Genomic DNA, 57248 nt, shown 5'->3' with positions numbered 1-57248 from the left:
AGTTAATTGTTAACGATGTTTTAGTCCAAGAGGGCATCGGCACTTGCTCGATTGCCTAATTGTAGTCTACTTGTAAGAACAACCATGAAGCGTAAGGTCATAGATCAAAAGTATTGGTGGATTCTAATATCTTGAATTCCCTCTTATAAATTCTCAATAGTTTAGTTAGTTTATCTTAGTTTAGTATTTAAAATCTCTACAATCATAGTTTTTAATCCCTCAAACCCCCTTTCCAGTCCTGTCCTTCACATAACATACACTTAAAAGTGTAACGATACCCTACTCATCCTTTACTTATTGAGGGATAATTAGGTTTTGATACGCTTCTATTTGTTCAACGACCATCATACATCTACATCATCCATACACATCTACACACACAAAAAGAGGCAGTGTCAAATGGCGCCGCTGCCGTTTTAAGTTGTTTATGTTTAACGTTTTCTTTCAAGATTAGAATTTTGGATCTTGAGGTAATTTTAGCCGCATCATCCATCCTTTTAAGAAAGAAAGAAGCTTGAAGGACATCTCGAAGACAAGATCTACCATCCAGGTTAGTCGAATCTTCATTCTTTTTATTTTTTTTTCTTATTATAGTTGCATCATAGTTTAGTTTTATTGCTTTCTAGTATAATTGCATTTAAGATCTTTTCAACAATTGAAGTTGTAAGCCAACACAGCGAAAAATCAAACTCTAGTATTTCTTGTCTGAATCTTGACAAACGGACTATCGTCTGTGGGCAGTGGTACTTAAGCAATCCAAGTGATTCACCATAACCCTAGAAGAGACAACTTTAGACAACGGGCGAGATACTAGCTACAAAGCCCAACCCAGTTGAAGAAAAGTAGTTTTACATTCTAGTATAATTTAGAATAGTTGCATAGAATTTTCTAGTGTATGCCCCGTCGTCCATATCATCGTCCAGTAAGAACACAACAGTGGACAAGGTTTAACAATCGACTCACAAGAATACTAGACGAGATTGATACAATGGCCGCAAGCAATGATGGAGGTGTTTTGGACACCAATAATCTTGAAGCTATCCCTCCCATGTAAGCACAACAGAGGAAGAAGCTGAGTGATTTCTATTCACCAATCATTGGAGACCCACCAAGCAAGATTGTTTTTCCGAGAGCTAACCGGTTTGAACTTAGAGCATCATCGAATCTCTATGCTTCCAAAGTTCAATGGTTCGCATAATGTTCACCTTATGTTCACATGAACAAATTTCTATCGATCCTCGAAACTTTCAAGAACCGTAATACTAGGGATGAGAGTATCAAGTTAATTCTTTTTCCACTCTCACCGAAGGTAAAGCATCCGAATGGTTAACCGCACACCGATCAATTCAATCAACAACCGGGAGAAGTTAAGAACAAAGTTTATGAACAAGTTCTACCCACCCCGAAGATCATGCAACGCAGCAAGCCATCAACAATTTCAAAGGGAAGGTGGATCAAGAATATCATCAAAGCCGGGGAAAAATTCAATAATCTGCTAGTCTCATGTCCACATCATGGTTATGATAAGAGCACACCGCTCATTTTTTCTTTCGAGGACTTTCTACTATGAACAAGCATGATGATACCAATGCATCAAGGTAAGTTTACATCATTGGATGGAGAGGAAGCCTACAACTTTCTCGAGAATTTAGCTGAAGACACTCAACAATGGAGTACTAGCAACGAGGACGTAGCTAGAGTGGAGGGGATGCTGAAGATATTTGGCAACCAAATTCAAGAAGACCCAAATGAAGCAATGCTATCAATTATGGCAAGCCTATCAACAGGACTTGAAAATCTGAACAAGAAGTTTGATCAGTTCTCCATGAATCCTCCAAAACCAAACAATTTCCAAGCTAAACCTTAGCCATCCAAGCCTTGTTATACCATTTGTGAGCTATGTTTTGATGAAGGCCACACCACTGAAGAGTGTTCGTACTATCTGGATACTAATGCAGAGGCTTGTAGTATCAACTCTTTAGGAAGAAATAACCAGTTCAATCAGGGACAGAATTATTGGAAGCCACAAAATACAAATCAGAGGAATTGTCCTCCAAGATTTCAGAATCAGTCAAATCAGTTCCAGAATAACCAGTATCAGTTCCAAAACCGCCAGCAACCATACAGAAATCAACAGTCATACTAGAACCAACAATACCAAGCCAACACAAACAGAGAGTTAGTACGAGATCTTATGAGTGGATATATTGCCCCTAATCGGTCGAAAGCAAAGCGGTTTGTTCCACATCTGGAAGAAGCTATCACCACCATTGTCAATGAGCTGAAACAGACAAATCAAAGAACCCAAAAGTTGGAAAATAACTTTAGTGTCATTCAATGCCAGATAGGGCAAATCGCTTCTGCCTTGACAGAGAGATCAAAAGGAGCATTACCAAGCCAGCCGGAGTCAAATCCGAAAGGAAGAGGTGTCCTGCAGGTGGATAACCTGGAGATTACTCAGTCGAATGCCCAAGTTAATTCTGTCACCACTCTAAGGTCAGGCAAGAAAGTTGATAACAAGATTGTCTATGAACCAGGAAAAGATTCTCTGGAGCCTAAGGTAACTTATGTCCCCACCATCCCACCCAGTTCTAACATTCCAGATATATCTAGTGTTGTGCAACATGCTGAAGAAACTGTTGCAAAAGAAGTTGAAGGAACTACTGTGGAATTAAGTAAGAAGAAGCCATCACGAGTGACTCAACCTGTCACTCCACTATTTGTTACCAAGCCAATTGAAGCCGAAAGAAGAGAACCGATATTGAAGAATCCGCCAGCACCGTTTCCTTCGAAACTAGTGAATACCAGAAAGGATGACCAATACAAGGAGATTTGCGATGTATTTCAGAATTTACAGATTAATATCCCATTTCTGACTGCCATCAAGCAAGTTCCCTCATATGCCAAGTTCCTGAAAGATCTAGTAAAGAAGAAGACTAACATTCCGAAAGAAGCTTTTATCGCTCAAAGATGTTCATCGTATCTACGAAATCTATCGGGTTGTGGAAACGAAAGATCCTAGAAGTCCAACTGTTACATGCAGAATTGGAGATTCTTTGGAGGAACAAGCTTTATTAGATTTGGGTGCCAGTGTGAATCTTCTACCATATTTTGTCTACGAGAAGTTGGGCTTGAAGGATCTAAAACCGACTGATGTTACTTTACAGTTGGCAGATAGATCAGTGAAGATACCTAGAGGAATCATTGAAGATGTCATAGTCAAGATCAAAGATTTCTATTATCCGGTTGATTTCATAGTACTCGACACAGAACCTACATCTGGTAGGCAAATGCCAATCATTCTAGGCAGACCATTCTTGGCCACTGCAAATGCACTCATAAACTGTCGAAACGGTAATATGACATTATCCTTTGGTAATATGAAAGTGGAGACCAATGTTTTCCATATGTTACAGCAACCACAGGAGGTGTGTATTGTGAACGAGGTATGCATGATTGAAGCGTTAGCACAGGATTATCTGACTCATTCATATCCTGGCCGACGAAGTTATTGAAAGCTCCGACGACTTCAGTTGTGAGGAACTTAGTGTTGAGTCAATCAATGCGATTTTGATTCATCACCGTCATGGATGACATCAAGTTCAAAGAAAAGCTTGAATCGCCTATGCTTGATGGACCACCTAAAGAGCTTAAGAAGGAGCCACCTAAGTTAGAATTGAAGCCTTTACCGTCTACACTCGGGTATGTTTTCTTGGGAGATTTGGGAACCTACCCACCCAAGAGTCATTGCATCGATTTGATCATGGAGCAAGAATCCGTGTTAGTAGCACTTTTTTAAAGGAACACAAGTCAGCTATAGGTTGGACAATTGATGATATCAAGGGGATCAGCCCTATGATAGTTCAACATAGGATTCATCTGGAAGAGGATTCCAAGACTTCTAAGCAACCATAGAGGAGGCTTAATCCAAAAATGAAGGAAGTAGTTAAAGAAGAGGTCGTCAAACTCATTGACGCCGACATTATCTATCCTATTTCTGATAGTCAATGGGTTAGTCCAGTTCAAGTTGTGCCAAAGAAGTCCGGAACCACAGTGATCGAGAACGAGAACAATGAGTTGATTCCAACCAGGATTTAGACTGGATGGAGAGTTTGCATCGATTACAGGAAGCTGAATAGCGCATTAAGGAAAGACCATTTTCCATTGCCATTCATCGATCAGATGTTAGAAAGATTGGCTGGACAAGCTTACTACTGCTTTCTTGATGGTTACTTAGGATATTTTCAAATCCATATTCACCCTGAGGACCAAGAGAAGACCACATTCATATGTCCGTTCGAACATTAAGCCTACCGTCGATGCCTTTTGGTCTATGCAATGCACCGGCCACTTTTCAACGATGCATGATGAGTATTTTTTACGACATGGTGGAGAAATACATGGAAGTTTTTATGGACGATTTTTCAGTGTTTGGATCATCTTTTGAGGATTGCCTACACCATCTATCCTTAGTCCTTAAACGTTGTTGCGATACCAACTTAGTTCTGAACTGGGATAAGTGTCACTTCATGGTAAAGGAAGGGATAGTGCTAGGTCACCAAGTTTCAAAGGAAGGAATTCTAGTAGATCGAGCGAAGATTGATATTATAAAGGATCTACCTAAACCGAGAACTGTCAAAGATATTCGTGCCTTCCTAGGTCACGCGGGATTCTACCGTCAATTTATCAAGGATTTCAGCAGAATTGCAAGACCGTTGTCACATCTGTTAGGGAAAGATATTGTCTTTGATTTTGATACATCATGTGTTGAAGCTTTTATGAAGTTAAAGGAAGCACTCACTTCAACACCAATCATTCGCGGCCGATTTGGAGCCAGCCATTTGAGATCATGTGTGATGCATCCGATTATGCTATAGGAGCCATTCTAGGACAAAGAGACAAGAAAGTGCGTCGCACGCATCTATTATGCTAGCAAGACTCTAAATGGAGCACAGATTAATTATTCTACCACCACCGAAGGAACTCTTAGCCATCGTCTATTCTCTTGACAAATTTTGACAATATTTAATAGGTTCAAAGGTGATTGTCTATACTGACCATGCTGCTTTGCGTCATTTACTCGCTAAGCAGGATGCCAATCCAAGATTGATCCGATGGATACTACTTTTACAAGAATTTGATTTGGAGATACGTGATAAGAAAGGAAACGAGAGAATGTCGTTGCTGATCACCTTTCTAGATTGCTAGTGGAGAATACGGAAGACAATTTACAAATCTGTGAGACTTTTACTGATGAACAGTTGTTCAGAATATTAGAAGTGCCATGGTACAGCCACATTGCAAATTATCTTGTGACCGACAAGGTACCATCACATTGGAGCAAGCACAAAAAAGATTTATTTTACTCAAAGGTCAGATATTATTTTTGGGATGATCCATACTTATTCAAGAAGTGTTCGGATCAAATTATTCAAAGATGCATCCCAGAATTGGAACAGGAATCCATTCTATCATTCTGTCATGATCAGCCTTGCGGAGGACATTTTGGCCCGCAACGTACTGCAGACAAGGTATTACAAGCTGGATTCTATTGGCCTACTCTTTTTAAAGATGCAAATATTTATTGCAAAGCATGTCCGAGATGCCAATTTTTGGGTAAGACCTCGAAAAGGTTCAAGTGGCCTCAACAACCGATCCTTATCTCAGAAATCTTTGATGTATGGGGTATAGATTTCATGGGACCATTTCCTCCTTCTTTTGGTTACACCTACATTCTACTTGCTGTGGACTATGTTTCAAAATTGATTGAAGCAGTTCCTACGAAGACCGCCGATCATAAAGTCGTCGTGGACTTTCTGAAAAAGAACATTCTACCAAGATTTGGAACACCGAGAGCCATCATCAGTGATAACGGTTCTCACTTCTGTAACCGTGTATTTGGGAATCTTATGGCAAAGTATGGAGTAATTCACAAGCTAGCTTTACCATATCATCCTCAGACTAATGGTCAAGCAGAAGTTTCGAATAGGGAAATCAAGAGTATTCTGGAGAAGACAGTAAATCCATCTAGGAAAGACTGGTCTCTTAGACTCCAAGATACACTATGGGCATACAGAACATCATTCAAAACACCCATAGGGATGTCGCCCTATCGCTTGGTATATGGAAAAGCGTGTCATATACCTGTTGAGTTAGAACATAAAGCCTATTGGGCAATGAAAGAGATGAATTTCAACCTAGATCAAGCAGGAGAAAGGAGGAAACTTCAGATCAGTGAATTAGAGGAATTGAGAAGTGATGCTTATGATAAGTCAAGGATTTACAAGGATAAGACTAAAGCATTACATGATAGAAGAATTCTGAAGAGAGAATTTGAACTTGGATGAAGGTTAAGTCTACAACTCTCGCCTAGAAATTTTCCCTGGAAAATTGAGATCTAGATGGACGGGACCGTTTATAGTAAGACATGTCACACCTTTTGGAGCTATTGAAGTAGAAGACATAAAGAGAATAACTCGTTTCAAAGTCAATGCTCATCGACTGAAGCCTTTTATGGAGTTACCTACTGGAGACATGGAGGCAATTTTTCTCAAGGATCCGGTTTATCAGACCATTGTTGAAGCGGAAAATTGGGGTAAGTTACCTACACACCTTAAAGATTACATTTTATGTCTTGCTGAACCTGTTACTCTGTCTAGTTTAAGTTTTTTGCATGAAGAAGCCAAGCGTCATAAGCTTGAATCCTTAGGATCTCATTAGTATAAGTGCCACTGATAGCCGGGCCCTCAGATTTTCATAACTTTATCCTTTACTGAGAGGAGTTGCAAGCGCCGGAGTCAAAGTCTCATAACTCTAGTAGACCAAGTATAAAATGTCTATGGGAAGTAAGCATGTTGTTGAGAGATCAATTTTGGAGTGGGAATTCTAGTCTTGAGGATCTGACTTTAAAAGACTCACATTACGTCTTAGGGATCTGACGTAAAAAGACCTACCTCCTGATCATTCTTTTGAAAAACTTTCGTTTTAATTATTCTGATCACTTCATTTCGTACACGAAATTTTGATTAGGAACCCATGCTTTAAGGTCCGGTAGTTTTCAAACTAATGTTAAGATTTCCTTTTTCGTTATATGTTATTTTTAGTCTTTCTCTTAAAAAAATAATAATAATAATAATAATTTTGCTTATATGGGTTTGGGCCAAATCAGTTCACATTTCGGCCCAACAACTCATTCTCTTCCCCACACCACCTCAAAACCCTAACCTAGATTCGCCACCTCCACCACCACCACCCATCGCCGGAAATCAGTTGAGGAATCATCCTCCAAGAATTCCAAACCCAACAACTCAAATGTGCATCTGAGACATATCAATTTTGCCTACCCCTTGCGTCCAGACGCAACCAAACCAAATTTTTTAATTTTTTGCATTTTTGCACCACCACTTCATCCCATTTTTATATATATCATTCACAACACAAAGATAAGCTACCCACCATTGCCATTTTCGAAAGATAACATCAAATTTCACACCCCGCCAAAATCAAAATTTTGAACTTGACTCGTCGTCTGGACGATAGGATTACTATTCTGAAATTTAATTCGAGACGCATCAGCTCGACCGATGAACGATAATTACAGTTTTTCCTTTTTGGTTGTCGTTTGTTCGTTTTCCTTTGTTTGATTATTATGGAAGTCTTAAAAGAGATACATCCAGAGTTGAAGTTTGGGAATTTGTTCGAGAAAGGGTCTCGACACACTTTGGAAATGCTATCTCGACGTTGAGTTGGGATGTGTTTTTGTATGACGAGAGTGACTCGTATGATGAGGGTCTAGTTAGACAGTTTTTTGGTGCTATAGACCATTTCATACCGAGACCCGGTGAGCTTGTGTTGAAATTTGAGACGCACGAGCTTAAGTTGACGAGGGAGATGCTCCGTGAGTTCACCCAGATTCCGATGTCACGAGGGGATGAGACACCCGCATCTTTGGGAGGATTGAAGGATTACCATGGACGTCTTGGCCCACATGCAGAGGTTAATCAGGCAAGCCAGACGAAGATGAAGTCTCTGCAGAAGAACCAACAGCTAGCATACAGATGGCTTTGTCACAACGTAGTAGGCACGGTGAGTGAGAACACTTTATACCAGCCCGGTCTACACTTGCTTTGGATGTTGATGACTAGGGACGTTAGAATTTGTATGTGTAGATTTATTCTTAGAAGGCTGGGGAATATGAAGACAAAGAAGGTGGAGCATTCTAAGATATAAGCGCTCGGTCATAGCCACAAAGATCATGGAAGGCTTAGGATTTAGATCACCGGTGCTTTCGGATGAGACTTCGAGAGCTATGATCCTAAGAGTATTTTGGCTACGAGGACCGCAGGAGAATGGAGCTCAAAGTACTTAGATGTGCGAGGGGACAGCCGACGCGTACCACAGCTGCCACACCCCCACCGAAAGTATGATTTTGGAAACATAGCACCCTATCAAGCTATAGAGGATCGAGAACATGAGGGCTGCTATGATACATATCGCAGGGGGAATGCAGGCATTGTTTGAACATCAAAGGACTACCGAAGCAAAGACCACCCATACACTTTTCGACCGACGAGGTCGATGATATACCTCGGCTGGTAGTGTTGACGAGATTAAAGAGCGGGTAGTCAGGCTGGAGAGTCAACCGAGAGGCGGACGAGCAGATAGAGGACGTCGTAACGTCAGAGGCCGCCACGAGTAGTTTTGAGCACTGTTTGCTCAGTAGGATTAGTTACTTTAATAATCCTATATTTGTTTTGTTTCTTGAACTAATGATATTTGATTTTCTCTATTTTGTGAGCTTAATATTTATATGACAGAGAAAGATCAAATATTGATATTCGGCATCAATGGTAATATCCTACCTTTTTCTCATCCATTTCATTTACTTCTTTATACATTGAGGTCAATGCATGCATAAGTAGGGGGAGGGTGTACTTGAGAAATGAATTTCGAAAATTAGTTTTCAAAAACAAAAATATTTTTGGTTTCTATATCAATAGCATGAGAAAAATGAATTTTAATGATGAGTCTGGGATATATATTCTATATTGCTTAGTGTTGAGTTTGATAGATAGTTGATATTATTGATTTCATACCGCTTAGACTATTTATTATGCTCGGACATAGTTCTTATTGATAGAATTCTTTATCAAGGTATCACCATAATACTTGGTCAGTTTTGTGTACTTTTGCTAGAAAAGAGATTTAAACCCCTAGTAAACTAGAAGTAGATTTTTAGACTTAGCCTGTGAGACTTGAGCTTTATACCCATTCTTTGGAGAGTTCTTACGAAAAATCCGAGTCTTAGTGACTCAACATCTTTCAGTTCTTTATGTCGTTGTAATATAGTCTCATTATTCGTTAATTTGGTTAATCACGAAGTGACATCAACTGGGGAGATAGCCATTAGGTCTTGTAGTCTATTCGAAATAGAGTATCATACTGATAAGTCAAGTAGTGAACCCATTCAGCCTTTATCCCACCTAGTAGGACCATCATGTTAAACCCTTTTGAGGCTTACAATAAGCCATTTTCTTTCATAAAATCCTTTACCTGTCACCCAACTCCAGACAAGGAGTATAGCCAAAATCTTTATTAGCCATACCCATATGTTTCTGAGAATACGAGGGACACAAAGAGGAAGAAAGAGCACAAAAGGAAGATTACAAGGAAATACCAGAGAGATACAATAAAGACCATCATTCTGTTCTAAGTGAAAGAAGCTAGTGGAAAACAAGCATATCCAGTACTAATCAAGGATATACCACTGAGTTATAAAAAATAAAAAAAGTTGAACAGAATGGATGGAAAAGCTAAGACAAAGGAAGAATTTTCTCTGCAATACAGAATTTAAAGAAATCTTCTAAAGAAAGAAGCAAAACCCTTAGTGTTTTTCAGAAACAACCTTAGAATCCTTTTTACCTTTTCTTTATAAACCAATACCCAAGCCAAGTTACAACCCATGACTTATCACTACAGTATGGTACGAAGTCTAGAATATGTGAGAGGATGCTAAAGTGAATGACCCGACACTTCATATGTGATTGACATTCTTTCCATGAGACTACTTTTATTCAGAAGTCTGTTTTTCAAGGTAGTATGTGGGATGTTCGTATGCATTATTCTTTTCCCCACATATATGAGGTAAAATAGTAGACCATCTTCTGAGAGATTCTTTGTTGAGAGTATGACTGGTGAGGATTGAAAGTCGAGATTATCCGCTAAAAGGTAAACTAGGGATTCCGTTTCTTGGATAGGAGAGTATAGAAAATTGACTAAGTACACACATAAGCCTTGATTGAGAATTTTTGTCAATTTTTACTATCTCTCATCATAACTATGAGTCTTTGCAGCAAATGTAGTTAGCAATGAAGATTGTCTATTGGAGTAAGCACTAAGTGGGTAAGGAATTTCTCTCTCTAAAAAATACTATCATTCTTGAACATGCTATTGATTGATTTTGTGGGTATATCACTTGAAAACCCTCACGAGACTATAACTCGTCCTTTTTGGGGAACTTAAAGGTTTAAAGCCTTGTTGCATATGGTCAATGCAATCGCGATGCCTGCGAAAATGAGTTAGGATTTTATTTTTGTTATTAGGATGTGATTTTGATCACTTATCTATTTTTTTATCTTATTTGCTAAGAGACTAGCAAAAGGCTAGTTGGGAGTTGTGATAAGTGCTCAAAAAGTGTTATTTATGCCTCTTGTTTAGCCATCTTAGTGGACTAATAGTGTTTATAAGTTGTGTTTTAAGATTCTACAGGTGAAAAAGAGAGTTTTGTAAAATATTAGAGAAAATGGGGTAAAACGAAGCAATTCAGAGCATTAAAGATCACATGGGAGGCCCGTGGACAATCATGGAGAAGGCCAAGGAATTGGAGCTGTTAAAGATGCGACTTGGACCTATTTTAAAGTCTATTTGGAAGCCCAAGGCCAAAGGATTCGTTGCTTGGACCAAAGCCCGCAAAAGAGAATAGAAGGATAGAGCAGAAGAGAGAAAATCGGCTTATGCATCTGGGATGCATGTATCGAGCGTCCAGACGCATTGATTACATCTGGGACGCATAGATCGAGCGTCCAGACGCATTGATTAAGTCTGGGACGCATGAATCAACACTGTAGTCAATTCCTTCTCAGTTTTGAAGACGAAGTCGGACTCTGGAAGAAGTCTATTTGTATTAGGAAACAAATGACGGTTTGGAATGCTTCTAGAGCTCATTGTAACCCCTATAAATAGAGGACCTAAGTACCTCATGTAATGGGCCAATTCACTTATATTCTTGTGTCCAGAACTTGATGTAGAGAGAGATTAATAATAAAAGATCGGTTTTAACTAGCTAAGTCTTAATAAATTAGTCTTTCTAGTCTTATGTTCTTCGACTCTTCTTCTTCTCGTTCTTAGTGTTCTTCCTTCTTTATGGAAGGCTAATCTTCTCCTTCAAGGGAGAAGATGAAGCCAGTGCTTAAGGTTTAATGATTCTTCCGATTCATGGTGTTCTTCAATCAGGTTAGTTCTTTATGTTTGTAGTTATTAGTTCCATTTCCCACACCAGGGGATGGAAGTATAGAATAGGGTTTATGTTTTGTAATATTAATATCATGCTAGTGTTCTTTACTTTTCTTCTAGTAGTATAGTTTTTTAGAGTTAGGGAAGTATTCTTTGTGTTGCCTTAGAAGGGGTAGCTCAGGGAGTGGCTGCCTAGGGGAAGTATTCTTTGTGTTTGCCTTAAGTGGTGATTCATTGAATGGCATACTATTAGGAAGTACTCCTTGATGTTGCTCTTGGTAATACATTGAATGGCTGCCCGAGCTTACATAAAAGGAAAGAAGATATTAATAGCATAAACATAGAAACAACCTTAAGTAGAGTTAATTGTTAACGATGTTTTAGATCCAAGAGGGCATCGGCACTCGCTCGATTGCCTAATTGTAGTCTACTTGTAAGAACAACCATGAAGCAGAAGGTCATAGATCAAAAGTATTGGTGGATTCTAATATCTTGAATTCCCTCTCTTATAAATTCTCAATAGTTTAGTTAGTTTATCTTAGTTTAGTATTTAAAATCTCTACAATCATAGTTTTTAATCCCTCAAACCCCCTTTTCAGTCCTGTCCTTCACATAACATGCACTTAAAAGTGGAACGATACCCTACTCATCCTTTACTTATTGAGGGATAATTAGGTTTTGATACGCTTCTATTTGTTCAACGACCATCATACATCTACATCATCCATACACATCTACACACACAAAAAGAGGCAGTGTCAGGCATCAATGGTAATATCCTACCTTTTTCTCATCCATTTCATTTACCTCTTTATACATTGAGGTCAATGCATGCATAAGTAGGGGAGGGTGTACTTGAGAAATGAATTTCGAAAATTAGTTTTCAAAAACAAAAATATTTTTGTTTCTATATCAGTAGCATGAGAAAAATGAATTTTAATTATGAGTCTGGGATATATATTCTATACTTCTTAGTGTTGAGTTTGATAGATAGTTGATATTATTGATTTCATTACCGCTTAGACTATTTATTATGGTCGGACATAGTTCTTGTTGATAGAATTCTTTATCAAGGCATCACCATAATACTTGGTCAGTTTTGTATACTTTTGCTAGAAGAGGTATTTAAACCCCTAATAAACTAGAAGTAGAATTTTTAGACTTAGCCCGTGAGACTTGAGCTTTATACCCATTCTTTGGAGAGTTCTTACGAAAAATCCGAGTCTTAGTGACTCAACATCTTTCAGTTCTTTATGTTGTTGTAATATAGTCTCATTATTTGTTAATTTGGTTAATCACGAAGTGACATCAACTGGGGAGATAGCCATTAGGTCTTGTACTCTATTCGAAACAAAGTATCATACTGATAAGTCAAGTAGTGAACCTATTCAGCCTTTATCCCACCTAGTAGGACCATCATGTTAAACCCTTTTGAGCCTTACAATAAGCCATTTTCTTTCATAAAACCCTTTACCCTTTACCCAACTCCAGACAAGGAGTATAGCCAAAAACCTTTATCAGCCATACCCATATGTTTCTGAGAGTACGAAGGGAACAAGGAGGAAGAAAGAGCATAAAAGGAAGATTACAAGGAAATACCAGAGAGATACAATGAAGACCATCATTCTGTTCAAAGTGAAAGAAGCTAGTGGAAAACAAGCATATCCAGTACTAATCAAGGATATACCACTGAGTTATAAAAAATAAAAAAAGTTGAACAGAATGGATGGAAAAGCTAAGACTAAGAAAGAATTTTCTCTGCAATACAGAATTTGAAGAAATCTTCCAAAAAAAGAAGCCAAAACCCTTAGTGTTTTCAGAAACAACCTTAGAATCCTTTTTACCTTTCCTTCATAAACCAATACCCAAACCAAGTTACAACCCATGACTTATCACTACAGTATGGTATGAAGTCTAGAATAGGTGAGAAGATGCTAAAGTGAAGGACCCGACACTTCGTATGTGATTGACATTCTTTCCATGAGACTAATTTCATCCAAAAGTCTGTTTTTTCAAGGTAGTATGTGGGATGTTCGTATGCATTATTCTTTTCCCCACATACATGAGGTAAAATAGTAGACCGTCTTCTGAGAGATTCTTTTCTAAGAGTATGACCAGTGAGGATTGAAAGTCGAGATTATTTGTCTAAAGGTAAACTAGGGATTCTGTTTCTTGGATAGGAGAGTATAGGAGATTGACTAAGTACACACATAAGCCTTGATTGAAAATTTTGTCAATTTTTACTATCTTCCATTATAATCTATGAGTCTTTGCAGCAATGTAGTTAGCAATAGAGACTGTCTGTTGGAGTAAGCACTAAGTGGGTAAGAAATTTCTCTCTCTGAAAAATACTATCATTCTTGATCATGCTATTGATTGATTTTGTGGGTATATCACCTGAAAACCCCACGAGACTATAACTCGTCCTTTTTGGGGAACTTAAAAGTTTAAAGCCTTGTTGCATATGGTAAATGAAATCGCGATGCCTGCGAAAGTGAGTTAGGATTTTGTTATTAGGATGTGATTTTGATCACTTATCTATTTTTTATCTTATTTGCTAAGAGACTAGCGAAAGGCTAGTTGGGAGTTGTGATAAGTGCTCAAAAACTGCAATTTAACCCTCGATTATGCCTTTTGTTTAGCCATCTTACTGGACTAATAGTGTTTGTAAGTTATGTTTTATGATTCTACAGGTGAAAGAGAGAGTTTTGTGGAATATTAGAGAAAAAAGGGTAAAATGGAGCAATTCAGAGCATTAAGGATCACATGGGAAGCTCGTGGACAATCATGGAGAAAGCTAAGGAATTGAAGCTATTAAAGGTGCGACTTGGACCTATTATAAAGCCTATTTGGAAGCCCAAGGCCAAAGGATTCGTTGCTTGGACCAAAGCCCGCAAAAGAGGATAGAAGGATAGAGCAGAAGAGACAAAATAGACTTCCACATCTGGGACACATGGATCGAGCGTCCAGATGCATTGCTTGCATCTGAGACGCATAGATTGCGTGTCCAGACTCATTGCTTGCGTCTGAGACACATGGATCGAGCGTCCAGACACATTGCTCGCGTCTGAGACGCATGAATCGCGCGTCCAGACTCATTGCTTGCATCTAAGACGTATGGATCGTGCGTCCAGATGCATGGATCGACACTGTAGCCAATTCCTTCTCAGTTTTGGAGACAAAGTTGAACTCTAAAAGAAGTCTATTTGTATTAGGAAACAAATGACGATTTGAAATGCTTCTAGAACTCATTGTAACCCCTATAAATAGAGGACCTAAGTGCCTCATGTAAATTGCCAATTCATTTATATTCTTGTCTCCAGAACTTGAGGCAGAGAGAGATTAATAATAAAAGATTCAGTTTTAACTAGCTGAGTCTTAATAAATTAGTCTTTCTAGTCTTATGTTCTTCGACTCTTCTTCTTCTCGTTCTTCGTGTTCTTCTTTCTTTATGGAAGGCTAATCTTCACCTTCAAGGGAGGAGATAAAGCCAGTGCTTAAGGTTTAATGATTATTCTGGTTCATGGTGTTCTTCAATCAGGTTAGTTCTTTATGTTTTTAGTTATTAGTTCCATTGCCTACACCAGGGGATGGAAGTATAGAATAAGGTTTATGTTTTGCAATATTAATATCATGCCAGTGTTCTTTACTTTTCTTCTAGTAGTATAGTTCATTAGAGTTAGGAAAGTATTCTTTGTGTTGCCTTAGAAGGGGTAGCTCAGGGAGTGGCTGCTTAGGGAAAGTATTCTTTGTGTTTGCCTTAAGTGGTGATTCATTGAATGACCGCCCTATTAGGAAGTACTCCTTGATGTTGCTCCCCACTACAAGAAAATGGGCTTTTTGCCACGGAAGCCCGGTATTTTTACCCACGGCTACTCACCCTAGCTAAATATCTAACAGATGTTGGCCGTCGCTACTGCTCAAAAGTCCGTAGCACTATTTTGGAACTCGTAGCCACTATTAAGCGACACTTTTAGCCGTGGCTGTTGCTACGGTTTCAACCGTGGGATACATGTGTGAACGGCTTTAGATCTTGTTATGCTGTCAAAAGCCGTAGGCAAAGGTCCACCTTATCACATATTATCTAAAACACAAGAAAACTTTAGAAAGACAAATTTCGTCGCCAGATTCAACACTTGAAACCAACGAGAAGATCTGCCACTCCCACTTTGTGACTGGATGAATCGGAGTTATTATTTGATCTTTGGGATTTATGGGTGGAGGACGGATGCGCCTCTTTTTATTTCGATATTCAAAGGTAAAAAATTATCTCTTTTGTGTTCTTCCGTAAGGTAATTCTACAAATACCATCTTTTTTATATTTTCGCTAATTGGGGTTTCACTTGTCATGTTTAATTGAATTAATGTTGAAGCTTTGGTTTTTCGAGAACCCTAGTTCTTATAAGCCTAATTTCTTGAGTATTTAGGGTTTGGAAAGCGAAATCTGATTTGAAAACATTTACTGGATTTCAAATAGAAACTAAAACTACAATTGTTGAGCTCATATAATATGAGAGATAAGAGATACGGCTTTTGAACAAAGGTAGTGGCGAGATTTACTTGAGTTTAATTCCCTTTTTCTGTTTTTGGTAGCATTGTGTTGTCTTGGCAATTAGTTCGCAATTAGGGCAAGGCAAATAAACTGAGAGAGTTGTGTTGGCTTGGCAATTTTCTGTTTATTAAAAAAGAAGGAAGATCGAAATCTGAATTAAAAGAACTTGTTACTCTTATGTCTATTCATCTCGCCAATCTCCGTCAGGTTCGTGTTTTTTCTATGTCTATATTTGGTGGTTGTTGTTGTTCCATTCAAGTCGAAATCTTTACAGCTCCTATTGACCTATTGGTTGAAATGAAGACGCTTTTTCATAAAATGTATATATACTTCACGATGAGGTCTTTAAACATATTTTATGGTTTTGATGTAGGCAAATCGTTCCATCTTCCTAGAAGAAGATCGAGTTAAAGCTGAAACTGAACGTGCAAAGGCTCCAGTTGACTTTACTACATTTCACAACCTGTTGTATGAGAAAAAACACTATTTGAAAGCCATCAAGGCTTGCATAGATTTCAAGTCAAAGTATCCTGATATTGAACTTGTACCCGAGGCAGAATTTTTCAGTAGTGTGCCTAAAGATATTAAAGAAACTTCAATGTCGAAGGACAGTGCTCATGATCTTATGCTAAAACGGCTCAATTTTGAACTTCACTAGGTAATTACATTGGTTCAGCGTTTCTATTATCTCACACGGCATTGATATGAAATATGAATTGTTTCGAAACATCTTGAAGGCTTCTATGCTTTTAGAACTTTTTTATTTTGTTGTTCTCTCTTGCTTTGGATGACACATACTTGGTGCTTTAGTTATTTATATTTTAAAGATATCTAGTTTCTAGACATGAATATTGTATCCGTTGAACAAATGAAAAGTAACACTTTACAAGTAAGCTCACGGAAGAAAAGAAGGTTTACTTTCGAAATTTCTAATTTATATTAGAAATTTGATTTATAGATTTACTCAAAAGATGGAGTAATGTATGGACATATGGTCCTTTTTAGTATTAGAAACAAACAGGGAGGGCATTATTTTTCAACTCTGCCTTTGTTAGAATTTAATCATATGTTTGCTCCGGTTTATTCATCGGTTCCTCAATGTTATAATTAATCCAGCCATTAAGCATGTCATCGGCTTGATTGGAGTTAGAACCCCTTACTTGAGAATTGAATTAGTGACTCAAGTATCAAAGAAGAAAATAACAAAAAAAAATGGTACTTTCGTCTCGCAAAGCACTTTCGGCTTGGCTCGTTGTTTTTACGCTACAATATACTACAATTGCATTCTACTAGATTGGAGATGAAATTAATTAAAATGGTTCCAAAATTTGTGATATGGATCATTGTTTTTATTGTATGTATGTTATTCAGAGGTGCTCAATTTGGTTAATTGGTGTGTTTGATATGTCTTAGGGGTAACAACATATATTGTCATTCAATTGGTATTGTATACCTTTTTCTCAGACGCACCCAATATGTAGCGGATTTCAAATTATTGATACTTTTCTTTAATACTTAGTATAAATATATTTATACAGTTAGTTCGATTTTCTTTATATCTTAGTGTAAATATATTACTTTTGTTGCTAGTGCAACTTCCTTGGTCGCACCAAAATCTCGTCAGGGTGTTTGTTTAGTCTCTTGAGGACTAGTTTCCAGGTTATGTCATTGGTTTTTAGGATAGGGTACCTAGCTCTAATGTTATATAGGCCTTTTAAGTCGTATGCTTGACTTCATCAGATTAAGCACTAACTTGAAACCAGGTTTGAAAAATCACAACAAGCCGGTGCTAATATAAAGTTGTAAGCATTCTTATTTTTCTTGCAGATGCTTGAGAAAGCTCTTAGAGATCTTGGGAATAGTGTAAAGACTTTTACGAAGTTGAGATTCATGCTAGGTATGGTCATTTCTTCGCTTTGGTTCTTTGAACTTTTCTTTGTACTATTTATTTACTGATATAACCTTATTATTTAGTTCTCTGACAATGTGCCGTTCTTTTGCATTTTGTATATTGGTTATATATATGGGCATGCTGAAATTATTTGGAGAAAGGTTGAAACCTTCGCCATAAATCTAAGAACTTATAAGTCTCAATAGACTTGTAGAATTGAAAAACCTTTCTAACACTCAATAATTCAATTTATTGGACCGAGTCAGCACTAATAATTTCCCCGTTAAGTTTCTTTGCTAATTCCAATGCAAGTCTACTTTTGCCAGCACCAGTAGGACTTGATATCACAATAACCTTTTCCTTGTTTGTAGAACAAGTAGCAGTTGTTGTTAACATACGTCTTGTGGCTGGTCTCAATCTTGACGCCAATGTACGAAATGTAGTCATTTCTGTACATGTGGCTGGTGAATAAACGGTTCGTAATACTAGCATACCGAGCACAATCACAAATTTTGTACCTATAGAATAATAAAATTGAAGCGCGATTAAAAAAGGGATGTGCGGACGGCGGGTATGGGAAATTTGGGAGTGAGATTGGAGGGAAATAGAACGTGTAAACTAGAAAGAGATATCTGAAATCGATGATATATCTCGATATAATAAGAAATATCAACAAGTATCATTGGTTTTTGATATTTTGTACTATTATGTCGCATAAGATTTGGAATATCCATTAAAAGAGTGAAGAGCCCTTGGCGAGGGTGCTACCGATGACCAAACATGCCCATGCAAATCTTGATGATGACTAGACATGAAGCAAAAGTATGAAAGTGTACTAAACTTCTTATGAAATAGAGGTCCATAAGTTACCCGAGAGAACGACACTTGTACATGAGGTTAAATTTTGTTCTTGCGGTACATTTCTTATGTGGTTGCAAATGGATTGGAAATTTAGTTGATTGCAGTCGGCCTAACCTTCAAGTTTTGAACTGTGAGCTTACTACCTCTATATTATATATTCTAGATTAGAGGCTTCCTAAAACTGTTATCAAAGTTACACAATGGGGTGTGGTTTATTTTCAGATAGCTAGCCTCTCTATGTGACTGTCTTGTTAGCATTTTTATCACCCCGTGTATTCGAAACCATAACTAAGGCAGTCTAAGTACTTAGTCAATGTTATGTGTGACCGCTCAAATAGGCCGGTCATTATAGGTTATGTTAATTGTCTCTGTAAAACAGTGTTGACCATTTACTGGTAACTTGTGCCCCTTCACGACTCTAAAAAAAGTCTAAAACTTTAATTTCCACTCACTAGCTCTCCCACTTCTACACTCGTACAGTTAGGGTATCAACCTCCAGCCCTCTCTCTCTGTCTCTAGATTAAGTCTGCAAAACAACGACCAAGAATAGCAATCAAACCAGGTTAGTTTTTTCGCCTTCAATCTCCTTTTCCTCTTCCATGTTAGGTTTCTCTTGATGTATGTAATTGGAACATTGATTCGGTCCTTTTCGTGTCACTACAAGAAAATGTACGTAAATACTGATTTTCATCATAATCTATATTTGCCTTGACTTGTCATATTGTAGATTTCCGATTAAATTGCGGTATTTATCTGAGAATGGTCAATTAACATTTCTGGAGTGGTCAATTAATTAGGGACCATCTGTAATTGGTGCTAACTTGGAACAGATAAAAGGTTGTTGAGTTAAATAAGTTATTTTGTGGTCAATTAAACATTGTTAGTAAAACTCGTTCAGTGCAGTGTAATTGTGGGTCTGTGTGTTTAACCCAATGCTTAAATTGGATAAACTATAATGTTGAATCTCTCCTTGCAGGAGTTATTTGGAGATGGAGAAGCGATTTAAAGTGTATGTGTACGAAGAAGGGAACATGCCCATTGTTCACGGTGGACCATGCAAGGATATCTACACATCAGAAGGAAGGTTCATACATGATTGGGTGAGTTTTCTTTGCTACAATTCGTTTCTGATTATGTTAGAGTTATTTCTACGAAGTACCCCTTCTGGAATAGGACACAAGGTGCTGATCACTTCATGCTCTCTTGCCATGATTGGGTGAGTTTTCTTGCCCCCCTCTCTCCCATATAACTTTCGTTACGCGTTAATGAAGTATTGCTTGTTAAATCAAGACAGAGATGAGTTGCATAAGTTTCACCGTACCTTAAATAGTTAAATGAGACACATAAATTTTGTGTCCTCTAGTGCGGTGGTATGTATGCAATTCACCACAAATGGCATGGTTAAGCTAGTTATATTCTTGATTCATATGGGCCGAGTCTACTCGGGCCCTATATAGTGTAGGAAAGAAGGACCCTAGTATGAGTAGTTTACTGATTGTCATTTGTCCATGGTTTAAATGTGAATGTTTTTCCTCAAAATGTTATTTAAATTAAAGTTTGGGTCTTAGCTAGTTATATAACCAATTGATCCTGAATTTTACCACAGGGTCCGGAGGCCTCTGCAGGAAACACTTTGCTCTACAGCGACTCAATCAGGGTCTTATGCAATGCCAACACTTCTTGAACTGTTGTGAAGGTTAGTTTCCCATATTGAACTGTTGATGATGGGAAACATGAAGTGGCCTGAAGTATATAAAGGGTTAGACTTGCCTTAACGGTATCGTGAAGGCCGGATGCTAAAGATGGGAGTGTTCAAGTCCATGTTCTTATTTTAGAGTAAAACGTAACTTATAATTTCCTTTTTTCAATTGAACAACTTGTATTTCTCCTTATTAAGTATATTTTGATAATTGTGTAATGAAGAATCTGTACAAAGTTTTGTGGATGATTGGTGGGTGTGCAACTAGAAAAAATGTGCAGAAACAGGTTGAAATGTGACATTGGCCCTAATATTTTTTTTTAATAAAAAAAATCCTTTTCCCACGGTCCAAAGCAATGGCTAGTATTGTGTGACCGTAGGCATAAACCAGTATTTCCCACGGACTTAGACCGTCGCTACTTCTACGGACTTAGACCAACCCAATGACTGTGGCTATTGGGTGGCTTTTGCTATGGTCATGGCTGTGGGTACACCATTACCGACGCACAAAAAGCCCACGGTCGTGTGACGGATTTTGACCGTGGGAAAAACTCTTTTGCCACGGTTTTGGGCCGTGGCTAAAAACCTGTTTTCTTGTAGTGCCCGGTAATACATTGAATGGCTTCCCGAGCTTACATAAAAGGAAAGGAGATATTAATAGTATAAACATAGGAATAACCTTAAGTAGAGTTAATTGTTAACGATGTTTCGTCCAAGAGGGCATCGACACTTGCTAGATTGCATAATTGTAGTCTACTTGTAAGAACAACCATGAAGTAGAAGGTCATAGATTAAAAGTATTGGTGGATTCTAATATCTTGAATTCCCTCTTTTATAAATTCCTAATAGTTTAGTTAATTTAGTTTAGTTTAGTATTAGAATCTAAAATCTCTACAATCATAGTTTTTAATCCCTTAAACCCCCTTTCCAGTCCTGTCCTTCACATAACATACACTTAAAAGTGGAACGATACCCTACTCATCATTTACTTATTAAGGGATAATTAGGTTTTGATATGCTTCTATTTTATTCAACGACCATCATCCATCTACATCATCTATCTATATCATCCATATACCATCTCATCTACACACAAAAAGAAGCTTGTCACATGGGTTCACCTAGGTTTTACACTTTTACGTAGTAACTAGGTACTGGTCAGGGAGAATCAAAGGGACTAAAAGAAACCTTGTGGTACAAGGTTTAAAAATAAAGGTAAGGTTTAAAAGGAGTGCTAAATCTCGTGGTACAAGGTTTAGAAATTTGGTTCACTAGTTTTTGTCTTTGGTGATTTCTCTTTCCTTCCAATAGCTTGCTATCCATGCAACCATGCTACAAACAACCAATTTCTTCTAGGCTAAATAGATAGGATAAGCAATTTTCTCTTAGGAATGTCAATAAATTGAATTTTTTTCATGCAAAGTTACTACCTATAATTGTTTCTCTTTATTACTAACACGGGGAACTGGCTTAACAATGGCAACATTTTTCTCTACTGTTAGCATGTTTTTTGTGGGCTTGTAGCAGTCTTGGATATAGTAACATTTAACATTTTTCTCTATGCAACACGCTTGTTTTGGATTTTCTTTCCACTTACTTTTATGATTTTTCTCATATTTGGTTAAGCTTCTCAGCGGGGTGATCTGAACTATATCTTGAATTTGAGTTTTAATTATTTTTTTTTCTACTTAATGCGGTGGCAAGCTTGCCCTAAGGACTTTATAAGGGAGCAAAACAAGGAGTTACTGACTTATAGGTATGTTGATTCACACAAAACACTTGAGTATGTATTGTTTTCAAAATTTTCATTAAATGAAGGAGATAAAGAGTTTAGAGTGTGTAATGTGATTAAACTAAGAGTGAGTAGTGTGGGTCTTCTATTAATCTTGCGGCTATTTGTTTGTATTACAATTTGTCGTAATGTCTAAATTCTTTGAGGATTAATTGACTTTGTCATGCCCTGTCCATTTCACACTTTCTAGTGAAGACGGTAGTGCTCATGGTATACTAATTGGATGTTCTGGTTGTGGTACGATTTTCTAAAGTTGAATTACTTTGTTCAGTAGAATTAGTTCCTTGGTGATGATATTGTGCAGGCTTGATTGAAATGAATTCCTTGCCTAACTTATAATTGTTTTTATCCTTTATATCCATATTATTCGTTATTGCACATGCATGATCAACCCTCCATGTATGCACTATATAATTTATGCATGATGGACTTATAAGCTCTTAGTTTGTATTATTCTTTACTGGTTCTTAATTTCTAGTTGTTATTTTTTGACGTCTTTAGCACCAAACTATATTCAAGTCTGTGAAGGAATTTATATTTTATTTATTTTTTTGTGTTTTTGCAGATGGACTTATAAAAATGCTAAAGGTTGGTTCTATTACAAGAGATCGACAATTGTTCAGTCTGGCCAGTAACATGACGTTCTACCATTTTATAGACACGGTTTAGACTTAACAAAATTACTTGTAGAGGATGGTAGACTATTTTTCTATATTTTGACCATGTCAAAACTTATGTACAAAAAGATGTAAATTTTCCTTTTTATATTTAATGAATATTTTTTTCTTGTTTGATATTTGATGTTTTTTTTTTGTGTTTCGATTGAATGTTAGCAAAAAATAAAAATGATACATGGAAGTGACAAAATGTTTGTACAAATGGTTCACATTTGGTGACGATATTAGGTCTGAAAAAATAAAAAATTCAAATAATTTAGACTTTTATCGACGAATTATTTTTATTTTTACTGATACTAAAAATGTTGCTAATAACACCAATTTCAAATTATTTTTATCTTTGGTGACACTAAAATTGTTGCTAATAACACCAATTTTTTTAAAAAAATTGGGACTTATAGCGATGATTATAACGTCGCTAATAACACTAATTTTTTTAAATTTCTCTGGCCTTTAGTGACGATATAAACGTTGCTAATAAGGTCTTGATGGCGACGATTTTGAAGACGTCGCCAAAAATACATCTTTTGCAATGTTAATTGTATAGAGAATTATAAAAATATTTAGCGACACAACTGAAGCAATGGCGACAGTGTAAAATTGTCGCTTTGTATCTTTGCCGACTATAGCTTTAGCCACGATCAGGTGACGCTCCAAAAAACGTCGCAAAATCTAATTAGTGACGTTTTGGCAATATTCAGCGACGTTATTTTTTGTCGCCAAAAACCCTATTTCTTGTAGTGAGTGGTACGTGTTGAGCATGAGTGGAGGAGCGGGCTGGTGTGAACGGAACCGACTGTCTTACCGTAAGGGTCGATTCGTGTTATATGATGACTTGATGTGATGTGAAAGTTGGCACGTGGTTGGCACATGACAGAATCATAGCAGTTGGTGAGGAAACGTGCTGCCGCATTTTTTAGAATCTTGAAAAGACAGGTCCTTGAGACATGTGTGCGGGCTAGGGCTTAGATTGTAATCATAACGCCTTGGGAACTGAACAGGTGGTTGCACAAAATCAAATTTGGGAGAACTGAAAAGCTATTTTCTATTTTCTTCTTCAACAAAACCGCAGGCTAGGGTTTCTCAGGTGAGTGCTTTTGCTGCCGCTTGCTTTTCCATTTTCAGTTTTCTTTCTGCTTGTGCAAGTGTTGTGTGTCTAATAGGTAGGTCAGTGTCAGATTTTGTTGCTTAGGTTTGGGTATTTGATAAGAAGAAAATGCAAAAATGTCTGACTCTGATGATACGCGATCGGAAGAGGTTCAGGAAGTATCTTTAAGTTGTGGTGAATATGAGGAAGATAATGAAAAATTGGTGGGTTTTAGAAGTCTTTCTAAGTATGGTGAGGGTGAAGTTAGGGAAGATGAAGGTAGGACCCTATCTGGCTATGTAGGTGCTGTAGCTAGCACTTCGGGTCGTGATGAGGGATCGTCCTCAAGTGGGTTTCCCCCTAGGATGGTGGATCGACTTGCAGCAAGTGTGTTCCCCGAACTAAGGGCAGTTTATGGGATAAAGGTAAACAACCTGGAGATATACGAACCAGGGCCGAGCGAAAATGTGCTGAGTGAGGAATACAACCCTCCGAATGGTGGGGTAATAATCTGTGAGGGTCAGTTGAGAGCGCATATGCAAATACCGTTCTCGAAGCTAGTTTGTGACTTTTTAGCTCACTGTTGGAAATCCCCTTGTCAGTTTGTTGGTAACACTTGGCGGCTGTTCAAGGTGTTCGATCTACTGAATGCTAGTGGTGAATACCACATAGGGGTATCTGACATTACTGAGCACTTCGTTGTAAAGCGATCTCATAATTTCAATTTTAGCTTGCAAACTTTGACGAAGTGTTCCAGTGTGATGGATGGTGTAAGCAACGAAGCTTGGAAAAAGAGATCGTTGTTGTTAGTTGGAAACTACTGTGCTAGCGGATTTAGGTTGCAAACTAGGGTTTGCAATATCTCCGGTGGGTGGGAGTGTATTGCTTATGTTGTTTTGATGGTTGGGTTACTGTTATTTTAACTGACTTGTGTTTTTTGTTATGCTTGCAGAGTTCGCTGTAAAGATAAGAACTAACCGGAAGGAAATAGAGAGGTTCGCAAGGTTAACTCGGGCCCAGAAACAAGCAAAACTACCTGAAGTTGCTCATTTCTTTGTGGAGAAAGGAGGTCCAATGATCAGGGAGAAAAGGAGAGATCAAAAGAAAAGGGATCGAGGTCAAGCTAGTGAAAAAGTGATGGAGAAACGAAAGGGTGATTTGGTGACTAGGGAGGATAGGAATCGAGGTCGTAATGGTTCGAAACGATCTGCTGGAGGTGCTGGTGCGTCTGGGGTAGGTAAGTCTAGTGGTTCGCCTGTGGAGCTGGTGGAGGTAGTCTTCAAGCCTTGTAATCGGAGCAGCTCGTTGAAGAGGAAAGCTGATGCGCCTGAGCAAGGCGCTGCCAAGGCTATCAAGGCTGCGAGGCATGTGCTTGGGGATAGCTCCGGTGCTGGGAGCGTGTCTGGTGGGGAACAAGCTAGTAGTTATGTCCCGCGCAGTTCCAGGTTAAGGCCTGTAGCACTCATGGATCTGGCAAACTTTGGGGTCGCTCAGAGTCCACCGGCAGCGCTCCAAGTGAAGTTGAAGAGCCCTAGCAAGGTGAGTGGGAAATCTGTTATAGCTAGTGAAGATTTGGAGTCCCAAGTGGTGTATTTGGATGATCAGGGGGTACAGCGGGCAACGAAGCGAACTGACTACAACTTCAGGTCAAGTAAGGTTTCAGCGAGTCTACTTGAACATATAGCTTTGGATGGAAACCGCAAAGAACTGGATGTTAAGGGGATTGCTGATAACCTGAGGCAAATGGACATAGCGCAGTGTTTGGTAAGTGGGATTCGATAAACTTGGTTTGGTTGTTCTGTTATGATAATCCTGTGAACTGATTGCTATTGTATGTGTGTTAATGTAGCTTGTGAGCGGGTACCAGAAGCTGAAGGAGATCGCCCAGTTCGCTGAATCGGATAGAGAAACTATGATGAAGATGAAGGACGAGCTGAAGAATGTTCAGGACTCATCTGGCATGGAACGCAAGGAGCTTGAGGACTTGACGAAAGTGCACAGGCTCTTAGTTTGGCGAAGATGCTGAAGAATACTAAGGCGGAGGAAGCCAAGATAAAATTGCATGCAGCTGAGGAGAGACTTGCTGCATCGGATGTAGAAATTATGAGGTCGACTTCGCTATCCGAAAGTAATCATGGACGTTGCTTTCGTGATGCTACCAAGCAATATGACGTTCTGGACCGTGACTTCCTCGAGCTAGAAGCAGATTATAAAGCTTACAGAGAGAAGCATGAACGCGGGGATCTCAGTACGTCAACAGTAACTGTACTGAGAGATGCATGTGATGCTCCTCCTTCTTCGGTGGTACGTGCTCAAGAGGTCGTTGAATCCTGAACTGAAGATGTTGCGTCAGACGTGTTTGTAAATGTGGGTGCAGATGGTCTCTCCATTGTGGTTGAGGGTGGTGATGCAGAGGTTGAAGTGGATCCTTTAGTTGCTGAAAATGTTTCTGGTCTTCCTGGACTTGGAGAGTTGTGAGGGTATTTGGTTCTGATGTTTGTAAGTTGTGATACAATAGAGCTGGTTTCCCGGGGTAACCTGGGCAGTTCGCTTTTCTTGTTTATGTTTGTTAACACATTGAATGACCTGGTGCCCCGTATTGGTCTGGGGTGCCAATGTGATGATGAATGGTGGTTAGCCGAGCTGGATTTCCTGAGTAGACTCAACAGCTCGGCTAAGATGCGAGCCGTGGTTTGGGTCTGTCCGACTAGTTCGTCTTTTGCTTATATGCTATGTTTGTTATTTGCTTCTCCATTCTGTTTATCTCCCGCATGATTGAATGTATGAGTCTTGATATTGTTGTATTTGTTTGGTTGCGTGGGCAACTCCTTATAAGACTGGGTGAGGTTAAGTATCTTGTGGTCCTGAGTGAGCGTCCTGTCCTTTATTTGTCCTTAGTGTTGTAAGTCGCGTTTAACAAGAATTAGTGACTCTGTACGAACTGCGTATATAGTAGGGCGTATGCCGTGCTCTTCATTTTGGAGATGTGCAATGATGGCTGCCAGGTGGCCTGAAGTTTGGTGTCTCAATGTCATTATGACGTGCCTAGGGAAGGGGCGTGACATGAACATAAGAGGACTGTTACTAGAATTTGAAGAGCATTTGCCCGTCTTCGTCTGCAAGCTTCTCGGTTCTTTTCCAAAGTTCTTGCGTTCCTTCCTTTGTTAATCAGTTCAGGTACGTGCTTTTCCTTTATAGGTTTTCATTTGAACTAGAAGGTTTTGATATTCTGTTAGTTCATTGATTGTTGGTTGCATTTGTAAAGTTTGTTATGGCTCGGAGACATGAAACTGCTGCTGGTGATGAAGGTGTGAGGGAAGCCTCTCCCCTTGTGATGGAAGAGATGGAATTACACCCTCATCGCCATGGTGACCGTGGCAAGAGGAAAGTTGTTGCTTTAGAAGCTAAGGGTAACAAGCGACCCAGAAGTGCAGGTCGCCCGACTGGTGGCACCCGACTGGTGGCATTATGTTTAGGTCTCCCCGTCGGAGGGATGAGGCCGATCTGGCTGCTGAGGAACGTAGCGGCCAGGGTCAAGGCCACCATGTCGCTGGTGAGAGATCGTCCCAACGTCTTGGGGATGTAGGTAGCGAATTCTTCTATGTGGGGAAGACGGGGAAGAAGCATGTTGTGAAACGTTCTTACTGCAGCTTCCACTCAGCACCCATAACGACTAGCCTTCTAAAAGGGATCGTACTAGATGGTGATAAGGCTGAGGATGAAGACGAAGATATGGGGACACTGTTGGGGACCATGGACATGGCTTGTTGTTTGGTGAGCTTTTCATCTGTTATGTTTTCCTTTTGTTTATTGGGCGACTCTAATTTTGGTACTGTACTTGTAGTTTCTTGCGGGGTACGACAAACTGAAGAACGCCGCGGCAACGCGTCTTTGTATCGATGTCAACGCCGCTAAGGCGAAGGATGCATGCAAGCTGCATGGGGAGTTGACAAAAAGAAACTGGAAGTAATGACCAAAAAGTACTGGGATGCTGCTGATAAGAATTCTGTGCTAGTTAATGTGATGAAGGATATACAGGGGAAGCTGGCTGAAGTTACAGAGTATGCCAAGCAATGTCAGGGGGTTGCACACAAAGCGCAAAATGTGTACGACATGGCCTGTATCCAATATGCCGAACTGGATGAGAAGTATTTCCAGTTGAAAAAGGTGTGTGATTGTGGGGCTCAAGGTACGGGTATGCGTGTGGTGCTGAGAGCTGCAAGGCACACTCCCTCGACCAGTGCTGCCCCGACGAATAAACATGTTGTTGTTGCTCCTTGATGGTGATTTCCGATCTTGTCTTTGTAAGTGATGAAAATTTGTGAGTACTTTGTCTGTTTTCCTCTCTGTATGAGAGTTAAACAATAAAACTAAGTTATCAGGCTTGCTTGAGCAGTTCGCCTTTTTGGTACAGAGACGCAGTGAATTGGTTTCCACGAAAGTGGCAGTTCGACATTTTGCTAAAATTGTAAGAAATACCGATCTAGATTTCCTGGGTAGACCCAGCAGATCGGTGGATTCGTGAACTGGTTTCCTGGCGTTGGTCGGGCAGTTCCATTGATGAATGTGTATGGAATGCATGTTTTTGCTTATTCTTGATTGCTTGTAGCTAGTTTTTCACGTACAATTCTTACGGTGTATAGTGGCTAAGAAGCCTGAGAGCTAGCTTAAGGACGTGATTTGGTTGTGGATAACGTTTTTATATGTAAGTTGCCCATCCGTAAAAACCGTATAGGCTGTGAACCCTGGTAGCTTAGGTGAGCTTGCTAGCTTACTATGGTGTAAGGCTCGCTGAGAGCGTTCTCGTTGAGTTGATCCTAAAGTTAAAGGTATTCAACTGAGGAGAATTTGAGAGGCTGCAAAGCCAGTGAGCTCAAGAGAGCGAGAGGCTCGCGGAGAGCGTGGTGTGTGTGTAAGCGTACTACTCACTGAGAGCGTTCTCACTAAGTTGATCCTGGAAGTATAGGTCCTCAACTAGTGATAATTGGAGAGGCTCTAGAGCCTGTTAGCTCAAGAGATCATGCTGCTCGCGAAGAGCTGGTTAGCTTATGAAAGGGTACTGCTCACTGAGAGCGTTCTTACTGAGTTGATCCTAGAAGTATAGGTCCTCAACTAGTGATAATTGGAGAGGCTCTGGAGCCTGTTAGCTCAAGAGAGCGTCTTTGCTCCACGGAGCGGGTTAGCTTATGAAAGCGTACTGCTCACTGAGAGCGTTCTCACTGAGTTGATCCTAGAAGTATAGGTCCTCAACTAGTGATAATTAGAGAGGCTCTGGAGCCTGTTAGCTCAAGAGAGCGCGCTGCTCGTGGAGAGCAGGTTAGCTTATGAAAGCGTACTGCTCACTGAGAGCGTTCTCACTAAGTTGATCCTAGAAGTATAGGTCCTCAACTAGTGATAATTGGAGAGGCTCTGGAGCCTGTTAGCTCAAGAGAGCGCGCTGCTCGTGGAGAGCGGGTTAGCTTATGAAAGCGTACTGCTCACTGAGAGCGTTCTTACTGAGTTGATCCTAGAAGTATAGGTCTTCAACTAGTGATAATTGGAGAGGCTCTGGAGCCTGTTAGCTCAAGAGAGCGTGCTGCTCGCGGAGAACGGGTTAGCCTATGAAAGTGTACTGCTCACTGAGAGCGTCGAAACTCAAGACAGTGCTGGAAGTGCGCGTATACTGGTAGTGCTCTCATTGCGAGTTTGGTATCTTATCGACGAGATTAGGTAGAGTAGGTTGTAATACATAAGTAAACTAAACTTGAATTTATAGTAAATGAAAACATGGAATATACAATAATGTATTTTTATTGATAAAACTTCTTTAACAAATAAGTGTTCCAAGGGCGTAGCAATGATTTCCCTTCTTGGGTTTTGATCCAGTACGCTCCATTGCCTACAACTCGTTCCACTATGTATGGTCCTTCCCATGTTGGTGCTAGTTTGGACTCGTCTTGAGTCTTTTTCATAACTAGATTGCCAGGTTGAAAAGATCGAGGATGTACTCGCTTGTTGTAGGACTTCTTCAGAGTTTGTTGGTAAGATGTTACTCTGATGGCGGCTAGGTCACGCCGTTCTTCTAGCAAATCGACCTCTCGTGCTAGGACAGAGTCATTGTGTCCAGACTTGACGAGTTCTGATCGAGTCGTAGTGAATGTCAGTTCGGTAGGGATAACGGCTTCTGTGCCATAGCACAAGGAGAATGGAGATTTATTTGTGCTGGAGCGAGTTGTGGTGCGATGAGCCCACAAAATGTTCTTTAATTGATTTGGCCATTGCCTTTTGTTCCTTTCAATCTTTTTCTTCATATTTTCTAAGATTGCTTTGTTGCTAGCCTCAGCTTGGCCATTGCTTTGAGCGTATTGAGGAGTGGAGAATGCATGAACGATCTTCCACTTGGCCAGAAACTCCTTGACTGTTTTTCCCTTGAATTGGGAACCATTGTCCATCACCAATGTGTGTGGTAAGCCGAATCTGGTAATGATATGAGTCCAGATGAAGTTTCTGACGTGTGATTCCTTGACATGAGCTAAAGGAATTGCTTCGACCCACTTAGTGAAGTAATCAGTTGCAACTAAGACGAAGCGAAAATCGGTACTCTTTTATGGGATGAACGGTCCCATGATGTCCATGCCCCATATGTGAAATGGCCAAGGGCTCGCTATGTTGATCAACTCACGAGCTGGTTGTATGATGTTGTGGCCCAAGGTCTGACATTTGACGCACTTTAGGACATATATTTTGGCGTCGATCTGCATTTGAGGCCAAAAGTATCCTTAGGAGATCGCTTTGTGGGCCAAAGAGCGACCTCCGGCATGATTTCCGCACTCTCCCTCATGAATTTTAGCAAAAATTAATTGGCCTTGTTCTGGGCTTATGCACCTCAAATGAGGTCCGCCAGCAGATTTTTAGAATAACTTGTTATTGACCAAACAATAACGACGAGCTTGATATGACATTTGTCTGCCTCTGGTACGCTTTTCAGGGAGTGTACCGTGCTAAATGTATTCTAGGATGGGCTGCATCCATGTTTGATGATAACGGTAAAAAATTGAATAGTTTTACCTACGAATACAATTACGCATAGGTAAGGAAAACTAAAACTAAATTTTACTAGAGATGTTATCAAAGATTTTTCAACTCTCGATTCTATCGAAATAGAGTGGAGTAAAAGATTTGTTCCACTCCTAGTTCGTTAGTATTCAATGTTTTCTATGACTATCAGTCTATCCAAAGTTTAATGAGAGTATGATGGAGGGAATTTATACTACGATGCAAATTATGCTAACAAGATACGAATAACTCAACTACGAAATGCTAAAGTTTGAAACTAGATAAAGAATTAGGGGGGATTGATTCTACCTTAACTCGATTTAATCAACTAACAAAGATTCGTCGTGATCCAAATTTCCATGCTTTCGCATATGATATTCGTAAAAAAGATAGTCTTACTAATGAATAAAGCGATGAACTCTAAACGAAAGTAAAACTACAAACTGTTGCTTATACTAAACTTATCAAAGATATTTGTTTTCTACTCTCTAATCTATTGACGTAAAGTTGGAATAGAAGATTCGTTCCACTCCTAGTCCTTTAGCATTCAAGTTTTCTATAATTGATAGTCTATCCAAGGTCAATTAGAGATTTACGAAGGGAATTTATACTACGATGTGAATTCAAATAACAAGATACAAATAACGGAAGGATGGAATGCTAAGAGTTGAATCTACATAAAGAATTAAGGGAATTTGATTCCACCTTGATTACCAACTTAATAAACTAGCATAGATTTGTTGTAAACTAATTCTTACGTTCTTACGGTAAGAATTGGTCGTTCTAATTCATAATTATACATGGCATTTCTACCAATTCATAACTAGCATGTGAGGTCGTCCACCCATTCTCATGGCAAATCAACGACCTTCTAGAGTGGAATAGATTCTTATAACGATTCTATACTATACAATCAAGTTTTCATCAAGGCTTCATCAAACCCCTCTAATGGAGGTTTAGCCTTGCTTCATCAAACTATCATTTCCAATTGAATTAAAACTAGACATAATATAAATATTTAAACTTTACTAATTTAACTACTCAAGAATTGAAATCCAAATTAATAACTAGGAAATGAATAACAAACAATAATTGAAATTGGATCTAAACAAATTTAAATAACAAAATCAAAATTAACAAGAACTACTATTTTATTTATCAAATGAATGAAGAACAATGATTCAAATAATTAATCTAAAACAAGGAATGAAACTAATTAATTACTAATTGAAATTCAAAAACTAGATCTACAAGCTATTATAATGGCTACTTTCTATTCTAAGCTATCTAACTATATCTTTCTTAAGAGCTAAGTCTTGTTTTATCTAAAGCAGGAGACCAGATCCACAATTTCATGCATGGGCTGAGGAGCCATGTTTTGGGCTGGAAAATCGAGCCCAAAGCCCAATTTCTTTAGTCCACAAAGCCCGTTTCAGTTGGCTTTGACTTCAACAGACTTTTCGTCCACTTTTGCTCCTTTGATTAGGTCAAGGCTTGGACCATTGGAAAGCTCTTTCCGAGCTGGCCATTTTGACGTAAGGTAAGCCCAAATATGAGGCATGAGGCATGAGTCCAAAGATATGGTCTTCAGAAGTTCTGCTAACTTGTGCACTGTTTCTGCCTGTGTTGACTTTTCAGTTTTTGACCGGGCTTATATAAAGGCTTTGTCTCCTTGAATCTTGGCCTTTATCACAGAACTTCTTAGCAACTAACCCTTTGCTCCTTTATATCGCCAAAGTGGCACATTTTTGTACATAATTGAGTTCCATGCCTGAAATACATAAAAGCACGTAATTAGCATTAACTCTTATTTATTACTCGCATAATTGGTCTAAAAGTAGTATTATTAAGGGGTTAAAACTATAGTTTTAGGCTCTTATCAAACCACCCCTAAACAACATTTTGTTTGTCCTCAAGCAAATATGAGAAATTAGCATAAGTGACCAAAAATGGAGTTCTAACTAATCTCGTTTCGCCGAGTGCGATAGCATTGAACATATGCAACAAGGCCTTAAACCACTATGAATTCCCTAGTGGACGAGTTATAGCCTAGTAAGAGTTTTCCAGTGAAGGTACTCACAAACTTCATCTATACTACAACGACTCATAAATAACTATTGTTTCCCTATCTATGTCTCAATTATCTATACATCTCACTAGCAATGAATACAAAATAATCAAGTTGAAACCTAAGTTAATATATGCATAATAATTTATCATCTATGAATAAACATATATACAATGAGTAATACTATGAGATGAACTAGCAGGTCCATTTCTAAAAACTCGGAATACCGTCCTTAAATAGGTCCTCACATAAATGTCAAGACAAAAACCACTCTGATTTTTCCGCTCAAGTTTCGCTACTCCAGTGTGAAGTGGGCACACTTTACCTTACAATCTCTATGACACACAAGGAAGGCAGAGTCGATCAAACACATCTGCCACTTATTATCACACTAACCTATTCCTAATTGAGCTAGAAGTCTTTATTAGGTGTTGCGGGGATTAGGAGATGGTTTAAGAAGGAAGGAAATGGATATTCAAAGAAAACAAGTCTAAGATAATAGAGTCTTCATATTATGTAACTAGAGAAAACCTTATTCTTTACTTTTGCTTCTACACTTTGTTTCCATCCTTAGCCATATTTTTTTTTCTTTTTCTTTGGCTTTTGACTCATTGATTCTATTTTTGGAGTTCTAACTCTTTATTTTCTTTTCTTTTATTTATTTATTTTTTATTTGGATGGAAACTTACTTTTCTCTTCTGAAGTGACTAACGAATTCTTGATTTCAAAGGTTCTTCTCTTTTCTATTCTCAAACTTATTCAAAGAATTGGGTAGGTTGATTTTTTTATTTTGTTTTGTTTTGTAACAGGGTAAAAGATTTGTGGTTTATGAAAGGCTAAAGAAAGGCTCAGAGGGGCAACTAGCGGAAAATAATTCATAGGTTTGAATTTCTGGCTATATCGATCCAAAGAGGGCCTAAGTTCTCGCTGAGGATATGGTATAGTAATCAAGCAAGTGGACGTGTGATTTCTCTATACGGATTTTACTTCTCCCTTGTGTCATTTCTCAAATGTTCACTCATATAAGGCTTTAGGCTATATTCTCACAGGATTTGTAGAATAAGTACTCTAGCCTAGATTTCAAACTTCTTCGCCAACAATCACGGATACTCATGTAACATATTTATAGATAGATGCAAGGATTATTACCTACATATTAGCCTAAGTTTCTAAAAACTATTATAATGCAAAAGCTACGTGAGACTTCTAGATTATTAAGAGCATAGAGAAAGAAAACAATACCAATATTCCTAAGTGTATATCATACTTTTTATTTATATTTTTAAATTTTTTGAATTTGTTAGCTAGAAAACAAGTGCATATTATACATATCTATATCCTAACAGTTGCCTTAATTACACGTGTTTCTATGCCCCCCCCCCCCCCCCCCAAATGAAAAGGATGCTTTGTCCTCAAAGTATTTAAATAACTAAGGTAGAGAAATACCATTGAAACGCGTGAAATTCTGGAGCATCTGCAAAATAAGGTTAAACATACTAATATAGAAAAGAAAAACTGACGCAACTCTATAAGAGTTCCACTCGTTATGGGGTTAATGAGAAACAAATTTGCTTGGGACATAAGCAGACACTAACTGAAACTAACACTTACCTGCACTCCCGTTTAAATATTTTCCTCCTCATTTCCCTCTTCAAAGAGATGAGGTTCCTTCACATCCTGCCATGCCATGATAACTTGCCATGCCTGCCGCTGTGTGTCATCAACTTGTGCTAACCTGTCTAGTGTTACTATATCTGATGGGGTGTAAGGAGTAACCAAATGAGGTTGCACCTGCCATCCCGGCCAAGTCATTACTCGAAATGAGCGAACCACCCAATTGGTGGGTCTCATGACTTCAACGTTTTTCCAATCCATGAACTGGGTACATAATTCAGGTAGACAACTGAGCATGATGCAGCAAACCAAAACAGGCATAAGAAGATACTTATGTCACATGCTTTAGGCTCTCTTAAGACTAGCCACTAATACTCGGGGAATGTCATATCGGTGACGTCCTTCAGCTAAAGCAAGGAAGACGTCACCAACGGTACTATTTGCAGAAGTAAATTGCCACTCCCCTAGAATATTCATCAGGATGAATAACATGGTGGTGGCTACATTTAGGGATAGGCTACCATGGGCTATGTTGTAATGCCCTTGGTCTATCATACGAAATACCCCTCCTCCATAATACTCATGGAAATATGTATAGTCATAGAGGTATGAATTATCGGTCATATATCCCCACGTGTGAATAGGATCAGGTATTGGTATTCCCGAAACTAATGCTACCACATACTTATTGAATTCTAGGGGTGTGTCATCAACCGTGACGGAGAATTCTTGTTCTCAATCCTGGTTACAATAGAACTTAACATTATTGTAAAAAAATTCAGTAAGCTTAGGTGAATACGAGTCGTCTTAACTTACCAGAAGATGCCTCCATCCGAACTGCATGATCCTTTCGCGGAACCAATGTCCATAAAACTCGCTCCCCAACAAGTGTTCAAAAGACTGCTCCGGTATTATTATAGGAGAAGTCATCACAAAACTACTCTCTAGAGCAGCTGCAACTATCTTAGAACATCCTCGGAAAACTGGAAATTTTTGGTGCCCACAGTGGTCAGGGCGCAGGGTGCGCTCAAGGTATGCCTGGGATGGGCGCAAGTGCACTTTATTGAATTTCGAGTTCCAAGCACTTGGGCGCAGGGTGCGCTCACTTTTAGCCTGGGATGGGCGCGGGGTGCGCTCCGGATGAAAACTGGAATTTTAGTGTTTTGGGTGCGGTGGCGCTCAGGTTTGGGCTGGAAAGGGCTCAAATCGTGCTTAGGGTAGAATTTCTCTGACAGTGCTGAGGGCGTAGGTGGCACTCCGATCCATTGGGGCGCAGGTGCGCTCGGGGAGCTATTAGGCCGAAGTGCGAAGGAAAAATAAGGTAAAGTGGGAATGAAACGTGAGAGATGAATGTGAGATGTAGTTGGGGTTGTGAGTGTAGAATGAATGCAGTTTTTATAGGTTTTAAATTGCTAAACCGAATCGGGAATTTGCCAAAAAGCTTTAAGGCAATTTCCGGAAATAATAAAATTTCCATAACCGAAAACGGAAACAACTCATATTCTTGATTCTAAAACAACCCTAATATATTTTAGGTTGAATTTAGGATGGAAACTGCCTAACTCATCGAGATTTCATCCTACCATAATATCTATTTATAGTGATGCCCATATCGGCAATATTCTCAACCCTCACTCCAAAACAACTTCTTAAAATAGATGATCCTATAACGAATTATGCTAGCCTAAATAATACCAACCCCAAACAATTCGGGAAGGTGAGATTAATGATAAAAACAATGCATAATTTGAAATTAACCAACTGATATTAAAATTGAATTCAAATAACATACAACAACCAAATTCAAATTTAATTACTGAACTAATCTTTTTACATCCGTACTACAAAAAAATAAATACAATAAAACAAATCAACTCATTAGATCTCTAAATCACTCGCTGCTAGTAGTGGAATGCTCTTGTGAAGGAGATGGCTCTTGGGCTTCCGATGGGCCAAAGCCATTCGTCTTGCGGCGACGACGCTCGTGCCTCATAGACTGCTCCTCCGAAGAAGAACTCCCCTGAGGTGGAAAGCGTGCAAGCATGTTGTCTCGGAACTGGCGCTGAGCTTCCATCTCGGCCCTTATCTGTTCCCACCGCTCATCCTCGCATTGGGCATGAGTCTCGAAGTTATGATGCATGGTAGCCTGCCGAGTTCAGAGGTCTTCACAAATAGTATTGAGAGAACGCATGCCACGGTGAATCATAGCCATGCGTTCTGCATCCGACCTACACTTTTCTAAGGCATCGGCATCGGCATCAAAACATGTCGTGTCATCCTCATCCTCCGAGTTAGTCTCCTCGACTACCCTCTCTTCAGGCAACCTCCAAACTCTCTGGATACACTCCGTATAAATATGATGATTTCGGTGCTCCTTCAAGCAAATCCTATCAGACCTCAGAGTTGCTCTCAAGGTCATCATGATCTTCGTTAGCAAAACAGGGAGAGGTGCAATACTTTTTCCAACTCCCCTAATCATGTTACGCAAAAACTCCAAAATACAGAACTCATATTTCTGCTCCTAGAGTATCCATAGAACGTGAAGGTAGTTCAAATCGATATAGTTGACTTTCTACTTCCCTATGACATTCCTACCAATCCACTGAGCTACAGCTAGCTGGTTGGTTATGAGAGACGACTGGCGAACACAATGCGAGCTCGCATTATAGTTCCCTTCCAACAAATGATTCATTCAAAAAGTTTCTACAAGAGTAAGCTGGGAATCCCGTAATGTGGCATCGAGATGGTGTCTAGGCGGAATGCCTAAAATCTCAGCCAACAACCCAGTAGTAACCTCTCTCCTCCTCCCAGCCACTTTAACAAAAATTCGATTCTCATCCAACTCCCTCGTCCTATAAAACTCTCAGACCAAATCGTCTGTCGAGTACCACAAACCACTCCAGTCTCTCCTAACCATCTCGTCACCGTAAAATAGTGCGAAGTGGTCGGCAGTAAAAGCGTGCTTTGGCAATATCCGACGTCTTTGAGCCATTGGAGTTTTTATAAGATGTGTGGGTTTGAATAAGGTAGGGGGACTTGTTTTGAAACACCCTAACTAAAAATAATGGCAAGAGGCGCGGTGGTGGTGGTGGCAATCGAAATTTTTGAATTTTCAATGGTTTTTTGTTGTTTAAATTGGTGGAGGTGGTGGTGGGTGTAGTTAGGAGAAGATTTGGGGTGGGTTTTAACTTTGGGCGTGGGTGTATTTAGGTATTTTATTTATTTAGGTTAGGTTTTTGAAGCTTTGTTGTTTGTTAATGGCAGTTTGGAGACTGAAACGCGGCTGTTGGTGGAAGAAGGAGACGCACGTGCGCGCGAGGTTGGGCCCAAGCCCACTTGATTTTTCGATTTTGTTTTTCGATATTTCACGCAACTTCAAATTTAAATTGCCGCTTCGTTACCAGGCCGATTTTTGCGAATGAGGTATGGAAATGATCAGGAGAGAATTTCCAATCCAAAGATCCATAACGCTCTAGTCTGACCATTGGTGACATGTAAGAAGATGGAAAACGCCTCAACGTGCGTGCATGACGTAAGTTATGCGAACGAATGAAATCTAATATCATAGATGATGTCAATCCGGATCGGAATACAATTAAACGGCCTAAACAACACAAATGGACAGTTGAACAATCCAGGACAGAAACTGGACACCCCACCCCCAAACAAATTTTTGACAACAGAGTTTAGAAAATTTGTTTTTTAAAAGTGGGTCGTTTAAAGTCAGATTCCAAAGACTTCTTAAATTACTATGTTTGTGATTTTAACAATTTTTTATTTTTTATGAATAAAATATAATATAAGAAAAACAAGAAGGCAATAAAGGCATAATTCACACCATAGAGGAACATGACTCAAAAACCGAGAAAACATGCAAGAGTGGAAAAGGTGAATTATGTTAATCGTGGACTTAGGATCTAGTACTTACAGCCATGGCCCAAAATATCGCCGAGATATCCGATATCTCGCCGATATATCTCGGTAAATTGGTACACCAATATCGATATTTCCGACATATATCCACCGAATATTGAACCCCTTTTTTTCCGAGATATATCGGAATTTCCGATATGAAAGTTTATATCGCCGATATAATCGATATTTCCGAGATAATCGATATATATCAGTTGACTTTTTGACCAATTGTTAATAACTTAATATTGAAATTTCCGAAATAACCGATATATCCGAGATATATCGGTGAGATATCCGATATTTTAGAAACTTTGGACTGGTCACCAAAAAAACCGAGATATCCGATATATCTCGATTTTTGGGTATACTGATATATTAACCGATATCGAAATTTTGGGCCTTGCTTACAGCCACACTCTATAGGGAGGGCCCGGTTATCTGAGTGGTGCACTTACCAATATATAAAAATGAAAGGAAGTATACCAATGAAAAATGTCAGTCCTCATGGACAGGGTCCTATAAAAAAACTTCCTTTACATCAAGGGACAATAGCTTGTGAAAATGTTTCAACCGTTGGCCATTAACTTGAAAGGTACTGTTATCCTTGGGATTTACCAAGGTGATTGCCCCGTAAGGGGTGACTTCATAACTTAAAAGGACCGCACCAACGGGTTTTAATTTCCCGAAAAAATGTAGACGGAATTGTACAGTAAGACCTTTTGACCTACCACAAACTCTTTGCGCAAGATTTGCTTATCATGAACACGTTTCATGTTAGCTTTATAATCATTTGCGAGATTATAAGAGTCGCTATAGATTTCTTCAAGCTCATTCAATTACAACTTGTACTTGACACCCGCCTCATCAAAATTGAAGTTAAGGCTTTTTATAGCCCACATAGCACGGTGCTCCAATTCAACGGGCAAATGACAAAGTTTCCCAAATACAAGTCTAAAGGGAGACATACCTATAGGAGTTTTGAAAGCAGTCCTATACTCCCATAAGGCATCAGATAGAAGCTTCGACCAGTCTTTCCTATCGAGGATTCTGATTGTTTCTAAGATCTTTTGATTTCCCTATTAGAAACTTCTACTTGTTCGCTAGTTTGTGGATGATATGAAGTTGCTACCTTATATGTAACTCCATACTTCTTTACTAGTGATGCAACAACTCTGTTGCAAAAATGTGTTCCTCCATCACTAATGATGGCCTTGGGAATGCCAAATCGACAGAAAATATACTCTTTTACAAAAAACACAACTGTCTTATGGTCGTTGCTACGGCAAGCCATGACCTCTATCCATTTAGACACGTAGTCCACAACAACTAGAATATAAATGAAACCGTGGGAAATTGGAAAGGGACCCATGAAATCAATGCCCCATACGTCAAAAATTTCTACCACCATGATTGGATTCAATGGCATCATATTACGCTTCGTGATTCGCCTAAGTTGTTGGTAACGAATGCACGCCTTGCAATGCACTTGGGCATCTTTAAAGAAAGTAGGCCAATAAAACCCACATTGTAGAATTTTAGCAGCTGTTTTCATACCACTGAAATGGCCATTACACTCTTTTTCATGGCAGAATGAGAGTACCTCATTATATTCCCACTGGGAAATACAATGACGAATAATCTGATCCGCACAATACTTAAAAGGTAGGGCTCATCCCAGTAGTATAGCTTAACTCTGGCCAAAAACTTCTTACCTTCATTTCTTGACCAGTTATAAGGAATAACATCAGACGCTAAATAATTCACGATGTTAGCATACCATGGTGCAGAAAATATTGCATACAGATGCTCATCCGGAAAAGAGTCCGAGTATGGAGTCAGAATCACTATCATCGTCGTTTGTAAGTCTAGATAAGTGGTCGGCAACCACGTTTTTACCCCTCGTTGTCCTTTATTTCTAATGTGAATTCTTGCGGAGAAGAATCCATCGGATCAATCTCGCTTAGCATCCTTCTTTGCGAAAGGTACCTAAGAACTGCATGGTCCGTGTAAACTAGAGTCTTAGAACCAACCAAATAAGGACAAAACTTATCTAAAGCATAAACGATGACTAAGAATTCTTTTTCAGTAGTTGTATAATTCCTTTGAGCATCGTTTAGAGTTTTACTAGCATAATAAATAACAGTGGATTTATTATCTAGTTTCTGTCCCAAGACAGCACCAACTGCATAATTACTAGCATCCCACATAAGTTCGAAAGGTTTAGACCAATCGGGAGGCTGTATAATGGGTGCGAAAGTTAAGGCGGCTTTCAAAGTTTCAAAAGCCTGTTTACAGTTAAAATTAAAATCAAAGATGATCTCCTTTAAAAGCAGATTAGTTAAGGGTCTAGCTATTTTCGAAAAATCTTTGATAAAACGTCTATAGAAACCTGCATGGCCTAGAAAGGCTCTAATATCACGGACAATCCGTGGTATAGGTAGAGTAGCTATTTTATCTAGTTTGGCCTTATCTACTTCGATGCCATCACTAGATACGATGTGACCTAGTACTATGCCTTTTTTCACCATGAAGTGACATTTTTCCCAATTTAAAACAAGACTCTTCTCTTCACATCGTGTTAAAACTTTAGACAGGTTAGTCAGGCATTCAGTGAAAGAGTCTCCATAGATAGAAAAATCATCCATGAACACTTCCATGAAACGCTCTACCATGTCACTAAATATATGAAGCATACACCGCTGGAAGGTATCAGGAGCATTACAAATGCCAAAGGGCATTCGTTTATAGGCGTATGTTCCAAAAGGACATGTGAAGGGAGTCTTTTCTTGGTCATCAATATCAATAATAATTTGGAAATAGCCAGAGTAGCCATCCAAAAAACAATAAAAAGTATGACCCGCTGATAAACGTAAAATTGAATAGTCTACCTACGAAATGAACAATGAAACTCAAAACGTAAGTAAACTAAAACTTTCTTGTGAGCCTATGTTATCAAAGTTTCTACTCTCAATTCTATCGAAATAGAGTGGAGTAACAAATTCGTTCCACTCCTAGTGCTCTAGCATGGAATTGTTTTCTAATCTAATTAGTCGGTCTTAAGTCTATGAGAGTTTTACGAGGGGAAATTATACTACGATGCAATATGAAATTGATTATTTTAATTTAAACTACGAATGCTATGGAAATATGATTGTTTTTTAATCTAGATAAAGGATTAGAGGGGAATTGAATCCACCTCGAATCCAACTTAATAACCTAGCATAGATTGCTGTATCTCGATTCTTACGTTCTTATGGCAAGAATTTCGAGTTCTAATCCCTAGTGTTCGTGGCATTTCTACCAAATACTAACTAGCATGTGAGGTCGTCCATCCATTCTCATGGCGAAACACGACCTTCTAGAGAGGAATAGAATCTACAAACAATTCTACACTAACAACTAAGTTTTCATCAAGGCTTCATCAACCCCTATAATGGAGGTTTTAGCCTTGATTCATCAAACTAACATTTCCCATTGAATCTAAACTAAACATAATGTAAAGAATTGAAATTTACTTAATCAAACAATAATGACATCTAATTTAATGACTAAAATGAAATAAGAACAAGAATTGAAATTAGATCTAGAAATGGAAATGACAAAAATCGAAATTGATAAAAATACTACTTTATTGATCTAATCAAATGAAGAACAATATTCAAAGGTTTAATCTAATACAATGAATTGAAACTAATTAAACTAAGTTCTAAAACTAATTAATGGATGCTAACTAATCTAGGTCTAACTATCTACCATTAACAAAGAGTGAAGCTTTGGTTTTTATACTCTCATATCCAAAAATCGTGCATGGGCTTGGAGCCATGTTTTGGGCCAGAGAATCAGGCCCAAAACCCAATTCTTTCAGTCCAAAAAGGCCTCTTCAGCTGCAGTTCGCTTCAACAGACTTTTCGTCCACTTCTGCTCCTCTGATTGGGTCAAGGCTTGGACCATTGGAAATCTCTTTCCGAGCCGGTCGTTTTGACATAAGGTAGGCCCAATTCCGAGGTCTGAGTCCAAAGATATGGTCTTCGGAAGTTCTGTTGACTTTGTGCAATGTTTCTCTCATGGACTTTGACTTTTCAGCTTTGACCGGGCTTTAGAAAGGCTTTGTCTTCTTGAATCTTGGCCTTTAATCACGGAACTCCTTAGTAACCGACCTTTGCTCCTTTATCTCGCTAAAGTGGCACATTTCTCGCATTATAATGGACTTTGAAGCCCGAAATGCATAAAAATACGTAATTAGTGTTAACTCTTAATTATTACTCACATAATTGGTCTAAAAGTATGATCATTCTGAGGTTAAAACTACAATTTTGGGCTCTTATCAAACCACCCCCAAACAGCATTTTGCTTGTCCTCAAGCAAAGATGAGAAATTAGAATAAGTGACCAAAAATGGAGTTCTATCTACTCGTTTACTGAGTGACGATTGCATTGACCATATGCAACAAGGCCTTAAACCACTAGGAATTCCCTAGTGGGCGAGTTATAGCCTCGTGAGAGTTTTCCACTGAAGGTACTCACAAACTTCATCTATACTACAACGACTAAGAAATAAAACTATTGTTTCCTTATTCATGCTCTAAATTAAATATACCTCTCACTAGCAATGCATATAGAGTAATCAAGTCGAAACCTAAGCTAATATATGCATAATAATCAATCATCTACAATAAACATATATACAATGAGTAATACTATGAAATGCAATAGCAGGTCCATTTCTGAAACTTCGAATAAGCGCCCTTAAGTAGGTTCTCACAATAATAGTCAAGATACAACACTGATTTTTCCACTCAAGTTTTCGCTACTCTAGTCTTGCAGACTTTACCTTTTACAATCTCAATGACACACAAGGAAGCCGGAGTCGATCAAACACATCTGCCACTTACTATCACACTAACATATTCCTAATTGAGCTAGAGGTCTTTATTAGGTGTTTCGGGGATTAGGAGATAGTTTAAGAAGGAAGGAAATGGATATTCAAAAAGGACAAGTCTGAGATAAAAGAGTCTTCATATTATGTAACTAGAGAAAACCTTGTTATTTACTTTTGCTTCTACACTTTGTTTCCATCCTTAGCCATATTTTTTTCTTTTTCTTTGGCTTTTGACTCCTTTTATTCTATTTTTTTTGGAGTTTTTATTTTATTTCTATTTTTATTTTTCTTTTCTTTGGATGGAAACTTCTTTTCTTTATTTCCTGAAGCAACTAACTAATTTTTGTTTACACATGTTTTTCTCTTCTTCTTTCTTCCTCATTCTATTCTCAGACTTATTCTAAATTGGGTAGGTTGATTTTTTTTTTTATTTTGTTTTGTTTTTGTAACAGGTAAAAGATTTGTGGTTTATGAAAGGCTAAAGAAAGGCTCGATTAGGGGCTTACTAGCGAAAAATATACTTAGGTCGAATTTCTAGCTATATCGATCCAAAAAGGGCCTAAATTCTCTCTTAGGACATGGTATAGTGGTCAAGCAAGTGGACGTGTGATTTCTCTATTCGAATATACTTCTCCCTGTGTCATTTCTCAAATGTTTCACTCATATAAGGCTTTTAGGCTATATTCTCACAGGATTTGTAGAATAAGTACTCTAGCCTAGATTTCAGAAACTTACTGCCAAACAATCATAGATACTCATGTAATATATTTATAGATAGATGCAACGATTATTACCTACATATTAACCTAAGTTTCTAAAAACTATTCTAATGCAAAAGCTACGTGAGACTTCTAGATTATTAAGAGCATAGAGAAAGAAACAATACCAATATTCCTAAGTGTATAGCATAAACTTTTTATTTTATTTTTTTAAGACAAATAATACGTAATATACAACCTAATATGTGCTTAACATTTATATCGTGTTTCTATACCACCCCCAAACAATTTGGGAGAAGGGGGTTCATGAAACAATTCAATAGCACAATTAAATTATGTAACTAACTAATTTTTATAATTTTTAACATTTTATAAATAAAAGTGCATAATTTACATCCTAAAAGTGTCTAATTTTTGCAAATGTTTCTATCCCACCCCCAAACAATCGAACGCTTTGTCCTCAAAGTGTAAAGAGATAAGGAAAGAATTTACCATAGAAACGTGGCAAAAATTGGTAGTACCTGTAACAGAAATATTGTAAAGATGATATGATAATATGAAGCACAATTAAACTGTTACGTACTAACTAACACAAAACTCTACCGAGTAAACATGACAGGCTTAGGGTGGCAACAAGATTTGAAATGAATACCAAAATATACGCCACCCCCAAACAAAATTGGAAAACTCTTTTTAGTTTGAAATTTTTGTTTGGCATATACTCCGAAAAGTTGGTATTGTACTTAAAAACTTGGGTCTTTTAGGTCGATTCCCGAGACTTGCTAGATTACTATTTTTATAGCTTTAAACTTTTTACTTTTTATGAATTAGGTTTAATATAAAGGAAAACAATAAGCAAGAAAAGACATAATCCACACCATAGAGAAACATGACTCAAAACCAAGAAAACATGCAAGAGTGGAAAACGGAATTATGTGAACCGTGGACTTAGGATCCGTACTTACAACCACACACTCCATAGGGAGGGCCGGTTACCTGAATGGTGCATTCACCAATATATGGAAATGAAAGAAAATGCACCAAACACAAAAATTGAGTCGCTTATAGTCGATACTCGAGACTTTATCTAAATATATGTATGAATATGCAGGTTTATCATATATCAACAACCTAAATAGTTGTGGATCGCTCCATAAATAAATATCACGTAAAACATATCCAAACACAATCAAGCACCAAGATTTCCTACGACGCAGCCTAGTGGAATGAAAGCGAAGTCGGATAGACTTATAACATAACCGAAAGCATGCACCTTATGTTTCATCTTTGAACGAGAGGGTGTCCTAGTGAATAAGTGTGGAAAAGTGAATGGTTGTGGAAGATATGGTGGATTGGGATAAGTTTTAGAGAAAAAGCATGGAAAAAATGAGGATGTGGGTTTAGCACAAAACTCATTCATGGTGTAGTTAGGGACCTGCCTCAAGTCCGAAAATGAAGGTGTCAAGTGGTTTATCCTTGGGAAGTATTTGTTTACTAGGTGGATTAAAAATTCATGAAGCACGGAGAAACTAAAGGATCGAAAGTGCAAACTCGAGGTTCCTTTGAAAAGGTGGAGGGTGGGGAATATTGGTGATGGAAGGTGAATGATTCTCAGCTAGAGCTCTCAAGTCCATATCATCAAAAAATCTTGATATATGCAAGACATTTCTCAATAGTTGGGTCAAAAGGGTCACCGATAGAGATTGAAAAATTCATCTTCCGTCATAAAGCATCAAGGGATGAATGGTTATTGGCAAGGGGACTCGCTGGTGGTAAAGAAGCGTGCAAAAGAGTTGCGGAATTCTTCTTCGATTTCGCCTACTACCGTGGAGTCATTGTTAAAGTCGGAATTTCCGGCGGAAAGGAATTTGTTAATCTGTTTCTTCGAAAACATGTTTTGAAGTAATCTTGAGCTAAGCTCTCGATCATGCTAACCTCGCCATTTGTAGATGAATCGATATCGTGGTCCTCGTTTTGAAAACATTTACCTCAACGTAAAAGATGGCCAAAGGACAAGGACATCGAACCATCGCTGCAGCTTTATGAGCCGCTTGGCGCTGCCAAGAAGGACACCCTAAAATGATAGGTACAGAGTCGTTAGTGACTTCTATGTCGAGGATAACAAAGTCGGCTGGGTAGTAAAAATTTTGGACTTTAACCAACACGTTTTCAACCACACCCTTAGGATACTTAAGAGACTGATCAGCTAATTGCAATGTCATTTTAGTAGGTTGCATCTCCTCTAGACCTATTTGTTTATACAAATAAAATGGGAGTAAGTTAACACTAGCCCCCAGGTCTAGTAGCGCGGTCGTTGTGTGAGAATCTCCTAAGGTGCATTGTACAGTAGGACGACACCAGGGCCTTTGTACTTAACAATTCTATTATTTTCGGATAAAGTTGGGAACTGTTCAGTTAGAAAGGCGTCTTTAGGTATATTGGTCTTACGCCTAGTAGTGCACAACTCCTTAAGAAACTTAGCGTGGTTAGGTAGCTTTTTATAGCTTCGAAAAGGAAGGTTTATCGTTAGATTTTTGAAAACGCTCCTAATCTCCTCAAAGTTAGTATCCCCGGTTAGCATGGCTAATTTCGAGGGAACGGTGGTTTCGCTTCTATATTTAGCGTATGGCTCGACTTGATGTGTAACCTTGGCTTTCTGTTTCTTAGGTTGTGGTTTAACCGGGTACCTCTACGCTGGTAGGTTCTTCATTTCTATTTCGATATCTAGTTCAATATCCGGTGTAGGGAGTATCTTGATGGGGTAACTATAGGCATAGTTACTTTGTTATCAATCACTCTTCCGCAACGGAGAGTGGTGATGGCATTTAGCTCACCTACGGTTGTAGTTTTCGTACTAGTATTACCGCTTTACTTCAAAGGTCGTGGTTTGGTCGCTCTAGGGTCAGGTATCGCTTTGGCCGACTTTTACCGACTTTTGGTCTTTTCTTGGGCTAACTGTTGGTTTAAATTATTAACGGATTGTAGAATGTGTTGGTTAGATTGAGCCATGGTTTGGAAAAGTTGTTGGCTCACTTGTATGAAGGTGTCAAGACGATCCGGTTGTGTGGGTGTAGTAGTCACGGGGTGGTGGACTGAACTATCTCGTGTTGATTATTTATGGGCTGGATTGTGATAGTTATTATTTACCTAACGATACCTCTATTAGCATTATAATTATTATAACTACATTGACCTTATGCTTGACTTTGTCGAGGTTGCGCTTTGGTTGTTATAATTATTATAATTACCCCGATCCTCGTCCTTGTTGTGGCGAGCTTGGTTATAACCGCGTTGGCCTAACATATTGATTATTGTACCACGTAGGTGTGACTTGTTGGTTATTTCTCCAACCGGTTGGGATTTTGTCTCCAAGGGGCGCTTAGGTTCACTATTAATGGAACAAGAATGTTCATAGGCTATAGGACGTTAAGCTCGGATGCTCGTGGACTCCAAATGAAACTATATGGATTTGAATTTACATTCATGACGGGATAGGCTTTTGTTGAATAGAAATAGCCTCTACCTTTTAGTTAGAGATTCGATTAAATTTTTAAGTTCGGATCGGGTTTCATCTCAAACATACCGGTGACATTAACTCGAAGAAGAACTAGCGGAGCGGGGATATCATCACTCCCCAATTGTTATTGTGTTTTAGTTTGTTCTTCTAAATATTTGTAAGCCTCCGAGGCTCCTTTACTTAGGAAACTACCCCCATTCATTATGTCAAGGACTTCTTTATGGTGATGTTGAAGTCCTTTGAAAAAGGCAATTAACTAACGTGTCTTTTGCTAGGTTATGGTGTGGACACTCTATTAGCGATCGGTGAAACGATTCCAAGCCTCGAAAATGATTCATGAGGGTTCTCACGTAAGAAATGAATCTTGGAAAGCATTTCATCCGTTTTTAGGGGTGGGTAAAAATGTTCCATAAATAGTTTGAACAAGTTTAGCCCACGAGTCCATTAAAGTTAGCGCTTTGGGCGCTTAACCAAGACGCCGCCTTATCGGGCTAAGGTGAAGGGAAATACCCTCAGTTTAATTTGTTCTGCACCAACCGTAGGATGATGGAATGTTGTAAGGACTTGTTCAATCCTATGCATGTGTTGGTAAGGTTTTTCATGGCCTAAACCATGGAAAACGGGTAACAAATTAAATATATTTGGGGGGATGCGGAAATCCCCCACTGGGTCTGCTAGAACGATGCAAGATTTAGGGCTATCGCTCAAGGCTTTATAAAAGTCGAGAGAGGAGTCTCTTTTCTTCACCATAATATCGGTGGTGTGTGTGAAATAGTAGCTAGAGGTGTAGTGGGTGGGAAACTAGATAGACTTGTTTGTTGACGCTTGCCGTAATTACGTTAGTTGTTTTTCTTCGACCGCACCTTAATCTCATGCAAGACTAAGTCGAACTTAACTAAACATGCAACACTCCAAACAATTCGATATACTAGTAGAAACCTCTAACCGGAGATGCGAGGTGTGGAAGAAAGGAATACCTGATTTGCGCCCTTGCTTCGCTTTATGAATGATAGCGTCTTGTTTACGCTGTGTTAGGTGTAAATAACAAGTTAGAACACCGGAAAAAAACTTAAAAATCGGGTTCAAACAAACCCGTAGAAATCCGCCAAAAAATTTGCATAAGCGCGTCGCCGCTCCTTGTCCAGTTTAGTGAGCTGGTCGCTCGAAGTCCAATAAGTGAGGGTGGTCGCTCGATTATGAGGGCTGGTTTCGAAGTCCGTACTATAGGCGCAGCGCTGACAAGGCCCGCGTAATTCTCGTCCGAATTTTTCAACGCTAAAACGAATAACCACAGTATGAATCAAACAAGGGTGGGTGGGTTTAATGGGACTTAAAAATGACTAATTCTACTATGAAAACAATGCTAAAGTGCAACTAAGATGGCAGCGGCGCCATTTGATAAACGTAAAATTGAATAGTCTACCTACGAAATGAACAATGAAACTCAAAACGTAAGTAAACTAAAACTTTCTTGTGAGCCTATATTATCAAAGTTTATACTCTCAATTCTATCGAAATAGAGTGGAGTAACAAATTCGTTCCACTCCTAGTGCTCTAGCATGGAATTGTTTTCTAATCTAATTAGTCGGTCTTAAGTCTATGAGAGTTTTACGAGGGAGAATTATACTACGATGCAATATGAAATTGATTATTTTAATTTAAACTACGAATGCTATGGAAATATGATTGTTTTTTAATCTAGATAAAGGATTAGAGGGGAATTGAATCCACCTCGAATCCAACTTAATAACCTAGCATAGATTGTTGTATCTCGATTCTTACGCTCTTACGCAAGAATTTCGAAGTTCTAATCCCTAGTGTTCGTGGCATTTCTACCAAATACTAACTAGCATATGAGGTCGCCCACCCATTCTCATGGCTTAAAACACCTACCTTCTAGAGAGGAATAGAATCTACAAACAATTCTACACTAACAACTAAGTTTTCATCAAGGCTTCATCAACCCCTCTAATTGAGGTTTTAGCCTTGATTCATCAAACTAACATTTCCCATTGAATCTAAACTAAACATAATGTAAAGAATTGAAATTTACTTAATCAAACAATAATGACATCTAATTTAATGACTAAAATGAAATAAGAACAAGAATTGAAATTAGATCTAGAAATGGAAATGACAAAAATCGAAATTGATAAAAATACTACTTTATTGATCTAATCAAATGAAGAACAAGATTCAAAGGTTTAATCTAATACAATGAATTGAAACTAATTAAACTAAGTTCTAAAACTAATTAATGGAGGCTAACTAATCTAGGTCTAACTATCTACCATTAACAAAGAGTGAAGCTTTGGTTTTTATACTCTCAGATCCAAAAATCGTGCATGGGCTTGGAGCCATGTTTTGGGCCAGAGAATCAGGCCCAAAACCCAATTATTTTAGTCAAAAAAGGCCTCTTCAGCTGCAGTTCGCTTCAATAGACTTTTCATCCACTTCTGCTCCTCTGATTAGGTCAAGGCTTGGACCATTGGAAAGCTCTTTCCGAGCTGGTCGTTTTGACATAAGGTAGGCCCAATTCCGAGGTCTGAGTCCAAAGATATGGTCTTCGGAAGTTCTGTTGACTTTGTGCAATGTTTCTGCCTGCGTGGACTTTGACTTTTCAGCTTTGACCGGGCTTTAGAAAGGCTTTGTCTTCTTGAATCTTGGCCTTTAATCACGGAACTCCTTAGTAACCGACCTTTGCTCCTTTATCTCGCTAAAGTGGCACATTTCGCACATAATGGACTTTGAAGCCCGAAATGCATAAAAACACGTAATCAGTGTTAACTCTTAATTATTACTCACATAATTGGTCTAAAAGTATGACTGTTACAGGGTTAAAACTACAGTTTTGGGCTCTTATCACCCGCTAAACGTTCAAGCATCTGATCTATAAAGGGTAAAGAAAAATGATCCTTTCGTGTCATGGCATTTAACCGTCTGTAATCAATACAGATCCTCTATTTCATAGGACCATGCGTGGCAACATATTCACCCTTGGTGTTACATACCATGGTAATCCCTGGTTTCGTTAGAACTACATGAATGGGACTTACCCATTCGTTATCAGAGATTGGGTATATGATACCCGCATCGAGTAACCGTAAGACTTCTTCCCTGACCACTTCTTTCATGGCAGGGTTTAAATGACGCTGAGGTTCGCGGGAATTCTTTGCGTTATCCTCTAAATTGATACAATGAGTGCACACATTAGGGTCAATTTCCTTAATGTCGGCTAGGGACCAACCAATTGCAGAACGATGTTCCCTAATCACCCTGATCAACCATGTCTCTTCCTCCTTAGATAACAGAGAAGATATAATTATCAGATGAATACCATCCGGATAAAGTTGAATATATTTTAACTCAAGAGGAAGAGGTTTAAGCACCGGGGTTGGAGGAATATCGATAAATGCTTCTGGAGGGTCTTCATCTTGAGTAATGAATACCGCTAGGCAAGTGAGGGTTTTCAAACTCTGATAATGAAAGCAACCGGCGGTCTACGATTTGTGTAGACTCGAAGATGGTGTTGACTTCCTCTATGTAGGAGTCATCGACAAAATCTGAACTTCCAAAAGAAAGGAATTTATACATATGGTTTTCTAGAAACGTGTTATTAAAGTAATCTTGAGCTAAGCTCTCGATCATGCTAACCTCTCCATCTATAGACGAATCTGGTAACTATTTCATCAGTTTAAAAACATTTACCTCAACCGAAAGATGGCCAAAAGACAAGGACATCGACCCATCGCGGCAGTTTATAAGCGCGTTGGCAGTCCCCAAGAAGGGATGCCCTAAAATGATCGGAACAGAGTCGTTAGCAACTTCTGTATCGAGGATAACAAAATCAGCAGGATAGTAGAAATCCTAGACATTAACAAGCACATTTTCAACCACACCCTTAGGGTACTTAATTGATCGATCCGCTAATTGCAACGTCATTTTAGTAGGTTGCATCTCTTGTAGACCTATTTGTTTGTATAGATAATACGAGAGTAAGTTAACACTTTCGCCCCGTGTCTAGTAAAGCGGTCGTCGTGTGGGAATCTCCTAAGGTGCATTGTACAGTAGGACGACCAGGGTCCTTGTACTTAACGATTCCATTATGTTCCGTTAAAGTTAGAAATTGTTCAGTTAAAAAGGCGTCTTTAGGAATATTTGTCTTACGCCTTTTAGTGCACAACTCTTTGATAAACTTAGCATGGTGAGGTAATTTTTTAATTGCATCCAGAAAAGGTAAGTTTATCGTTAGATTTTTAAAAACTTCCCTAATCTCGCCGAAGTTTGTATCCCTGTTTAACATAGCTAATTTCTGGGGAAACGGTGGTTTCTCTCTATATTTAGCGTATGGATCAACTGGATGCCTAACATTTGCTTTATGTTTCTTAGGTTGTGGTTTAACTGGTACCTCTACAGGGTTAGGCTCTTCAGTTTCTATTACGGTATCTAGTATAATCTCCGGTGTAGGGACAACTGGTGGGGTAACTATAGGCATAGTTACTTTGTTATCAACCACTCTCCCAGAACGGAGAGTGGAGATGGCATTTAGCTCACCTACTTTTTCATTTTCCATACTAGTATTACCATTTACTTCAAAGGCTGTGTTTGTTGTTTTAGGATAGCTATCGCTTGTCCTGGAAACACACCTTTGGGTTGCACTTTCTCTTGAGCTAACTGCTGAAAGGAAAGTTGGATGACTTGTAAAATCTGTTATTGAGATTGCATAAAGGTATCGAAATGATCCGATTGTAGAAGAGTGTTAGCTATAGGTTGTGTGACAGGAACTATGTCACGTTGATTATTAATGGGTGGATTTTGATAGTTATTATTTACCGGAACGATACCTCTATTAGCATTATAATTATTATTGTTATAATTATTATAATTACCCTGACCTTGTCCTTGTCGTGGTTGAGCTTGGTTATAATTGTTTGCTTGCCTAACATTTTGATTATTAAACCCTGGAGGTGTTACTTGTTGATTATTTCTCCAACTGAAGTTGGGATGTTGTCTCCAAGGGGAGTTAGGAATAGGAAAACTATTAATCGAGCAAACATTATCTTGTTGAGACTGTTGTTGTTCATAGGCGAGAGGACAATAGGAGTCGGGATGCCCAGGACTCAAACAGAAATTACATGGATTGGTGTTGACATTCATGATTAGGATCAGCGTTTGTTGAACAAAAATAGCCTCTACCTTTTTAGTTAGAGATTCGATTAAAATTTTCAGTTCCGGATCGGATTTCATCTCAAACATACCGGCGGCTTTAACTGTTGTAGAAGAACTAGCGGAACAGGAGAAATCGTCACTACCCCCCCATTTATTATTACGCTTAGTTTGATCTTCTAAAAATTTATAAACCTCTGAGGCTCCTTTACTTAAGAAACTACCCCCATTCATTATGTCAAAGACTTCTTTATGGTGGTGTAGAAGTCCCTTGAAAAAGGCACGAACTAGCGTGTCTTTCGCGAGGTTATGATGTGGACACTCTATAAGTAGATCGGTGAAACGATTCCAAGCCTCTAAAAATGATTCATGAGGATTCTGTCAGAAAAAATGAATCTTGGAAAGCATTTCATCGGTCTTCAGCGGTGGGTAAAAATGTTACATGAATAGTTGAACAAGTTTAGCCCACGAGTCCACAGAATTAGGCACTTGGGTAGTTAACCAAGACGCCACCTTATCGGCTAAAGTGAAGGGAAATACCCTTAGTTTAATTTGTTCAGCACCAACCGTAGGATGGTGGAATGTAGTAAGGACTTAGTCAATCCTACACATGTGCTGATAAGGTTTTTCATGGTCTAACCCATGAAAAACGGGTAACAAATTAAATATATTTGGGGGAATTCGGAAATACCCCACTGAGTCTGATAGAACGATGCAAGATTTAGGGCTATCGTTCAAGGCTTTGTAAAAGTCAGAGAGAGGAGACTCTCTTTCTTCAGCCATAATTTCAGGTGTGGTGTGTGGTATGCTAGCTAGAGGTGTAGTGAGTGGTATACTAGAAAGACATGTTTGTTGCCATTGTCGGTTAATTACGTTAGGCATTTTTCTTCGGCCTGACCTTAATCTCATGCAAGGCTAAGACCAATCTTAATGAAATACAACAACACTCCAAACAATCCTGATATGCTAGTATGAACCTCTAACAGAAGATGCGAGGTGTGGAAGAAAAGAGTACCTGAAAGCCTCCTTGCTTTGCTTATGATCGAATAGCGTCTTGTTTACACGTGCTCTATATAACAAGTTAGAACACTGAAAATCTTGAAGAAATGGAAGTTTGAATCAAACCTGTGGAAATCGAGCAGTTTCAGTAGAGGGCGCGGTCGCGCTCAGAATAGGCCTAGGATGGGCGCAGGGGGCGCTCAGGTCAAGTTGGAGTTCCAGGCATGTGGGCGCAGGTCGCGCTCAGGCAAAAAGTGTAATTCCAAGCGTGTGGGCGCAGGTCGCGCTCCAAGTTGGCTTGCCCAGGGAGCGGGTCGCGCTCCGAGTAATTTTTTCGAGGAAAATTTCAGTGCTGAAACAGACAACCACAGTGAGAATCAAACAAGGGTGGGTGGGTTATGGGATTTTGAAAAACTATCAATTCTAAAGAAAACAATACTAAAGAGTACTAAGATGGAAGCGGCGCCATATGATACTATAAAAAAAAAGGGTAGTCTTACTCACAAAGAAAGCGATGAACTCTAAACGAAAGTAAAACTACAAACTGTTGCTTATACTAAACTTATCAAAGATATTTGTTTTCTACTCTCGAATCTATTGACATAGAGTTGGAATAAAAGATTCGTTCCACTCCCAGTCCTTTAGCATTCAAGTTTTCTATAATTGATGGTCTATCCAAGGTCAATGAGAGATTTACGAAGGGAATTTATACTACGATATGAATTCAAATAACAAAATACAAATAACAGAATGACGGAATGCTAAGAGTTGAATCTAGATAAAAAATTAGGGGAATTTGATTCCACCTTGATTTCCAACTTAATAAACTAACATAGATTTGTTGTAAACCAATTCTTACGTTCTTACGGTAAGAATTGGTCATTCTAATCCCTAATTATGCATGGCATTTCTACCAATTCATAACTAGCATGTGAGGTCGTCCACCCATTCTCATGGCGAATCAACGACCTTCTAGAGTGGAATAGATTCTTACAACGATTCTATACTACACAATCAAGTTTTTATCAAACCCCTCTAATGGAGGTTTAGCCTTGATTCATCAAACTATCATTTCCAATTGAATTAAAACTAGACATAATATAAATATTTGAACTTTACTAATTTAACTACTCAAGAATTAAAATCCAAATTAATAACTAGGAAATGAATAACAAACAATAATTGAAATTGGATCTAAACAAATTTAAATGACAAAATCTAAATTAACAAGAACTACTATTTTATTTATCTAATGAATGAAGAACAATGATTCAAATAATTAATCTAAAACAAGGAATGAAACTAATTAATTACTAATTGAAATTCAAAAACTAGATTTACAAGCTATTATAATGGCTACTTTCTATTCTAAGCTATCTAACTATATCTTTCTTAAGAGCTAAGTCTTGTTTTATCTAAAGCAGGAGACCAGATCCACAATTTCGTGCATGGGCTGAGGAGCCATGTTTTGGGCCGGAAAATCGAGCCCAAAGCCCAATTTCTTCAGTCCACAAAGCCCGTTTCAGTTGACTTTGACTTCAGTAGACTTTTCATCTACTTCTGCTCTTCTGATTGGGTCAAGGCTTAGACCATTAGAAAGCGCTTTCTGAGCCGGTCGTTTTGACATAAGGTAGGCCCAAATCCGAGGCCTGAGTCCAAAGATATGGTCTTCGAAAGTTTTGCTGACTTGTGCACTGTTTCTGCTCGTGTTGACTTTTCAGCTTTTGACCGGGATTATATAAAGGCTTTGTCTCCTTGAATCTTGGCCTTTATCAAAGAACTTCTTATCAACCAACTCTTTGCTCCTTTATATCACCAAAGTGGCATATTTCTGCACATAATTGAGTTATATGCCTGAAATACATAAAAGCACGTAATTAGCATTAACTCTTATTTATTACTCGCATAATTGGTCTAAAAGTAGTATTATTAAGGGGTTAAAACTACAGTTTTGGGCTCTTATCAGCATATCAAAATGGTAATTTTAATCTCTAATTATACATGGTAATCTCTGCCAATTAATAACTAGCATGTGAAGCAACCAAACCCATTCTCATGGTGAACTAAATACTTTCTAGAATTGAATAGATTATCATGACGATTTCTAAGTTAACAAATAGCAAGCTTCATCAAGGCTTTTTCAACCCCCTCTAATTAATGGAGGTTTAGCCTAGAATCATTATGCTATCATTTTCAATCGAAATTAAACAAGACATAATATAAAGATTCTAACTTTATTAATATAAGGATTCTAATCAATAATTCAAAACTAAACTAATAACTAAGAAATGATTAACAACTAAGATATGAATTTAAATCTAAATAATTTAATAAATCAAAACCGAAATTATGAAGAACTAACTATTTTTATTAATCTAAATAAGAATTATCAATGATTCAATAACGAATTTAAAAACAAGATAATCTAAAACTAATTAATTTAATGTAAAAACTAGATCTAGAATTATATCTCTAATGGCTACTTGCTACCTAAACTAATTTATGGATAAGAGTTAAGTCTTGTGTCTTCAAATGGAGGAGACCAGATCCACATTTTCGTGCATGGGCTGAGGAGGCATGTTTCGGGCCGGAAAATCGAGCCCAAAACCCAATTTCTTTAGTCCATAAAGGCCTTTCCAGCCGGATTTGACTTTAGTAGGCTTTTCATCCACTTTTTCTCCTCTGATTGGGTCAAAGTTTGGACCATTGGAAAGCTCTTTCCGAGCTGGTCGTTTTGACATAAGGTAGGCCCAATTCCAAGGTCTGAGTCCAAAGATACGGTCTTCGAAAGTTCTGATGATTTTTGTGTGCTGTTTCTGCCCGCGTTGACTTTGACTTTTCAGTTTTGTTCGGGCTTTGTAAAAGCTTTTTCTCCTTGAATCTTGGCCTTTAATCACATAACTCCTTAGCAACCAACCCTTGCTCCTTTATCTTACCAAAGTAACCCATTTCTGCACATAATTGACTTCAAAACCTGAAATACATAAAAACACGTAATCAGTATTAACTCTTATTTATTACTCGCATAATTGGTCTAAAAGTATTATTGTTAAGGGGTTAAAACTACAGTTTTGGGCTCTTATCAAACCACCCCCAAACATCATTTTGCTTGTCCTCAAGCAAATATGAGATATTAGAATAAGTGACCAAAAATGGAGTTCTAACTACTCTCGTTTCGCCGAGTGCGATTGCATTGACCATATACAACAAGGCCTTAAACCACTAGGAATTCCCTAGTGGACGAGTTATAGCCTCGTGAGAGTTTTC

General features: G+C 38.6%; 1 long non-coding RNA gene across 1 annotated transcript; it reads left to right on the top strand.

The window, feature by feature from the left end:
• Nucleotides 1-19162: 19162 nt before the first annotated feature.
• On the top strand, nt 19163-20645 carry LOC147518578 (uncharacterized). Its single transcript, XR_015214080.1, has 3 exons — nt 19163-19377; nt 19792-19915; nt 20422-20645. It is a non-coding gene; the product is annotated as an uncharacterized LOC147518578 (long non-coding RNA).
• The last annotated feature ends 36603 nt before the right edge of the window (nt 20646-57248 follow it).

The sequence above is a fragment of the Coptis chinensis genome, chromosome 2 (assembly GCF_015680905.1).
Source record: "Coptis chinensis isolate HL-2020 chromosome 2, ASM1568090v1, whole genome shotgun sequence".
NCBI classification, from domain to species: domain Eukaryota; kingdom Viridiplantae; phylum Streptophyta; class Magnoliopsida; order Ranunculales; family Ranunculaceae; genus Coptis; species Coptis chinensis.
The sequence above is the reverse complement of the archived record's forward strand: the minus strand, read 5'-3'. Positions and strand labels throughout refer to the sequence as shown.